The sequence below is a fragment of the Melanotaenia boesemani genome, chromosome 2, assembly GCF_017639745.1.
Source record: "Melanotaenia boesemani isolate fMelBoe1 chromosome 2, fMelBoe1.pri, whole genome shotgun sequence".
In the NCBI taxonomy this organism is placed as follows: domain Eukaryota; kingdom Metazoa; phylum Chordata; class Actinopteri; order Atheriniformes; family Melanotaeniidae; genus Melanotaenia; species Melanotaenia boesemani.
Genome location: NC_055683.1, coordinates 18225784 through 18278804, shown reverse-complemented (window position 1 = coordinate 18278804; position 53021 = coordinate 18225784). Strand labels below are relative to the sequence as shown.

The window sequence follows — 53021 nt, the reverse complement described above, 5'->3', positions numbered from 1 at the left end:
GATGACAACCTGAAATAAGAAGCAGCTTAAATTCTAAATCAGCTCTGGGATAGTGAGTAAGTAAGCTACTATGATTAACAAATGTGCTTTGTGTGACTGCGTAAAGATAATCAAATAAAAAGTTGTAAAAAGATACAAAAATACTATTTAAGGGGAATATAACATTCAATATTAAAATAACATAGAATCAAACGAAAGTAAATTAAATAATCAATTTTTTCGCTCCCTCAGTTACATGGAGGCAAGTTGCACTTTTTTCTTTTTTTTCTCGTGGCACTTGAATGCATCATTCTTGGTTTCCAGGCTGTGCACCTGTTTGGGTTCAGGGACTAAAGACAGAACCAATGGGAGCACCAGATTGACACCTAATAAAGATCACATATGCGCCGTTACTGACATAGTTCTTCTGTTTGACGTTTACTTGAATAAATATATACATTTTTATTGCATTTGAATGCCAGCAGGAGTCCAAAACAGTCAAGCCGACTGAAATGCAGTACCACAGAAGAACAGATTTAAAGTTTTAAATGACCACACTGTGGTTTAATCTTTCTAAAAAAAAAAAAAAAAAGAAAAAAGAAAATGTAGATAAATTACAACACAACTTTAGATTACAGTTAGAAGTGTGCAATCCGAATAATCCACTAGAGGGAGACAAAGCACAATTCATAATGCTGTTTTTCTTACCTGTATTGCACGAAAGTAAACTGTGTGATATCATAGCCGTGTTTTACCACGGCTAAAGTAAAACACGCTCATTTGTTGTTTTACACTAATAAATAAATAAATGAATAAATACCAGTATTACAATGTTTTATTATAAAACATATTTTGGTTGGTTATTATTTTATTTATTTATTAATTTTACATTAAGTTATTTGGAACCACAAACTAAAGTTTAAAATTTCATCCATCCATCCATCCATCCATCCATCCATCCATCCATCCATCCATCTATTCATACAACCAACCAACCAACCAACCAACCTCTAAAGCTACTGTTTGTCACCAGTTTTGTTCATAAACTTTATGCGTTTCAGAGGATTTCTGGTTTGGATGAGTTGTTGCTTTTTGTAGATCATGTGGTCCTGTTGGATTGATCATGAGGAGACCTCCAGCTGGTAATAAGGCACTTAATATTCAAGCATGAATCAGCATCTCCAGGTCTGAGGCTGTCAGGTCAGGTTTTCAAATCAAAAAGGATACTCATCCCAGGTTTGGAGTATGTCTCGAGTGTAGGAATTTAAGTATTGCCGGGGTTTGTTTCTGTTGGTAAAACAGAGCAGGTGATAGAAAAAAATCAGATTTGAAGGCTGTAATGGTCTATTGTTGGAAAGAGAGAAAGGTAAAGCTTTTGATTAATCAGTCCGGTTAATCAAAAGCTTAATGAATCAATGCCTCGCTTATGGTAGTGATGGAGAGAATGACCAAGCGTTGGAAAGGAACTTCCTCTGACCAGTCGCTGGGTTCCCTTTTCTGGGACAGAACAAGCAGTTCAGCCATCTGGGAGGTGCTCAGAGGAGAGTCACTGCTCCTCCATATCTAAAGGAGCCAGCTGAGTTGGTTTGGGTTTCTGGTAAGGATGACTTCTAGACAGGTCAGACAGGTTTTACAGGGGCCTTGTGGCAGATCAAGGACTCACCTGCAAGATTATGTCTCACAGCTGACATGGAAACACTTCCATGCCCAGAGTTATCCTGGCTCTGGACAAGCCTCAGAAAACGGATGTATACGGTGCATTTTCAGCTTCTATGTTAAGAGTTTGATAAGAAAACTGATGGCAGTCTCACTGATGCCTTTGGGCCAGAGAAGAACTCCTTTGAATTTCTACAAGCTGCTTTGCTGCCAAACCCCAATAACAAAGAGTCACACAGCAAACTTGAATCCGCACACTTGTACCGATCTTTGATAGCTGTATTGATTTATGAATTTGCTATATTTGGGCAGAGGAAGATCGTCTGCTTTTACTCCTTGCACTAAGCTAAGTTAACTGGAACTGTCTGCAGCATCATATTTAGTGCAAGGACATGACAATGGTGTCCATCGCTGTCATTTAAATGAGCTCATTACAGTCTTGTTGCAGTACAAACATCAGAAGCAAAAATGCTGTAGTGCATTTAGAGATATTCAAAGGGACACAAATTAAGGAAACAAGAGAGATAACAAAAAACTTTTGAAGTGGGACTGTGACAACAACAGCTCAGGCTGATGAAGGGCCCTGTACACACACAAATATCAGAAAGAAGCTAGCTGCAAATGACTGCAAGATGATTGGCTGCATTCAGATAAATGAAGGGAGAGAAAGGACAGATGCAGACGAATGTTCTGCACTCGGCCCTCTTCCTCCTCAGTTTCTATCCCTCCTGCCTACTCCGCTCAGAGGAGGGATTTGCCCTATCTTCTCTGGCTTAGAGCACCATTGTGAAAGCAGTGGGAGGATGGAGAGATGCAGAAGGAAAAAGAGGGGGAGAGGATAAAAAGGAAACAGCTGCTGCCTTTAAACTGATGTTCTTCTTATCATGATATGATACGGGATATGTTCAGTGACTCAGCCATCAAAGAGCTGCGTGGAAACAATTATATAGTCAGCTTTATGTGTGTGTGTGTGTGTGTGTGTGTATGTGATCCATTAAATTGTGGATGTATGGAGGTTGACATATTTAAATGTAAGCATATTTTACTCTTTGTGAAAAGAAAAACATATTTCAATGAGAAGAAACAGTAGATTAACTCATTAGAATGACAGAAACGAGTTATTAGAAGATTAGCATTTTTAGAAAGGTTTTCAAAACTCAACTACAATAAATCAAATCCACTGTTTATGAATTTGCCAACAATTTTCTCATTTCCTGACAGAATGATGAGTCTCCATTTTGACTCAGGTAAAACGCAGTATGCAGTGGTGCATATAATCTCTAAGAACCACATTGTGTATGTTTACATTAAACTGTCACGGGTATCATTTCCATTTCTTTCTAGTCTGTATGATTATTGGCTCATATATTAGCTCATGTCTTTATGTTACAGGTGTAAATTCCAAGAGACTCATTGATATTTTCTCTCAAAAAAGATGTGTTCATCAGCTTTTCTTCAAAAACTGGGTCTTTTTTTTTACCTTCAAAATTGAAAAGTTACCGAAATCAAAAGTTTAACTAAACAAACTGACAAAAGAGGCCAACTAAATATAACTAGACTCAAAATCAGAACAAAGTAGAACTTCAGCAAGCAAATAAATGAATGAACATAACGAAGTGATCTCCTGCATGATCAAACAGGGGAACTTAAATACTAGTTTAGCTAAACCAAGAGTAAACACAAAAGGGGGAAATAAAATGGCTACTACATTTTGCACCAACCAAAACCTCAAATTAAATCCCCTATGACGATGCAGCATGTGGTAAAGTTTAATGAAGCTGGCAGCAGCTTAACAGGGTCCTCAGGCCTTGGCCACACCTTTGCTGCACCATGAAGAAGAGACTGAACCCCAGCAACACACAAAGAAGAAACAAATATTAATACAAACATAATTTGACCTTACAGTGCCTAGGTGTATTTAACATTGTAAGGTATCAGAAATTAAAGTGATTTAGTAAAGAAATAATGTGAAATGAAATGTGTAGTGTTTAGACTTATGGCTGCAAATAAAATTAAAGTGGAAATATACAACATACTGGTGGTGAGATGTGGATATTACCATGTGTGCCATCTTTTTCCTCACCTTCCTCTATTTCTCACCCACATTCTTGTCTTTCTGCTTGAGCAACATTCACAGCTCCAAGGCTTTTTTTTTCCTCTTCATGCTTAGATGATCATAGTGTTACTCCGCTCAAGGCACGCAAATGCACTCACATACCCACACACGTGCACACAAAACTGTGCTCGTTGTTGGTGGCAATGGCTCAGAGTGCTCCCCACTAACAGATTTCTCTTCTCAGAAAACACAAGTGTCTCTTTTCCACAAAACTTGGCCAACTAGTCTGACACTGATCTGATGCCATGCGTCTACAAGTTCAAACTGAATACCAATTATTGACTACCTGGCAAATGTTACACCACGGAGGGAAAGGGTTTCAACTGGGTTCTTGCCATTTTAGAGGCATGGCACTCAGAATGTAATCGTCATTTGTCTGGCACTTAAAATCAGATCAAGTTATATGAGCATTCTTGGAGAAAAATGGTGCATATGTGTAAATCTTGGTGCTGATTCCCTGACTTTTCTTCTTGTGCCACAATCAGAAGCGATTAAACAAGATAAACAATAACAAATGCTTCTTAAACAAAGTTTTACAGTAGATAAAAATAAATTGTCAATATTTAAGTTTAAAGCCAAATGTTTCCAAAAATAACCAACTAACATTGATCAATAATGATCAATGATCAAGATGTGAAACCCTACAAAGCTTCGAGGGGAATTTAAAAGACTTTACTAAAACAAATACATTATAACATCCACTCACCAGCCATTTTAAATGGTCCAACTTGCTAATACGAGGTTGTACCGTCTATTGCCTTCAGTGAACTCATTGTCATGTTCAAGAAAGCAGTTTGAGAGAATGAGCTTTGTGACATGGTGCATTATCCTGCACGAAGCAGTCATCATTAGATACCACACTGTGGTCATAAAGGGATGGACATGGTCTGCTGCAAAACTCAGATAGGGTTTAAGTGATGCTCAATTGGTCCTAAGAGGCCCAAAGTGTGCCACCATCACCAGCCTGAATGACTGATATAAGGCAGGATCCATGCTTTCAGGTTGTTTATGCCAAATTATGACCCTGCCCATCTGAATGTCACAGCTCCAGCCTTCGCTTTTTCCAGTTTTGGTGCGTTTGTGTGAATTGTAGCTTCAGTTTCCTGTTCTTAGCTGACAGAAGCAGCACCCGGTGTGTTTTTCTGCTGCTGTAGGCCATCTGCTTTAAGGTTAGATGTGTTGAGTGATCAGAATTGGTATCCTGCATTTCTTGGATGTAACCATTGGTTATTTGAGTTACTTTTGTGTATCTCCAATCAGTCTGCCCACTCTACTCTAGGCTCTGACATCAATAAAGCATTTTCATCCAGACTACTGCCACTCGGATTCTTGCTTTAAACTGAAGCAAGCTGTCTTGACCATGTCTTCATGTCTAATGTTTTTAACTGCTACTATTAGCTATTTTTATTAACAAGCAAATGAACTGGTGTACCTAACACAGGAGCATGTTTTATATACTGTTGTGTAAATTGTGACCAAGGTTTATGACCAAGGTGGTAAAGCAAAAAGGTAAAGCGAGCAAGGTTTGAAAACAATAAGAAGGGGCGATAACAGTGATGTAAGGCAAAAATCTTGCATGTTGCTCATCAATGGAAGTTTGAGATGAAGCCTTGATTTAAGGATTGTGTTATTTACTGAGAAAGCATTTTGTAAAATTTGTGTAGCAGCTATAATGCAGAAAGGCCAATAGCATCAGGAAGGGGCCAACAGGACACCTCCAACTGAACATAAAAATGACACTTACCTGACCACATTAACAAAAGAAAACAAACCTACTTCTCAACTACCCTAACTTCAACATAAACAGGAGAAAGTAACTCACAAAGAAAACAAAATGGCTGTTCTCCCCAAGGCCAATCTGGATAACTAAAGATAATCAAGTAAACCCTAATAACCTGACAACCTAGGTTTACACAAACAGAAACAAGGTGCAATGGAAAGTGGCCCAAAGGCAGATCCTAGGTCCCTTTATAGGCCGCTCCCAGGCAATGATAGGCTGGAAGAGGCCACCACTTAACAGGAGGAGGAGCACCTAGAGAGTCAGCACAATGCACAAGAGTTAATCAAAGGAATAAACCACATTCCTGTAACAGCTAGTTACATGCTAATTTCTTGTGCTGCAACCATTAGTATTCATATCAAATACATTTCCTTGTTTTAGTTTAAGACCTGGAAGGTGTATGACATTGCTGTCTCATCCAACCCCCATAAAATAATCTTGATGTGTCTTTCCTGCTGGGAATGTGCAGTGTCTTTTATGAGCTATTAGCATAGAGGGAGATTTCCTCTCATTGGGCCAATGGAGCTGAAGAAAGCAATTACTACAGTAGCATACTTCTTGATGGGAGGGAGGGGTTTTAAACAGAACAATGTGGCAGAGGGGAAAGTGGCTAAGAGGATAATGGTGAAGAAGAACAGCAGAAAGTGCCAGGGTGAAAAGGAAGGATGGAGGTGATGATGAAACGTGGGCGATGCCCACAATATCTCTGCAAAGCAGAACGAACGGGTGAGAACTTGAGTGAGGAAATAGCACATATAGAGGCAGTTTAGAGGGACAAAAGTAGAGTGGCAGCCAATCCCAGAATGGCAATGAGACTCCCATAATCCCATCATCCACTTTAATCTCTAAAACGTCAACGAGGCACTCCATCTATGATGTCACAATTATGAATATTCATGAAGTAAATCTGAGCTCTCAACTAAAATCTTCTCTCTTGTATGGCAAATTCTTGCTGCCCGTCTCTTACATTATATTCATATGATGTCTATCAGATCTGAAATTACCAGGGTATATATGCAATATCTAAGTCCAACATCAAAGTATGTATTTCTCCACTGTCACTCAAAGTATAGGGCTCCTTCATCTATATAATTTATTTGGTGCTCAATGGAAAAAATATATAAATTTGCTCACACCTAACCAAAAGTGTTTCTTCCGTCCGACATGTTAAACCATCCAGTAAGCTGGCACGTCCTCATTCCCAAGATGTAATTATACCATTAATCAAAGCAAGGAGCATCATGTTTGACACCATATGAAAATGCTCTGAAGACAGGCAGAATTGTGTGTTTTTTTTTCTAGAGAGCAAAGAGTGAATGAGACTATTGCTTTTTCATTTCGTTTTGCCTTTGGGAGAATGGTGGAACTAGAGCGTTGTTAAAAGGCCAGGTGCATACCTGAAAACTACACTTTCATGTAACCCGCTTTTTGAGAGTAAGGCAAACAAATCTTACCACAAAAGGTGTTCATAATGTCACAACTGTTCATAAATGTGATAAGAGACAAAATTGTAGTGGGGATCTTCCAAACCTAACCTAGTAATGAAGGGTAGAGCAAACTGTCGACCACAGCTTCTAGGTAGGAACAGAGGTTGAGGATCCAGACTTTGCTTGGGGTTCCCCCATGTATTGTAAACATCGGTAATGAAGCTTTGGCAAATGTTCCATAAAGGTTATCTGATCCACCTCATTCACTCTCTTCTTATTATTTGGGCTTTTCCTTTGCTATCCTGCCCATTCCCACTTTCCCATGCAATCAAACTTTTCAGGTTATATATGACACCATCTCTCTGGTCTAATGAATTTTCAGTTTCCTTTCTCACCCATCCAATCAGTCTGTTTCCCCGTACTTCTGCTTTCATCCTCCTTCCAGACCATGCATCAAGAATTTATTTTATTTTATTTTATTTTATTTTTATTTTTTATTTGGGTTTTTTTTCACATTAATGAACATTTTGTGCATTTTCATGACATTGTGTCAATATGCCAGATTTAGCTAGAGGCTACTACTTTCATTCTGTAGTCCTCAGACATTAAAAACAACAACATAACAAACAATAACAAATAGCCTTTACAATAAATACACATCCCACCTCATTGCCCAAAACCACCCTCTCCAGTTATTCAAGATGGAGCCTCATTAGAAGTTTGCTCTACCAGAGGTGGACACCAATCTTTCCTTATTGTCAGTTGGGGTGTTTTTGTCTTTATATTAACATCTCTATCTTGGAAGGAACACAACTCCGGTCTGTTGGACAGGAAACACATCTATAAACACAGTCATACAGACAGTCTTCTAAGAGCTTCTCTTTGTTTGTCACCTTCAAACACTTTAGATCCAAAACATCCTCTAGTCACCTCATTAACTTTCTCTCTCACACTTTCCCCATTTCCTCTCTCAGCTTTCATCTTCGTCCTGCCATCCCCATCATTTGGACATCTGTGTGGTGGCTGTGGAGATAAGCAGAGGTTTTTATCTATCAGACAGCTAATTCAGAACAGTTGACACAGCACGGCTGATATGCATCTCATGTGTCTCTTTATGTGTGCAGTATTAGAGAGGACTGTGTGCACTGTACTCTGCATTTTCTTACTCCTTACTATAGTATGAGTTGGTGAATTTTGTGCATTTCTTACAAAGACCTTGAAATTATGGGGTGTTTTGTCTTCTTCCTGCTTCTTCCAGCTCACTCGAGGAGAATCCTGAGGTGTTCCAAGGCCTACTCAGAGACATTGTCCCTCCACCATGTGCGTGGTGCTCCCCGGGGTCTCCTCTCTGTGGGACATGCCCCTGGTTAGGAGGCATCCTAACCAGATGCCCGAGCAACCTCATCTGGCTCTAGTCTGGGCCAACATCTGAGCTCAACTCTTAGGTCCTCAGGATAACCGAGCTACTCATCCTATCTCTAAGGGCGAAAATATACTTGCTTATAATTATGGGTATGTGTGATTATCATGGCTGCCACACGTACCTTGCGCTTGTTTAAAGCACCGTTTGTACACGTCTTCAGAAATTAATGCCATGCAAAAAACTGCTTGGGGCAGTGTCAAGACCAATTTGAAACGGGGAAAAAAGGAAACAGCAAGTCCCACTGCAGGAGCGGCAACTGCCATTGAAGTGAGAGTAGCAGGACATTGTCCATTTTTTAATCTCGGTGCTGCTGGGAAACATGACGGAAAGTTTAGGGGTCTTACATACAATCTACGATACCCCTGCTGTTGTTTTTTTCAGGAATGATCTCAAAATTGACCAAATGCTAACCTCCTCTATTGTCACCATGTTTGCTCATTAGTTTACATCCTACAAATTTGGTCGGTCTATCTGGTATGAGTTCTCTTACGCCCCCTGGTGGAATCCTCTACTGACATCGGTTGTATGCAAGCAAGTATGTGAACAACAATGCTTATGATGCAGCTGTTTGTGTACGCAATCGTAAGGTTAAACAGCAAGTATAACCCTAACCCTAACCTAACCCTAACCTTAAGGGAAAGCCCAGACACCCTTTAAAAGACAGTCATTTTGGTTGCTGGTAGCTGCGATCTTTTTTTTTCAGTCACTGCACATAGCTCGTGATCATAGGTGTGGGTGAAATGTAGGATGAAGCTGCTCCTTCTTCACTGACACAGACCGATGCAGAGCCTGCATCATTTCAGATGCTGCAACCGATCTGTCTGTTAACCTCTTGCTCTTTTCTTCCATTCTTTAAACAAGATCCAGAGATGCTTGATCTCCTCCACTACTCCACCTTTTTCCAGTTGAGGATAATAGTCTCGGATTTGGTGGTGTTGATTCTCATGCCAGCAGCTACTTCACTCTGAAAATTATGGCCTGATGAGGCAAACAGAACCACATCATCTGCCAAAAGCAGAGACCCAATCCTGACTCCTTCAAACCAGACCCCCTCGATGCCCTGGCTGTGCCTTCAAATTCTGTCCTTAAAAGTTATGAACAGAATCAGTGGCAAAGGGCAGCCCGGATGGAGTCCAACCCTCACCGGAAACAGATCCGTCTTACTGCTGACATTGTGGACCCAGGTCTGACATCAGTCACACATGGACCAAACTGCCTTTATCAGAAGGTCTGGTACCCCATGCTCCCAAAGCACTCCCCACAGGATTCCCTGAGGGACACAAATGAATACCTTCTCCAGGTTCACAAAAAAACATAGACTAGTTGGGTGAACTCCTATGCACCTTACCACTCAACAGGCAAGTCTTGGATTTAGGATGAGCAGTTTTCATGCAGGTCGTGGAACAGTGGAATCATGGACCAGCTCTACATGCCAACAAACATTTAAACACAAAACAAACTCACTACAGATGCTTTGAAAAGGTGATTCTTTATTTTCTAATTATTATACTGTATATAATATTCTTCATATAGGTAATCATATTTATATCATGTAAGTAAAAGTGTGCTTTTATTCACAGCATGTGTCCATGTCAGACTGCTGTTAGTTGGAGGTTTACATTATAAAGTTTACAGTGAAACTGGCTGGCAGCTATGTGTGTCTGTATATGTGTGAGCTGTGAGTGTTATGCCGTCAGTGTTCCTGTGTAGAAGGACAAATTGTGAGTGCCAGCATGTTTCTGCATGCATGTGTGTATGTGTATATATGTGTTTGTAGAAGACTATGTATCTCATGGTGGGGCTCCGAGGTATTGAGCAGGATAAAAAGTCGCCAACATCATCAACATTTACACTTGTCACCCATAACAACACTTTTAGCTGCATGTTTTGAAACTTCCACCCCCATTTTGGGAGGATTTTTTTTTTCTTCATTTTTTCAAAATGCTACTTGAGGTTCCAGCTGCACATTTGACTCGAGGCTTTTATTTTTCACTTTCATCACTGCTGCAAGGAAACACAATCCCCGGTGTGACCCTTAAAGACATACAGAGTAACAGCTGGTTCCTATTTATCATCCTCATCTCCACCAGAACTGCTTCATGCCCAAGCCAACTGCTACAATGCCTGCCAGGCAAATTTCCTGGAAAAAAGAACTTTGTTCCTTTTCCTTTTAATACCAGGTAAATGCTACACATACAATATATCTTGTAATATATACATATATATATATATATATATATATATATATATATATATATATATTACAAATGTGTGTGTGTATTTTTTATTATTTAGTCTGTTTTTGTGGCATTCTTATATTCGTTTCTGAATAAATGCAAAGACAAAGAAATAAACCAACTTATAAATAGATATGTCACTGACTTTTCTCCTGAGTTTGCTCTGGTGCTTGTTTTCTAACAGTCCTCAGGTCAGTTTGAGATGGACACAGTCAGGTTACAGTCATTTGCCACTAAAATACTTAATTTTATTTGTTGTAAATAAGACAGACTAAAGTTGTTTTTCACACTGGACCGCAGCCCTGATGTTTTCAAGAACCTCAGAAAAAAATTCCATGTAAGCTGATGTAAGAATATGGCTGACAACTCACAGAGAGTGAGTGCGCGTAATGATAACAGCTAATGTTTCATAGTGTGGGAATCACTTTCCGCTTATTTGTCAATATTATTTATACATGTAAATGTTGTGTCGATACTGCCACAAAAAGAAGTCTACATTACTTAGTGGTGCAACGACATTTAAATTTCTGCAGTCAGTTTTAAGCAGAATGCATTTCCTCCTGTGTGCTATCCAATTCCAACTATTAGTTTTCCTATTATAAGAATGTTACCACAACATCCTATGTTCATGTGTGCAAATAAGCTGGCAGCGCTTTGACACAGTTTTAAATTACATTACATTACACAGGATCACCGCTGAGATTAATACTCATCATGGAGGAGGCATCATTGCTCAAAGTAGCCAAATGACTCCATTTGCACATTTTGGGTTTTCCTTCCTTCCTTCAGCTTTTTGTGCATGTGAGAGATCTTTACTTTTACATCACAATGAAATACATTTGCATGATGCATGCGAGTCATTAGTTTGACCACCTCCAAAAAATAATCAACAGCTGCCTCACACTCTCATTCTTTGACCAATCAGCTGCCAAATTAGCACCTTTCATGAGTCTGCGGTTGGTGGTTGGCTAGTTTAAGAGACAGGAGCTACACTCTGTTACACTCAGAAAGGAATAAAAGTTTCTGCAGGAATACACAATATATGAAAACTAAGTTATTTTTTAACATTAAAGCATTTAAACCTCTTCTAATTAACTTCTAAAATAACATGAGCCCTTTAAAGAGTATAATTGGGGCTCTTTAAGTTATATTGCTGGCATGGTTAAAAATTTTTTTTGTTAATGTCATTCTTTTAATTATGGCTATTAGCCCTGAGTGAACAATACACAACGCTACTCAGTAAGTGAAGGACAGTTTAAATCATTTGGAGCACAGATATCGGGAATTTGACCCATTTGAGAATATTAATTGCAATCCAAGTACATTGTATTGTGCATTTTGGGAATTACCCATTGATTTAATTTGTGAATATCAGTAAAAGCATTTGTTAGAATTTCAATATCGAACCCCCTCGAAGCTTGGTTGAGCAACCTGGATTTTGCTAAACTATTTAAACGTCACTGTCTAAATGCAATTTCAAATGATAAATGTAAAATACAAGACAGGTACAAAACTGCTTATTTAAAGGACTAAAAGTTGGCAGGAAAAAAAACAGGAAATTAAGCTTACAGGCACCATGGCCAGAATAATACTTGAAACAATGACTACTACCTTATTCTGTTTAGGGAACTTAAAAGACAGAAAGAAAGAAAAAAAAACCAAAACAAAACAAAACAAAAAACCAATATATATATATATATATATATATATATATATATATATATATATATATATATATATATATATATATGTATATATATACATACATATATATAATGTTTGTGTATATTATTCACAATATGAACAATATTTGAATTTTAAATAATTTTAACATCTTCAATAGGAAATCTGTTTTGTCAGGTTTCCTATTGTGTGGCTGATTCTGGTAAATTTTAGAGCCTGAGAAACAGCAGGCAACTTTGGGTCAGTCTGACACAAGATCGGGTGTACCCATGGTAATAGGTCAATCCTGCTAAGCCCTCTCTGTCAATTGTGTCGATCCTATTTCAGCCTCATACAAGAAACAAAGTCAGATATGAACAGCAGCTTTGCGAAAACAAAACAGTCCAATCAGACCTGGTAAATAAAATATTAATTCGGGCAATACCCACTCAATCCAAAACAGTCCTATTAGCTTTTATGGCTGTGTCTGCTGAGGAATGATCGGGGTGGTTAGCTCTAACACTGATCCCACTTCTTGGGATTTGCAGAGGTTATCATGGAAGCCCCATGATGGCTGATCTTGGAGCTGTCTGAAGGCAGGACAGGCAGGCACTAAGTGCATGGGTGAGGAGAGGTGAACGTCACGCAAACACACACAAACATGCAGGCACATACCTCCCCCTGTAAGCCCTCCTCACACAGTAACTTTAATTGTGTTAGTGTATATGTGTGTTGGTAGTGAGTGCAAAGTGTAGAGTGCTTATAGCAAGTCTCTTGTTCCCATCAAACCCACGTTTCAGTTCTTCTGGATGTCCATGTTTGATAAGCTGGCTCAGTATACTTGAAGTTCCACAGAGGATCTGCGCAACAGTGACACATCAGAAATTGTTTGTTGTTTTGTTTTGATATTTTTTTCCACCCAACGAAACACTAAACATGACACAGTGATTTTTTTTCTCATAACAGGACACATTTCTTCCTGCACCATACTGGGCAAAGCTGAAGCTGTGATTGTGTGCAGTCGTAGTATGAGTTTCTGTGCATGCACAGACCGTGTTGTTTGTGTATTTGTGGTCATTCATGTGTTTGTTATTGTGTGCTTGTGTTTCTATACTAATGAGGACTAATAATCCAAACAAAGCTAGCTGGAATTAAGAGCATCTTTTCTTAAGTAGAAGAATAAGTTGCTATTTTTTAAACTAAGTCGCACCTTCCTGATATTACCCTTGACAAAATACACTTTCAAGCTTGACAAAAGGAACATTTTTGCTGCAAAACACTACATTGTACCGCACTATGTTTAATGTCCTCAGAAGTATAGTTACTTTTAGATGTAGGGACTTGGATTGTATGTAGTGCTGGGTATCCTTGCTGGCAAATGTGGCCTCTGTGGCACCAGTGAGGTGAAGTTTATGTCCATGAGAGATTGTCCGAATGATCCTCCTGTCAGATGCTTCCCGTGTGATCAAGACAACACAATCTCACAACCACATCAAAGTAGAAAACGCAACTAGAATAACATATTAGAAAGACTACGACTCCAGCTTCCCAACACTGCTCCCTGCAATCAATCCCCTGCCCCACTGAATACATTAATAAGTATAACATGTGACAGAGTTTCTCATCCTCTGCACAATGGCACCTTTAGAATATATATATATATATATTTTACTAATAATACAATTATTTGTTGATATCAGAGTATCAAAGCTTTATGGTGGTAAGAAAAGACAGACAGGCTCAGAAAGCACCCCACACTCTATAGGAGTAAACATCAATACAGCTCAGGGGGCCCGCACACAGTTGTAAGGCGTCTTTAATGAACCAGTCGAGTGTCCCTATGGGGTATAGAGATTAGGGTGCTGTTTGAGGCCTGATTTGAAACAGAGAAAATGTAGGTAAGCACTGGAAGCGTATGGATATGGCATGCATGGTTTGAATGGTCAATGCTGACATGACTCATGGATGGCAGTTCTGAACTTTGACGCCTACCAGACCCTCAAGAATTGAGGGGGGCTCCTGATAGTGCTGAGCTACATAGCTACTACTGCTGAATCAGTAAATCCTACACACAAAAGAGTACATACAGCAGCAAACCTACAATCTACGGCTAACCTGGAGGCCATGACGCACGGAAAACATTTGGAGTAATATTTGGCACTGAGTATGAGTACTTAGTTTGCTAATATAAGTTTAAATCCTAAGGAACTTAAATGATTATTAATTATCCTTACTTTGCTTAAGGCAATATTCATCTCTAATTACTTCAAAATGTTACTCATTTAGCCTAAAGTAGACCAAAAAGAAAAGAGTCTGAAAGGAAAAGCACAGCCTTCTAGTTTTTTTCTGCTTTTCTTTTGCATGAAGCATGTTATATTATTGGTCAGCAGTTCAGCTGGTTTAAAACAGTTGTTTCTGTGTAAACGTACTTTTCCTTCCAGTCCATTCCTCCAACATTACACCCTTAAAACGACATTGCTGCAGTGCTGAGCATAAAAAGCCCTTGTGTGCTCCTGTCCTTTAAAAATTCAAAGCCCTTGCCTAGAGAAAAGTGCCCCCACCGCCCCACACCCTTCTTCTCAAACAGCCCATGACAGTGGCTGATGTTGTAGTTAGTTTGCAAAATTAATATTTATATATGGAGGGCAGCACGAGTGGGTCTGTCATGATGCACGCTTGTCCCTTTATGTTTCCTTTATGGCATAAAAAGACAGAAGATAAAACAGCAGCATCATAAAATAAACAGTACGACTAAGGTTTCGGACGTCTTTTTATTATCACGGTAATAACTGTCAGGATGGGGTGTGGAGGTATCAGCTAGGTGGTTTTCCACGTTTAGTTTGTACAAAACAGTGCAATGATGGCTTAAGGAGGTCAGGAATAAAAATTTGTTTTTCCTCTTTGAGTTTCACTTGTTCATCACAGTTACAGAGAAAAGGTGAATAAAAAGATGCTGTGAAACTTTCTCTTACGTTTCTAATAGCTTCTCTTCTTGGTTTGTATGGCTTCTTCTCATTCCAGCACAACCCTTCCTCTTGTCTGCATGTATGAATACGTCTTCAGTATTTCATTTCTAGATACAGACAATATTGTCTCTAGATTTAGATTAGCAAACCACAGAAATGCACCATTTATAATTTTGCCTGTTGTTCAAAGGGATAGAGATAAAAACCAATTATAAACTGGTGGGAATACTTTTATAATTTTACAAAAACTCTAGTAAATTGTAGTTATATTAAACCTCTGTTTCACAGAGACATTTCTATTAGCTTGTAAGCATAATTAAATCTCTAGAAACACAATCATTTCACAGCTGCTGATTAACAAAGTCCTCTGGTTCATTCTTCAACAAAAACATTTCTATATTTCTAAAATATCACAGCAAATTTTTTAGCTTAAAAAAAAAAACCACACGCACACACACACACACACACACACACACACAAATAAATAAATAAAAATCTTTATGTGCCAAATCTACAACCCTGTTTGAAAAATGAAAAATCTGGATGCAGTGATCATTTTAAATAATAACCGAATGTACTGATTTAATTGTATAAAGACATATTTTATTAACATTTTACTCTGCATCCCACATTTGTGGAAAAGGGCTAATTTAATGGCAGTTTCACAGTATAAACTGTGGCGATATGGTGGGATATACTACAACTGCGGGGAGACGTGTGCAAAGAAATGGTTTGACTCATGTGTAAATGTGTGTGTGTCTGTATATTGATGTAGACATATATGTTATGTGGACATAAAGAAGGGGGTTTTGAGTGACAGTTTAAGTAAATGAAGCAAAAATGTTTTGAATAATGCAAAGTTTTCCTCTGGATCTATTTTTCTGCCTGTCTTTAAAGTTGGGTGCCATGTACAAACAGCTTCTCCATTGGAGAGACGTATTATTGGACTAAAATGAGTATTTTCTCTGTGTTTATTACTGTAGTTGAAAGTTAAAACACTAGATCTGGCATGTAAAGACAAATTTATGTTAGATTAATCTTAACGGTGTTAACCAAGAGGTAGTGGGAATGCACAAAAAGTCCATCTCTAGTTTGTTAAATTCTCTTTTTGGCACTGCCTTAAAGCATAATCACAGCTCAGTGGTCTCCTCCTCCTCACCATGCATACCCTAAACCAATAACCTCCAAAAAAACCCAACTTGTCTACGAGCGACACCAAAAAGGAAGACAGGTACTAAATCTAGTCGAGTGTCTTTTTCAAGTAGAGGAAAGACGGGGTGGTAGGACTTTTGAAGGTGTACAGAGGGTGCAAGTGAGGTGAGGCATGGGGCTACACAGAATTACATGGAAGGCGAAAGGTGATTTGTGAAGGCAAACAGACAGGCAGACAAATATCTGATCATCTCAAGTTTTAGGTTAAAAAACAAAACCAAAAAGTGGCAGAAAAACCCAAGCAAAAGGAAGCACCAATGGATCAAACGCTACCATCTAAAAGAGATTCATTAGTTTTCTATTCAGCTCCAACAGCTGATCTGCAGTCAGTGTACTAACAACTACTCAGGTTTTACAGCTGACCTGGGATCAGAGTTGGGGTTAAATATTTCTAGGAAAGAGCTTCAGTTTCAGTTCAGAGAGTCAGGAGGTGAGCGTTTCTATGATAAAATCAATCAATATGAAAGCATTATATTTACAATATGTATAGAAAAATAATAATTAGAGCCACAAAGGTGTTGCCATAAATGGACAAACGGTTCTGAAACCAGCTGAACTGAAAATGAATTAATCCCTATATCAAGGTTTTAACTTCCTCACTTTTAAATAGTATCGTAATCAGAGAGTCAGCTTGGAGCTCTAAGGCTGTTCCCTTCATTGATCCAACTCTGCTGCTATCCAAAATGTCAGGAGGAAAGAAGTAAAAAGATTAAAGATCACACCTAGTCTGTCACCTCTTTCGTCTTCTCCTCAAATTCACATTATTTTCACTTTTTGTAAGGAGAAGTTGCTCCAAACAAGGAACCACTTACATCATCAGTCCTGCCTCCAGCTCTATGAAAATGTCAGAAAGTCAAGTTATGAACAGCTGATAACTACAGTGATATTTTGTGAAGTGGAGTTGGGAACAACTTCTCCATCAACCCTGCTACACATACTGAAACTCTCACAGGGCTCAGGATTCACAGTTCAAAGGCTAAATGTTCACAGTTCATTGTCATAGTTTATCAAACCCGTTCCCAGTCCCGCGACCCTGCATTTCCCCTGTGTTTTCTTCCATTCCCCCTTTATTTCTCATCCTCTTCCTCTCTGATACTCCGATTAGGTGATATCTACAGCCAGAACCTCTCAGACGGGTGTGGTCCTGCGGTTGGGGTCCTTGCTGTAGTCTTTAGTGAGCGTGCTGCTCTGGAGAAACTCCCTCTCTGAATTGAGCAGCCCACCCATACCGCCTGGTTTGGAGCCAGCATTTCCTGCCTCTCGTGGGTTTAACGTGTACATGGGCATCTCGGAGGCTGCGGGGCCTGTGTAGCCACCTTTCCCCAGTGGTGAAGCATCGCGGCTGGGGGCCTCAGAAGAGCGTACACTGGAACGGCGCCGGAAGCGGTAGCGGTAAGAAGGAATGCGGCTGAAAGCGGACTTTTTTATGAGCTCGGTACGGGACTTGGCTCTCAGCTTGCGGTGCTTCTCGATGAACATGTGCACAGCCAGAACGCCCACCATTTCAGCCATGATGAAGGAAAGGGCCCCAAAGTAGAATGACCAGCCATAGGAGTAAGACTTTTTGCTGTCACTTTGACCTGGGTCACCAGAATTTGCTGAGATATAAACAATGATGCCAATGATGTTACTGAGACCTGGAGGAAAGAGAGAAGCAGAAAATGAAATATATTTAGAGATGGAAGAGTGAAGTTTGGAGTAGACCTACTCATCCTAAAAAAAATAATTCACCAGGGTTTAAAGGGCCAATCCTATCCCATCGCTTGCACCCTTCAGTTAGAACTATCCCAGTTTTGCACACTCATGCCAAAGTCTAATGTGTCCAGATGTGTCCATTACTGTACAAGGGTGCAGAGTGAAGTGATGGGGCATGGCCTTTTAAAATGATTCTTAAATGTTAATGAAAAGATCACATTTCCAGCATGAAGTTATGCTAACTAGTATGTAATTACCTTGAACACAACTTGTTAGGAAACAACATGCATACCACATACATTTGTAATGACCAATGTATAAGAAAACATGCCAACAATTAAGTGGTTTACAAACATGTTTGAGAATCTGATGGAGGGTTTTTATAAAAAAAAAAAAAAAAAAAAATTGTACCTAAAACAAAAATATATTGATGAATGGTGCCCATGGCTTGCAAACTGTGGTACCCATACCACTGGTCACACGCTTCCTTGTGGTGTGCAGAAGAATTTTGCAATAGCAACTAATTTACTAATTATGCAGAGCATAATTTTAATGATTAAATATTTCAGTATGATCAAATTGAAACCATCATATCAACAGTTTTATGTGGTCTATTAATATAAAAACAAATCTGGACATTTTTAAATGAAGTTGACAGCAGTCACACAGATCCAGAAAAAAATGTCTGTCTCTACACTGCACAAAATCTATAAATTACAAGACTGAGTGAGGCTTCTGCTTACTTTCTGTCACAAAAATTTACTGTACCTGGAACGATACCCAAGGCGCTTTACATTAGACTTCACATTCACCCATTTACACACTGATGGCGGAAGCTGCCATGCAAGACGTTCAACCACGACCCATCAGGAGCAATTAGGGGTTTGGTATCTTGCCCAAGGACACCTCGACATAAATTAGTCTTGGCCGAGGATCAAACCGGCAACTCTTGGGTTACGAGACAAACACTCTACCTTGCTGAGCCATTCTACCCCAAAATATCTGCATTCCCACTGTTCTCACTGTTATGCTTTATCTATTGAACTAACTTTATCTATTGATAAAGCATAATGGTGGGATGGGTAGGTGTTGCATTTCTTTCAATATATTCAAATTTCTTTAGTCATTTTCTCAATAAAAAAGTCTTTTTTGTAGGTTATCAAGGTAATAAATATAACTTTCTAATACAGTTTTAATTAATTTTGTGTATTTATGAGCCCGATATGCAAATAAAGTAGGATAAGGTATTTCTGAAAAAAATCAAGCAAGGGTGTGGTAAGCCTTTTTTATGTAGTATATAAAAGTACAATAAAAAGGTTTCAAACAACCTAAATGGTCCCTGACTCCTCAGGGTTATAAAGACTTTGGTGAGGGGTTATCCTTGAGTTGTGTGACAAAGTTTGAATCCCTTTTCTGGTAATAAACCCCTTTTACAATGATGGCTGCCACCACTCAAGAATAAATATTATTTTTATTTGGACCTAACCTGCTTCTGTCTCAAGTGTGCCATGTTAAAAAAAAGGGTAAGCCCCTGCTACTATATTTTAAATTCTATTCTACATTCTATTCTAGTCATTTAGCAGACACTTTTATCCAAAAAGACTTACATTTGAGAGTAATAACAACACAAGCAAGAATTCAAACAAGATGGGATATCATAATTAAGTGGTAGTCAGACTGCTTTGAGTCCAGTTGGATTCAGGTGCTGTCATGTAGTGCTAGAGGCAATGCATATATATATATATATATATATATATATATATATATATATATATATATATATATATATATATATATTTAGTTAGTTTTTTTTAGTTTTTTTGTAGTTTTTGTAAGTCATTTTGTTTAAATACAAACATCACAATTTCATCAAACAATATCAACTTGGGCATAAATGCACAGAGCTTATTCAGTACATACAGTTACAGTTGAGCCAAAGAGCTGGACAAATCTTTCTAACTCATTCTGTTGAGAAGAAGAGTTAAGCTAAGTGTGGAAATGCTCCTTTAACAACTGAGTCTTTAGCTTGCTCTTGAAAGTGGATAAGGACTCTGCGGATCAGATGGAGTTTGGTAGATCGTTCCACCACCGGGGAACAACAGAGGAGAAGAGTCTAGCTACGTTGTGGTGGTAGTACTAGGCATTTTTCACTGGCAGAGCGTAACTGTCGAGAGGGAGTGTAGCTCTGGATTAAGGAGTGAAGGTAGACAGGAGCCGTTTGGGTTATTGTTTTGTAAGCCAGAAGCAGAGCTTTGAATTTGATGCGTGCTGCAACTGGAAGCCAATGAAGAGCAATTAGCAGCGGAGTGACATAAGCTCTTGGGCTGGTTGAAGACCAGACGTGTTGCTGCGTTCTGGATCATCTGCAGAGGTTTAACTGAGCATGCAGGCAGGCCAGCCAGTAAGGAGTTGCAGTAGTCAATGCGTGAAATGACCAGAGCCTGGACCAGGAGCTGTAACTTGTGTTCTATCAGGTAGGGTCTGATCCTCCTGATGTTGTAGAGAGAAAATCGGCAAGACCGGGCAACAGAGGCAACATGGTTCTTAAAGGTCAGCTGGTTGTCTACCATGACACCAAGATTCCTGGTAGAAGACGTAGGCACAAGTGTGATAGAGTCAAGCTGCACACTTATCTGTGGCGGTAAAGAAGGATTGGCTGGAAAGACAATAAGCTCAGTCTTGGACAGATTTAGCTGAAGGTGGCGTTCCTTCATCCATGCGGAGATATCAGCAAGGCATGCTGATATTCGCATTGAGACGGTTGTGTCGTCAGGTGGGAAAGAAAAGAAAAGCTGAGTGTCATCTGCATAGCAGTGGTAGGAGAAACCATGAGAGCTAATGACTGCACCGAGTGAGGAGGTGTATAGTGAAAAGAGAAGAGGATCAAGCACCGAGCCCTGAGGCACCCCTGTTGTCAGCCCATGTGATCTGGACACTCCTCCACACCCAGATACTCTGAAGGCTCTTCCTGTGAGGTAGGGCATGAACCACGAGAGGACAGAACCTGAGATGCCAAGCTCCGAGAGTGTGGAGAACAGTATATGATGGTTGACCGTGTCAAGGGCAGCAGACAGGTCCAGCAGTATAAGGATTGAGGATTGACCAGCGGATCTGGCAAGCCGTAGGGAATCAGTAACTGACAGGAGTGGGGTAACCCGAGCTTGCTTGAAGGCAGAGGGAAAGACACCGGATATAAGAGAGGAGTTAATAATATGGGTTACTGCAGTTTTGATTGTAGGTAAAATGCTCTGCAGGATGTCAGAGGGAACAGGATCAAGAGGACAGGTCGTGGGTTTGAGCTGCCTAGAAGTTTAGAGCCTTCGTCCTCATTTAGAGAGCGGAAAGAGCAGAGTGAGGCACCAGTAGCTGGTTTGGTAAGGCTGAGTTGGTCAGGCTCAGTGAATTGGTTACTGATGGTAGTGACCTTTTCAGTGAAGTAGGAAGCAAACATTTCTGCAGTCAGCACAGTGGGAGGCTGAGCAGGTGGTGGAGATAGAAGAGAGTTAAACGCCATGAACAGTTGTCGTGTGTTGGGAGCATTGCGGATCTTGTTCTGATAAAAGGCTATCATGGCCGCCTTTAGGCTGGATGTGAAAGTTTCAAGTTTTTGCTGGCACTCAGACAAGCCAGTGTGCTCTTTTGATTTGCGCCACTTTCTTTCTGCAGCCCTGAGTCCGGCTCTGTGCTCCCTTAGAACCTCTGTGAGCCATGGACTGGGAGGGTTTTGTCTGGCTGGTTTTGACACCAGAGGACAGAGTTTGTCCAGAGAGGAGGCGAAAGAGGAGCAGAGTGTTTCTGTAGCCTCATTAACAGACAGTAAGGAGAAGTCTAAGTGTGAAGGGAGGGTGGGGTAAACCTCATCAGACAGCTGTGTAGGTCTGAGGGATCTCAAGTTTCTGCGGTAGGACACCATTTTTGGAGCCGCTTGAGTGACATGAGGAAGGAAGACAGAGAATTTAACTAGGAAGTGGTCTGAGAGGTGCAGTGGGGTGACGGAAAGGTTTGCTGTGGAGCAGTTTCTGTTCAGTGCCAAGTCAAGAGTATTGCCAGCTTTGCGTGTTAGAGGAGTCTGAACTGGTTGGTTTGCCAATGTCAGTCAGTAAGGTGGTACCTATTGGCTGAAATATTCTGAGGTGTCCGTGACATACAACGTTTGAAAATCCCTGCCCTAGAATATAAGGACAGGATTATTTTGAATTATTTATCTATTTCACTTTTTTTAACCATTTGGTCCCATTGAGATTAAAATTTCTTTTGAAAGGGAGACCTGGCCAAAATAGCAGCCATACAATTGTAACTATTTAAATAAATAGATGTATAAAGATTTAAATCAACCAAATAAAACATAGTATTCAGTTTCTTTTGTATGAGACCCATAATCTGTCACACATACCTGACATGTTTCGAGGTACCCCTTTTGTCTTCATAAGAGGTGTCACTAGATGGAGAGTGATGTAATTATCAGCTGATGTTCATAGAGGCGTGGTTGACCCGTCACTCTCCATCAAGTGACATCTCTGATGAAGATGGTGTCAGGTATGTGTGACAGATTACGAGTCTGACACAAAAGGAACTGAAAACTATGTAAGAAATAGACAGTATGAACTTATTTGGATTATATACATGTAAATGAAACACTTGTGCCTATGAGTAAACAGTCTTTCAGTATTGAGAGGCAACGAAGATGTGATTTGAGTTAAATAATATTAACATACTTGCAAGTGCTAGTGTTTGGTATGTACAATGTTAGCTACTTCCACCACTTTTATGTAGCATATTGTACCAACTGCCGTTGCAAGACAAAACTTAGTCACATTTAAACAATTTGAAATGATTTTTGGAGACGGTGCAACAGTATATTTTAAAACTTAATTCATCACTATGAGTATTTTTATTTATTTTTCATCATTATACATTTTCAGAATCAGTGTGTGCGTGACAGATTGGAGAATTAAGGGAAGCTTGTCTCAGTCATGGGAACAAATAAAACTGCACAGCTTGTGTTGGTCCAGTCAGTGGACCGCCTCAATTGACTCAGCCGTTTGAACATGTAGTGTACTTTTCAATAAAAACAAGCACTCAGACCCCTTGTGACAAAACAGTCCTGAATTAATAATGAGGATGAGATATCACAGATCTTTTCTTTCCTTTAACATGAAACAGTTGCACAGTTTATCAGGTAAATACGCTGCAAAAAAGGTACACTGTGTATTTCATGTGCCACTACTGCTGTGTCCCATTGTTTCAGGATACAGCCAGTTTGCTGAGTCGACCAAAACTTTAAACATTAAACACTTGTGAAGTGCTGATGTACAGCAGGTCCGTCTGCAGCATTTTAAAGGCAGGAATTAACTTATTGTTCTGCAGACTAGACTGAAATATCAACGAATTAGGACCATCCAACTGTGTTGTAGAGGAAGAGCTGTAACTTTACCTTTACAGTTAAAGTTATACATTTTCTCCAGGCACTGATAACACCTGCAGCAGCTCAACAGAGTTGTAAAGGAGATTCATTTTATGCAGCTTATTCCATATGATCGGTCCAGAATAAAGTGTTTGTACAGCATGGTGGAAATCAGAATGGGGACAATTAGTCATCTGCAATTACCCAGAATCATCTCCCAACTTGTGCAAAGTTTATGAGGCCAAATTGGTAATTATTCCCCACAAGACCCAATGGGACCATACACATCACACTGAACAGCAATTACAGCCCTTTGTAAGTGTGTCATGGGCGTGAGGGTAAGTGTGTGTGTATGTGTGTGTACTAAAACTTGTAAACATCCATATGAAGGATTGGGCGTCACTCAATCTTACTATATATCAAAGAGGGATGGTGGTATTCTGCTACATCCTCACTCCAAACTTTGTCCCTGCACACTCCTCTATATGCAGTGATTATCCTTGAAGTTTCATGTGTGGATTTTATTATTTACCATCACTTTGTGGCTGCAGCTAGGGTGAAAGCCCAAAACAAATTTCCCCTAGAGGGACAATAAAGTTAATCTTGATTTTGATCTTGAAATCTATGTGAAATTGCTACAGATAAGGGATGTTTTAACCTTCTAATCTCTTCCCAGGAAATCAGGTTAGTTAATGCTGGCCGTGCTTATGACATCCTGCATCAAATATAAAACAAACACATCCTGAAAAATCCTGGAAAATCTTGTGACTGCATCACAGTGGGCGGACCTGGTAAAAGATGTGACTTTCCATTAAGAAAAGCCCTTCCCCCTTGTGCACCTATAACCCACAGATGACAGAGAATCATAACGCCTCCAGTCTAAAGAGAAGAAAAGACACTGATTCATACAAACAGATGTTTGCGCATATGGTGATGACTAACCTGCAGATACGAAGAAGATTCCTGCACTGAGGATGACATTGTGTCTGCTTCGGTAAAACTCACTGGCAGCCACACAGAGCCCCCCCAGAAACAGCAGACCCACGCTCATGATGGGAAAGATGCTGGAGGCCCGCACAGCACCTGTACACACACGAGGAGGAAGAAACAGTTACCACGCTGGGCTTACGTTTGGAGTAGGTATTTTCTCAGTGGATCAAAGGTTTGGAAGATTATTTAAATAACCGGTTAAAACCTACACCACATCAATCTTGTAGCCTGAATGGGTCAGAACAAGTTAAAGACTATTGCTTAACTTTAATTCAACAACAAAAAGCAGATCACAGAAAATGGAAATGGCACTTTGAACATTGCGTTTAAGGACATTGCTAAAACAACCAAAGCTGCACCACTTTACACATCTACTCGAGACACGCATGAACCAGTGTGTGGCCTCACGCCTGACTGAACACGTTGAAGCAGAGGCCTGAGAGACAGCGGGAAAGAGATGGATGGAGAGGGAAAAGATGGCCAAAACCCAAGACAGATGGAGAGTCACATTGACATATGCACGCCAAAATGATGGTCCAGAAAGAGATGATGAATATGGAAGCCAGGCTACAGTTGGGTGGAATGTTTGCGTGCATGATGGGATAACACATCGAAGGATATTTGCAAACAGTTTGTCATGCAGAAATAGGCCGTGTGGTATTTTTAGACATGCTGAAAAGTGGATCTGTTCTTGCATCACAGGTGGAGCCTTCAAAAATAATTTCAGTAACCAGCGTCTTTGAATTTGCATTCTGAATGTAAATCTAATGTTTGTTGAGAAATATTTCCGCCATGACAGGCATCTGGAGTCACCGAGCGTGTGGCCCACACCCTTGGGCTGTATGAAATGCTGGTCACTAGGTCCCTGCTCCTTATTGGCTAATCAGCCCTGAATCCTGCAGTCTAACTGGCTGCCTTAGGGGATGTTGCTTTGTGCTCAGTGGAGCAATAAAAAAGAGGGACAGGCTGAATTCATTTTCTCTTTCTTTTGTTGCAGTTTTCTCTTTCTGCATCCATCTTTACTCTGTTTACGAAGCTTTTCTCCCTATATTTACCACAGCATCCTTTTATTTCTGGCCCATTATGCTTTTGATGTGCACATGGATGACTTTTTAAGAGATAGCCAATATAAATGGTCTCAGAAAGGTGTTTGGCCTCGTTTACTGCCAGAATGATAGCAGTGCATCTAGTATTAATCCTAAAGGACCCTGGTACTCTACTACAGGGATTGGAAACCATTATCTTAAAATAATTAACCTTGTTTGATCTTTGTTGATGCTTGTAGAGAACTTTGTATAACATGCTCCAAAGGTATTCCTTTGGCTTGAGTCGTGTATACAAAAAACATCATAAATATTTTAACGTAGTGTCTCATATTGTTTTAGGTTTAGTCTCAGCTGTATTGAGTGAACCATGCAATGCCTTGCAAATGGCAGGGTGCCCAGTGGTACAAATGGCTACTAGAAATGTGTGGAAGAAAATTGGGGAAAAAGGCTTTCATCAATGTGTTTTACCCTACTTTATGATGGACTTTACATCACCCCATATAGGAAAATAATAAGTTGCAGCAGATGCAGCAAGTTTTAAATAAACCTTTTATATGCAGAGCTTTTTGTTCACTCCATGACCTAGCACGGACAAGAATACTGGGGGTAATGTGGGGGTTTAATGTCTTGATTAAAGACACTTTAATCCCAGTTTCACTGAGTGGTACAGTTCGGGCCTTTATGATCTGGTTAGGAATGGTTCACCCTGGTTAACGTTTCCATAGCAAGTCGGTCACTCACTATTTAGGCGGGGTTTAGTCCAAATGCCTACCGTGGCATTATACGAGTACAACAGCAACAAAGGTGACAGAACTAATAACAACTATAAGATAGTGAGGAATGTTTGTAGTTCCATAGCCAACCAGACCTTACAGTTGTTTGCTGGCATCTTTGCTTTGTTATTTTTCCAACAAGTGAACAATAAAATAAAACACCTGAACACCTACAGGGTGTAAAGCTCTCACACTTGCTTTTGTTACGAGAAGTGACGTTTTCTTGTTCTCCAATCAATGGACTGTGTTGTGTGACATCTCCTGTGACGCCACCCTAACCATACTGTACCATTCTTCTATGGACCAACATCTGAAGAGGGCCCAGAAATGGTACGGCTTGGTTCAGTTGCATGTGTTCCTTTTTATAATGGAAATACACAAAAAAGCATACAGTACCGACCCAAACTGTCTGCCAGGACATTAGAGAGTGGTTGTGTGACTTACGGAGGAGGTATTCAGCAGCATCTGCTTCATAGTCTGCATCCTCTGGAAAATGATCAATCTTCTTACATACACCTCTAAATGTTCCTGTAGAGGAGAAACACAAGTCATAAGAGGAAAATCTCTCTTCTCTCTCTGCTTCTTTGAAAACACACAAAAGCAAGTTATCAGCAAATATGTTATTTCTTCAGCAGGTTGTGTTGTTGTGCATTGTGTTAAGTCTAAAATTAAATGCTTAAATATTTTATTTATGCTTCAGTTCTTAAGGAATCAAAATGTGTCTCAGTTAAGTGTAATACAAGCAAAATGTAGCACTTTGGTGGTAATTTCCTGGTAGTAGAAGCCATTATCTCTGCCAGTGAAGTATCTAAAGTATCTGGGAGAACTGAAAGTCCTCACCATGCCCTGAAGCAAGGTTAATGTTTTTATTACACTGAATACATTTAATCCACTGAGGTCTGACTTCACTCAATGCTTCAAGGAACCTTGCATAACAGACCTACGCTCTGCTGTCATCACATATGTGATCTTTACATAAAAGTGATGGATGTGACTCTTGAGGGAGGCTGATTGGAAGCCATCATATTATGAATGATTGGCGCAAAATAAATGAACAGGATTCATTTTGTTGCCACTGTAATAATAAAAACCTGTCTCAATGTCTTAATGCCATGATGTTTTTCTGACATCAAACATAACTTCTACCAAGCAATGTGTAACAATAATAACAAAACAGTAAGCAACGTACAAGAAAGCAGCAACTGAGTGCTAAAAAACTAGTTTAAGTTTCTTGAAAGACATGGAAACTGAATGCAAAAATGTAATTTTAACCTAAAGTTACTTGAAGGTATAAGTCATCAAGGCTGGATTCATTCTTGACTCTCCCACTTGGCAGGTTGTGTCACCAACCCTTCCAACCTTCAAATGTAGACTTTTTGCCTGTTAAATGCTATGTAGCAGTAACAGTATAACTATGTAACAAAATGCTATTAACAGTGTTTCACCAAGAACTTACTCACAAATCAATTGAATAAACTTGTAATATTTCACATTTTGCTGTAAGATCTTGTTGGGAAATGTGGTTAGGATTTTAGTAACAGCACCACAACCTTCAAGCTCAATGCTCACTGCTTGCCCATCTTTATCTTCACATCAGGAGATACTGTATTACTAAAGTGAGTGAAAGTCTGCCTCAGTAAAAAACAAACCTCACATCCTCTGCTTAAATGCTACTCCAGCTAGTTTTTCATCTTTCTGGTTCTTATGATAGCCCTACATCAATTACAGTAATTAGTCAAAAAGACTAAACCATCTAAAACCAACTCATAAAAACAAGAGTTAAAACTTCAACCTGCATTTGTGGATTTCACGGTTCTCAGGGATTTCTGGAAGAGTTCCTGAGTTCATGCAGATATTTGTAAGTAGATAATCATGCCTGTTTTTAATTGCTACCTGAGGGCCCAAAGATCACAAGCACATAGTGTTGACCTTTGGCTTTTTCTCTAGCACACAGAGATTCCTTTTAATTCTCTCAATCTTTTGCTGATAATACACTTTAGATTGTGGGAACTTCAGAGTCTTTATGTCAAGGAATATTTTTCTAAAATTTTTCCACAAATTTTAGCTTCAGTTTATCGCAGATTTATGAACCTCTGCCCATCTTTAAATTTGAGTGGTTGTGCTTCCCTGAAATGCTCTTTTTATACCCAGTCATGTTATTGATCTGTTGCCAATTTACCTAATTAATTGTCTAATACTCGTTCAGCTGTTTTTGATTAGTGCCATTACTTTTTCAGTCTTTTGTTGCCTCTCTTTAAACTTTTTTTAAAATATGCTGCTGCCGTAAAATTCAAAATAAGCTAATATTTTCCATGAAATGGTAAAACGTCTGTTTCAACATCTGGAATGTTGTTTATATTCTGTTGTTTATACATGTTTGTGAGATTTGCCAGTCATTGCATTCTGTTATTTTCATTTTACCCAGTGTTTCACATTTCATGGATTTGAGGATGTAATAATGCTAATAATTCTAATAATACAAATGACATTGAATGTATCAGTGGATTACAATTTTAGGAGATCAAATGTGTCCACATCCTGTAAGAAGACATATTAAAAAACATAAAAAAACAGCACCGGGAAAGATCAACACGACAGATGATGTGAGACAGAGCTGTAGCCTTCAGGCTATGTATGGGAAACACTAATGAAAAGTCTTGTCAGGCCCAGCACGCAAACACAGACACACACTTGCAGAGTTAGCACAATAAGAACAAAAACACACGCAGTCACTTAACCACAAAAAAATGTACAAATATAAACCAAGTTTGTTAAAATGAAACATGAGCACCATCAATCATGCATGCTGCAATCATGCCGGCAAAAGCCTGTTTTATCTAGATTTTTTATGAGTGTATGTTTATGTGTGTATTTGTGTCGTATTGACTCTCCAACAAGCATACCATGTCTCATGCAGCGAGTGACTCATCCTCATCTTCTTCAACCCATCCACCAGTGTCCCTTGTGTGTGTGTGGTTATGAAATTGTTTGTGTGTTACGGACATGTGTGACTACCCTGTGTGTAGCCTCCCACCCATCATTCAGAACCATTCACACATGGTCAACACCACAGGGGCAATGAAAGACAACAGGACTGAGGTGGGATGAAGGGGGAGTTAAGAGAGGGAGAGATGAAGAAGGATGAAGAGAGAGGAAGTGCTGGTTGAAAGAGGTTTGGTGGTAAAAGGGCAGAGGAGAATTAGAGAGAAATTAGAGGATAGAGGACAAATGAATGACTCAACCTAATAGCTTCTTTGCACTTGAAGGGGCTCTTTCCAGTACCCACACTCAGAAAATCATTCATGAATTGACTCATCCAAGATCCAGCTTCAGCAGTCAGCAGATAGAAACTGAACTCTGACTAATAAGAGACTTTTTTTTATATCTTTATTATTAAAAAGTAATAATTTCTTATATGATTGCAAAGCTTTTGTGCAAAGCAAGGTTCCTACCACAGTTTGCTCCATTTTAAGTAATAATTTTCTTGTATATTATCAGTTTCTGTCACATTGTTATGGAGGAAATTTTGCCCCACTCTTCTTTACGATGTTGCTGTAGTTCATAGAGGCTCACAGGCATTTGTATATTCAAGCTCTCTGAAAGTCTCACCAATCAACTTGAGGCCTGGACATTGACCAGGTCAATGCAACACCTTGAATATTTGCTTTTTATAGTCATTCTGCTAAAGTTCTGTGGTTTTCTGTTCTTTCAATGACCCAGTTTCAGCCAAGCTTCAGCTGCCAGACAGATGGCCTCACATTTGGCTCTGGAATATTTTGGTATACAGAGTTCATGATCAAATCAAAGACTGCAAGGTGTTTAGGTTCGTTGGCTTCCAAACCATTAGCCCTCCACACCAGTTGCTGTGAGATGTTTGTCCTTGTGTTGTTTCATGTTACATGTTATTGAAGAGTGAAAGCAAACAGCTCAGTTCTGTTTATCTCAGTTTCTCTTTTGCTTAGTTTTAGGTACATGGTAAGTCTCAGGTGAGCGTAGTAACTTTAGCTGATTCTGTATCATCTGCCTGCATTGAACCTTGAAGAAGCGACGTTTGTGAGTAAATCTGACATGTTTCATGTTTGTGAATGAATTTTTGTGCATGTTGTCTTTATTAAGTATGTGGTAAGTTTAATAATAGCTCTCTGTGCTCACATATAGTAATCTACTTCATGATATTGAGCTAGTGTTTTTTTGTGTTTAATATCACTGCACATTGAAGGAACATTTTTTTTGTCTTTGCTTTAGAATCACAGGAAAGTTGGAAAAGCACTGTAAAAAAGCAAAATGATGATGAAGGTGAAGTGTCTGATCCCTAGCATAGGTTATGACGATATTCGTTGGCAGCTGTAGCAGACTGTCAGTGAATTCTGGGCTCCATGTATGGACAGGGGTATAGGTTCCTAGTAGAGGTCCATATATAGTGTTTTGTGTTTCCATATGCAAACCTATATAAAACCATGGGTACGAACGATTGCTGGGATAGAATACTGCTGGTATTCTGTTTGGCTTTCTAAACGCATGGTGCTGCGTGGACCCAACATCTTAAATTTGGTCTCTTCCGTTCAAAGGAAATTGTCTCAGATGTTTAGTTTGTTCAGACATAACTTTGTAAACCAAAGATAGGGTGCCTATTCTTTTTTTCTCGAAAACACCTTCTGAAAGGTAATACTTGTTCAGTCTTTTTCTAATTGTACTGTTATGAACGTTAACATTTAGCATGCTAACTGAAGCCTGTACAGTCTGAGATGTACCTCTTGGGTTTTTGTTGAGTTTTTCTTTGTTTGTTTGTTCAGCCTGACCTTGGGGGGAACTTGCTGGAACATCCACTGGGAAAACTGATGAATGAATTAAATGTTTTCCCTTGCAAATTATCTTTCTCACCTAAGAATGATGGGCTCCAAATAATTTGAAGATACCAGATTTGATGACACCTGTGAAAGCAATACATTGCTCAGATTTTTTTAGATAAATACGGACAGGGTGTAATATGTAATCTATTATTCTTCTTAATTTTAGGAAGTGGTAAGGGGCAAAATAATTTTCGATATCCACATGGATGAGGGAGGAGCACTTAGAGCACATTCAAGAATGTTAAGGCTCATCAATGATTAATACAATTCAAAATCCTACATAGATTACACTATTCAATTGTTACATAGAATATTCCCATAAGTATCTCCTCTGTGTGACAAATGTAAGTTCATGGAGGCTACTTTTGTCTCAATCTACAAGAGTAGCCTACTGGTGAAGCATTTTCCTATTTTTTCTCCAGGATGTTGAAAATCCAAATGCAACCAGGTCCTGTTATAATAATTTGGGAATAGCTGGTGAGCTTCAGAAACTAAAGTGCGCCACAAAAGCACCTTATAGCTAACATTATAGTAACAGAAAAAGAAAAAAAAAAACACTTTTCTGGAAAAAGAAAGTGATACCTTTCTTCAAACATTGGTTGACAGATCTGAGAGATACTCTTCATTTACAGCAAATAAGATCAATTTTAAACTGTTGGACTTTGTAAAATACCCCTGTACGCTTATCTTGGTAAATGGTAAATGGTCCGTATTTATATAGCGCTTTTCTGTACCAGGATACCCAAAGCGCTTTACAGTATACAGCACATTCACCCATTCACACACACATTCACACACTGATGGCGGAAGCTGCCATGCAAGGCGCTCGACCACGACCCATCAGGAGCAACTAGGGGTTCGGTGTCTTGCCCAAGGACACCTCGACATGAACACGACTTGGCCGAGGATCGAACCAGCAACCCTCGGGTTACAGGACGACCGCTCTACCTTGCTGAGCCACGCCGCCCCATCTTCACAGAGAAACCAAATAAAATGTATTTTATTTAATTGACAAATAAAAATAAGTGTGTAGTCTCTCCTTTGCACACTCCTTTTAATCCAGAGCTGTCCTATATTTTCTTGTGACCTTGTTGTTGGTTTAAAGTGCTTACCACAGGAACATTTGAACTTATATTCAGTAAACTGTCTCACTGTTTAATTTAGTTTATAAAAGGGGAAAGAAGCAGAAATATAGTACATATATACTATATTTATATGGTATATGGCAAGTCACACACTGTCTCTCTAAACAGTCTAATACTCTTTTAAATTTGATTATTGTTGTATGAGATATAATTTCATTGCTTATGTTGTTCCATAAATTAGCTCCATGGGTTGTTAGGATAATAAAGCTTTAAGTTTGTTCTTACTGTTTTTTTTTTGTTTTGCTTTGTTTTTATATACATAACCCTTGTAAACCATATTTGCATTCCCTCTCCTGAAACAACCACTATAAGAGGTGGTTGTAGCAAAGGAGGAACAACATTTCCCTACCAATCAAAAGGTCGGTAGTGCAGCTTCTCTTTGAGCAAGATGCTCAACCCAACTCTTTGCAATCCCTTTACCATTATTTAACCCATAAAATGGAAATGACTGTCATATGGCCCTTTTTGCTATTTCCTTGTTGTGTTTGATGCTAATGCAGTAAGAAGAGAATCTGTCTATCGAGCTATATAGTTTAACAGGGCGATATCGTTCTAGCAGAGCCACAGAAACTAACTGTAGCTGCAGCTGCTGCTGTTGGATGCATCAAGGTGCAATGTATCATCAATCAGAGCTGCCTGGTGTCAGGTGGTAGGGACATTCATTATACCTCCTGCTTCTTAAATTAAAGGATTTGTATTGAACCATCTTGATGTACTGAGCTCTAAACAGCTTCATGCGATGAAATACACATGAAGCACACACACAGACACACACACACACACACACACACACGCACATATACTCACACACCTGAACAGATTCATGACTATAGTGAATAGGCAGGAGGAGACACATAGATAGATGATTGCTTTTATTTCTCTCTCGGTGGGAGAGAATCTAAATCACAAATAGAGTAAACACAAATAAAAGCAGTCCTAGACATACACCAACACACATCTACTCAGACATTGAACACCTTCGTTAAAACACACTTCTGTCCTTGTATACATAATAATGTCTCTCCACTACCTTGTAGAAAACAAAGACTTTTGTTAAAAAAAAAAACCTTAACACACACAGTTATTAAGAGTGGTGTGTTGGGCCTCCAGGTCAGAGCACTAATCAATGTATGAGAGGCAAACATCCTAAAGTCATGCACAGACACACATGTATAGACACAATGTCAGGAGGGTGGAGAGAAGAAGACACTGATATACTGAGATACCTTCAGAACAGCCCTGCATGCACATTGATGAGGTCATACTACTGAAATGTCCCACTGTTTGCTGAATATAGACGGACAGGAGAGAGAGTTCATCCTCTAAAGATCCGTGTCCCTTCTTAGCCAAATAGGACAAAACAATGAGGACAAAACTCCCTTCCACCACTCTTTGTCATGGACTTTGATCCACATCCTCCTGTTCTACTCCTGGAATGAGGACAGAGTGAACAGAGCCGTAAAGCTCTGCTTTTACTCTCCACCTGTTTATAGACAGCAGCAAAAGGAAGTCTATGTCCAGCCGAGGTTGCTGCTTTATTACAAGAAGCAGCAGGAACCCCCCCAAAAACATTTGTAGGTTATGAAATGTCTCCATTGTGCTCATATTCTCCTAGTTAATAAATAGAAATGTTAAATAAAGTAGTGAAAACCAGGCTTATTCGTCTTCTTTTAATGCAATTTAATAAAGAGTTTTATCCTGATTGAATTCTTGATGGCATGTGAAATGTCTAACTCACCTTTATTACTATGTAAGCGTGCTTGAATTTCTAATCAGAATAATTTCTATCAGATTAAAGAAATATTTGTCTATGTAAACACAGATACCGGTATCTATGTGTGAGCAAAAATATAACACAAGACACAGTTTGTAACATTTTCATCCAAGCTAAGAATATAGTAGCTTAAGCCCGTGCCTCGGTCAAATCAATACTTGGATTTGTCACAACTTTCTTCAGCTAAATAAACAGTAAACTGAAACAACTGTAATTGGAAACAAACATCTGTGCCCAAATTGTCCAGCCCAGATGAATATCTAGAATAAAAGGACTGATGGCTCAACATCATTTGTTTGACTGTTTCTTCTGATTCATTGCAACCCCTTTGTTATACCTAATGTGTGAAAAGTGCTTTATAAATAAGTTTGCCTTCCCCTGTGATTTTATATGTTCAGACCCTATAAGTGTGTCAATCCAGCAACAGCCTCAAGGCTCAACTGTTTGTTCCTCTGTCCTTGAAATAAACATACCATGGCTACTTTTTTTAGCTTTCGGAGCATACAGCTTTAATATACAGCACACAAGCTTTTAATATATTATTTTTCAGGTATCATCCAACAGCTTGGAGGTGAACCTCTGCTTAAGGGATTGCTTTGTATGTTAGTTTAAGGTCTGGCATCCAAACTGTTTGGGGTGATACATAATTGGTTATGAATAAATAAAGAGTACTGAAATTAAACTAGATTACTTCTTAAGTAGAGGAAAAATTAGCTCTATGATATGCAAATTGAAAATATTTATCTCTCTGCGATATTAGCTTAAAATAACAAAACAGTAGAATGTGTTCTCCAATTTCCAATTTTTTTTCTTGTATTATGAGATTAGGTTATCTATCTATCTATCTATCTATCTATCTAGATAGATAGATAGATATAGATACATATATTTATGCGTTCCACACCCACACTTTTCCTGTCTTCTTTTTGTTTTGTTTTTTTTACTTATCCTGCATCTTGCACCAACGTATCTGGTCTAGTGACTCTCTGGTCACCTCTGTTTGTGGAGCATGCTTCCTCCCTCTCCTCTCATGTTGTTCCGTGAATCATGATGGCTGTCAGTGATCAGCTGATTGCCTTTTCTCTCTTGTTGTGTTTGTTTATCGTTCAGCTGAGAAGGGTAAGCTAGTTTTTAATGTTTCACACCATCACATATTTACCTAAAAGTATTGTTTTTGGCAGGACCTTCTCTAACACAGTAGTTGGCTGGTGGTAGACAGGGTTTGTACTTCAGCTTTGCAGGGGTGGGTCTAGAAAAGTTTTGATGGGGGGCCAGGCAGGCGCACTGGCCAGGAAAAGGGGGGCACAAATGAGACCTTTTTTAGGTCTAGATTTTAAAAAATATTGACCTGATTCTAACAACTAAAGTGATCATTTAATACAAAAAAGTGAATAAAATGTGTAAAACAAACAGCCAATGATAGAGTTTATCAACAAGTGTTTACTTTGGGTGATGCTGCTGTAGGACTTTTATCACTGCTACACAAACACTTACACTTCAACGATAAAATGAAAAATGTGTTTTTATCCAGTTCATCGGTTTTATCAAAGTTTCTTCATCAATGTTGGCTGTTTAACTTCAGTCTTCACATCTGATGGTTTTATAACAGAAATGATCACCATGGAGACGGTTGGTGAGATGATGATATATGATTTCTGAATCATGGTCTAGAACATGGTAGGCATGATGCAGAGCAACACATAGAAGTACATTACATGCTGCATTTACTAACCCTTGGACATCTGACGTTTACCTAACACTAAATATTTGTAACATCGGCTCGTTCTGTTGGTACAATACAGTAAAAATGGCCATATTTCAGGCATAGCTGCAAATGCTGACTATATATACAAACTTACATATAGAAAGTATGAACTCTCAAAAGAAATTATCACTACTAGACATGTAGCTGCTCAGTGATGATTCTAGGTCACTGTCACTGTCAGTCTCATGCATTGTCATTGTACTGCTTCAAAATGTGTAGGTAGTTGTGTGTTCACCTAAGTGTGCATGAGTCACATTTTTCCGAGCACTCGATTTTTTTTTCTTTTCTTGGCCTAAATGCTTTATCATCAAGTGAGTCAGTCGCTGTCACACAGACTTATGTCACATGTCATATCCAGCCTATGATCCTCTCACAGCTCGTTAACATAAACACACACAAACGTACATACAATTTTCATTCTTCTCCACATTCTTGGTCTGTCAGCTCCTCATTCTGTTTTCTTTCCCCCTCTGTCTCCCAGCCAATGTGCTGTGTGAATAAATATATTATATATATATTATTCCAGACTCATTATACCAGTGCCCTGAACTTCAAGAGTATTAGCCCTGCAAGGTGAGACGGTTTATTTGAACATCACTATGCTTTTTGGCTCCGGGCAGCTCCTTTAGAGGAAGTCAGAAATAGAGAAACACCACCTAAAACCTCTTGCAAAAATATAAACGAATAAGCCATTTTAGGGGAGATTTAGGTGTTATATATCTCTCATTGTTTTAGTCATTTGGACAAAACAAAAAAAGTTAAAAGCTAACTCTGCATAACTCTGCAATTACAAGTCATTAGGGAAAAAAATGTAACAGCATATGCAAATGGAGCAGTTGGTACAGATAAAAAAAAGGAAATATTAAATGCAAGGCACTCATGTGGCTTTCAGTACGGGCTAAGTACATGAGATTAATTAATACCACATGAGTTTGATAAATAACATCATTAAAATGGACATATATATTTGCCTCATTTGGCATGGGTTAGAGCGCTATAATATATTTTTGTCATTCACGTCATTGCTTCAAGAAGGTTTTAATTCATCAAACTTTCACTCTAAGCAGCACACCATTGAGTCTCTCCATTATGGGTTACTAAAATCTTAATTGTTAACTGATCAACTATCATTAAAAATGCAATTAATGCAGTAATCCCCTTTCTACCCATTAGCTTCTAGTCAGGCCATCCAGCTGGTCAAAGCTCTGACGATCAGCTCCCTTCATACTGAATCTAACCTCAGCCAAATTCTCCTTTTTCGCTTCTTTCACTGAATCATCTGGTAATGTTTAAATGCTTAAATCTGATTCAACATGTTGATTCAAGCTGACTATCAGCTTGGTGTGTCTGAGCTGCATATTTGCTGCTGGTAAGTAATCTCTTTTTTTAAATTAATAACTAACTAATGGACACATCTATGCACACACAGGGCAAATAAAGCACAAACATACATAGACAAAAATTTTATTTCATACAAACTCAGGCACACACAGTGGGGACAGCTATCAGGAGACATTTGCCTCATAAAGGTCAAGGTTGCCTGAGGGTGGCTGTAACTATAGCCACAGCAAGGTATTATGGGACACAGCAAATGGAGACCAGAGTCCAGTGTGCATAATTGTGTCTCTGTGTGTTTTATCTAAATCATATCCTCTGGTTTCTCCCACTGGGTTGGTGTGCTGCTTCTGTCACTTACAGTATGTATAATGTCAAATTAACATGACAAACAACAGCTACCTCTACAGAGTACTAATGTTTCTCATTTCTTTTATTCCACCTTTATATAGCCAAACACCTACATTGTTATAAGGTATTTTTATCATTTTGCCACTTTAAAAAGTTAACATTTTAAAAATGGAAGTAAAATACAAATATATTTGTGCTGTACAAGTCTTGTAAAATTACAGACGAGTAATGCATTGGTAGGCATAAACACTCAAAATAACTCGTTACAAAAAAGTGCCTAAAAACAAGGTTAAAAAGGAGACAAGCACAAACAACACTGTGAGCTCAGATACCCCCATGACTGTGACAACCTAGCCAAGAGGAGCCAGATGTTTGTCCTTGATCTACCCCTCACCCCACCCCACCCACCCACACACCCACACACATGCACACACACACACATACTAAAGTTAGAAGAAAAACATTCAGCCAAGAGTGATATGTTACACACTGATTGCTGTTAGTCAGAGATTAAAGGAAAGTATTTAAAATGGATGTAATCTGGGGGGCTAAGGGAAAAATATCTGGGGATATGACGTAGTATTTCCTTATCATGCGAAGCCTATCTTGCAATTTTTAGTGACTCATGATATGGGGACATATGTTTTTCTGGTTTCCAGGGTGAGCACGGGAATAAAAATGGTTAATGCTTTGCCTTTGTTCCTGAATGCACGTTTTATAAAACTTAATTTACAAACATTTAGTCCATTAGAACTACCAGTTCATTAAATATATATGCCTATATGCTATGCCAGTGTTTCTCAAGCGGGAATACATGTACCTCTGGGGGTACTTGGAGACACTTCGGGGGGTACGTGAGAAAGCAGACAGAGGGATAACTTTTCCATTTTTCCTACTTAATACGTCTGACTTCATGTGAATGCCTACTAAAACAAAGAAAAAATGTGGAGTTCTCATTATTTATAGATTATTATGTTGTTATTTTACTGGTCCGACCCTTTGGAGATCAGATTACGCTGCATGTGGCCCCTGAACTAAAATGTACATTGACACCCCTGGTTTAGAGGATATTTGGTTTAAAAAAAATGGGAACCACTGTACTATGCTATATTGGACTAGCATGACCATCAATCCAGTGTTGCTTTTGCCTTTTGATCCTCCTTTTAAGAAAATAAAGGACTAACAGACTAAATGTCTTTCACCCTAAATACAAATGATGCCTAATGGCAAACGAATGTTTGGCTGCATTCTTTGTACTCAGCTGTGTTTCTATATCTGCAGCCTTTAGCTCTGTATTAGATCTTTTGGATTCTTGAGCCAGAAGTGGGCATGTTTGGACTTAAAGTAGCCCTACGTAACTTTCTGACTTATTTTGATGGTGCACTTCACAAATTTTTTTTTCTGGATGTTTTACAGCTGAGTTTTGCTTTACAGTGCTGTGTCACATGCTAGCAACTGGATATCAACACACTGGGCTGTTTTGAACTCACACTGTAGCTGAAACAAAATGGAAGATTATTGGAGGAAGCAAGAAAAAGAGATCTCACGGTACAGGTAGGATGCTAGATGGATGTCAAATTAGCTGTTAGGGGGAGAAAAAATGTGCAAAGTTCAGTACTGCTGCTTTGAAACCTGACGTTTTCCCTGAGGGCTCTCTGAAGGGATTAATAAAGTATTTCTATTCTATTCTATTCTATTCTATTTATTATTATTTATTATATATTATTTTATCTAAATAGATATGCAGCTATCTATCATCTTTTTAATGTCTGCATTGATCAGGAGATCTTTTTTTTTTTTTTAATCACCGAGGATCTATTGGAGGAAGTTTTTTTTTCTTTTTTTTATAGCCAGCCCCAAGCTGTTAATGTTATTGCACTTAATTGGGCTTTTCATATATGAATCCACATCCAGACTAGGGTGACTATTGTTCCTTTTTTTTGTCTGAACATATGTTCTTGTCTTAGAGTTATGATGCTTGTTGATGCCTTTTTCCTATACTCTCCACCTCCAACTGTTAAAAAGCAGATGACCCCCCTTTCTGGTTCTGCTGGAGGATTTTCTTCCTGTTTAAAAAGAGTTTTTCGTTTCCAATGTTGCCTGCTGCCCTGTGCCTGCTCAGGAAAGGGAACTGATTAAAGAATAGATTTGATGCAATCCAATGGTTTCTATAGCAAGGCTTGAAAAAATGAATAGCTGGGCTGGAGAAAAACATGGAGAAAATAAAAATTTGACAGTTGCCCTGAAATGTGGCACATATGTGCCCAAATCTTGTTGTTTTACTGGGCAACAAATCACTTCCAATCACGTCTAAAAGCAGTCTAAGACATTTCTTGATTTTCTTTTGGTCTCAGACCCTGTTTCTATAGTTAACTTTTCCATACATAAAACATCTTCTTTTTGTTAAGTCAATAATAGTTTATATTTATGCTTTAAAAAAACTGTCACATCTTTCTACTTCATCATGTGCCTCTGAGAGTCATACAATTTGAGCTTAAGGTCATTATAGTTATTTTAATTAAAGGCCAGAGGTGTGTTTTTCTTGAGAGGACAATCTCCGTCCAATACAAGCTGTTTGTAATTAATGACATGTAGTCCAAAAGCTACATGTGAGTGAACACATGCGCTCAAAATTGAAATAGTTTTACCAACTAGATGAGAAGAGTGAGTGAGCGAGCGACTGGAAAGAAAGTTGAAAAGCAGAGCAAATTGGACTGCTTGTTTCCTCAGAGAGCCTCTGACAGCTCAGTCTTTTTTTCTCTGTCTCTACCTCTCTCACTCTCTCTGATTACCTCTTTGCAGGCGAAGGAAGGAGAGCGAAAAAGAAAGGAGAGAGAGAGAGAGAGAGAGAGAGAGAGAGAGAGAGAGAGAGAGAAGGGGAATAAATGGAAGAGGCTAGTTTCCACGGTGATGGCTGATGAAAGAGAACAGGGTAGGTTCTGCTCGGTTGCACACCTCTTCTCATTCTCCCTTCTTACCCCCTTTTCTCATTCAGTTCTTTCTCTAACACCGTGTCCTCCCACTCTATCACTTCCTCCAAAACATCTCTCTTTCCTTGTTTCAATTCTTCCCATCTCATCAGCCCTCTTTTACTTTACCTTGTTTCTCTTCTCACAGTCACAAAAGATCTGCTCAGCTCCTTCCACCCCCCCTCCACTTCATCTCTTCTTATTCTTTAACAGCTGCATACATGCTTGTTTTAGGCGGCTGTCCAGACTACCGCGGTAAAATAAAACAGGAACATTACACATGTATTGCAAGATACTGTTAGGTGTCACATTTAAAAACATAATGTGCCTTTTTTTCCTTTTCTCCCATCCTTCAGTACATTATAAAGCTGTAAATTTGGACTGACCTTGTGATTTAATTTGATTATGGCTCATCTGTTGATCCGCATGGGACCAATTACAAAAAAGGGTCCATGTTGGCCAATCAGAAGGCTCAGATTTTCATGTCTGGTAAATCCAAAAGATGGTACAACATGTAAAGGCAGAATCTTTCATGTGGACTGATAGCAATGATGTGATAACGTGTTATGACACCTTCATTCTTGAGTATAGTCGGTGACTAACTTTATAATTGTTAACAAGTAAATAGTCTTATCAACAAAGTTAGCGCCAGCACAATTTGGCTGCATTTACCATTGCTAAGTAAACAAAGGAGTTAATATTGTGATGCAAGCTACACAGATGGTGGAGTACAGGCACACAATAATGGCACAGGTGGTTAATCTGAAAATCTTCACCCCGGAAGGCGTTTTTAGGGCCTCAAAGCTGCATCTTTCTGCAGCCTCTCAATATAAAAGGTTGCATCTTTTTAGTATCAATGTCTGACCCATATCAATTCTGAAAATGAAATGAAAATGTCCAAGTCATTGGCACTTACTGTCCTATTTAAGATGTCTCCTCGCTCCAAAACACCTGCTTTAAATGATTTCATCAGCTTGTCACCCATTTGTTTTAACCAGGTGTGATGAAATAGGGAAACATTTAAAACATGCAGAACAGTGGGTGTCAAGGACCAGGTTTGTTAAACACTGCTGTACTTTAACTGGGCTTTTGTTTGGTTGTTCAGCGGAGGTAAAGTTGTTTCTGTGAGAATAAATTTCTGATGGAAGCAGATTATATTGCATCACTGGAGTCTTAAAAACCTTGAATTCTTTATGAGAAAATAACTTCACTGATCCTCAGCTTTGAGTTCTGTTAATTCTTGACTGATTAGTCAGACTGACAGTGCTTCTTGAGTCTGCAGAGTGAAAATGACTAATCTGCTTCCTTGAAATAGTTGCATTAACCAATCTACTGCAACACCAGGTGCAGCTTAAATAGTTTGTGCTTCCCAAGACGTTTATAAAATCCAACATGTCTGCTGTCAAAGCCATTTTTTATCATTTGTTGCTTGGTATTTCTTGGTGAGATCATTCATAACTATAACAGCATAACGTTAGTGCTACTTCGGTACCTATGTCTTCGTCTTTGGTGTTTTATGGCGAGTGGACATAATGTAGTGTTACAATGTAATTGTTCTGCTGAGGCCAGAAAATGACTACTTTACGAACTGTAGTTTTGTGTGTTTTATAAATTCCTTATAATGTGCTAACACTGAAGAATTGTTTATGCTGACACTGAGGTACATTACAAAAGTTAGCAATCATCCACACCCCTTGCATGGCTTTTTTTTGTGTGTGTGTGTGTAAAACGTCACTAAGTCTCAAATTCCACATCAAAAGTAATTACTTTTACCTGCAGAAGACCCAATTCTTTTTTTCTATCAACATGTAACACCATGGTTGGTAGTTTTGGCACCTAGATTATAGAATGAGCTGGCGCCTCACACTCCAGTATTTGAGTAATTGCCTGACCAGTTAGAATATTTTGTGGTATTTTAAAGAGAAGATAACAAGAGATGCTACAGTGATGCACTCTGTAAAACAAATAGTGTGCTTTTTATTGTCAAAACCTGTTCAATTTGACATTATGAAATAATCAACCTGTAAATGAGAATAACAGGGCTTCTATTTGGTTTATCGAGATGAGCTGGGCTAATGTCATCACATCTAGTTTGAAAGTAATTTCAGGTTCAGTAGGTATCTTACACTAGTAGTGCATTAACATTGAAAATTATGCTAGTCCAGGCTATAATGTTCAGCTCTAGCTTTGTCCTCCTTTTTTCTGTCCATCTCTCTTTCACATCCATCCATCCATGCATTTTCTTGAGCTTATCAGGAGTCGGGTCGCGGGGGCAGCTGCCTAAGCAGGGAAATCCAGATTTCCCTCTCCCCGGCCACATTCACCAGCTCGAGAGATGTAGTCCGTCCAGCGTGTCCTAGGTCTTCCCCCGAGGCCTCTTTCCGGTGGGACGTGCCCGGAACACCTCACCAGGTAGACGTCCAGGAGGCATCCTAACCAGATGCCCGAGCCACCTCATCTGGCTCCTCTCCATGTGGAGGAGCAGCAGCTCTACTCTGAGCCCCTCCCAGATCACCGAGCTTCTCACCCTATCTCTAAGGAAGAGACCGGTCACCCTGCGGAGAAAACTCATTTCCGCCGCTTGTCACTACCCACAGCTCGTGACCATAGGTGAGGGTAGGAACATAGATCGACCGGTAAATTGAAAGCTTTGCCTTTTGGCTCAGCTCCTTCTTCACCACGACAGACTGATGCAGAGTCCACATCACTGCAGACGCCACACCGATCCGCCTGTTGATCTCCTGCTCCATCCTTCCCTCACTCGTGAACAAGACCCCGGGATACGTGAACTCCTCCACTTGGGGCAGGACCCTATTGTAGACCCGGAGAGAGCACTTCACCCTTTTCCGGCTGAGGACCATGGTCTCAGACTTGGAGGTGCTGATTCTCATCCCAGCCGCTTCACTCTTGGCTGTGAATCGCTCCAGTGAGAGCTGAAGATCATGGCCCGACGAAGCCAACAGAACCACATCATCTGCAAAGAGCAGAAATCCAATCCTGAGGCCACCGAACTGGATCCCCTCAACATATCGGCTGTGCCTAGAAATTCTGTCCACGGTCGAATGCCTTCTCCAAGTCCACAAAGCGCATGTAGATTGGTTGGGCAAACTCCCATGCCCCCTCAAAGACCCTGAAGAGGGTGTAGAGCTGGCCCACTGTTCCATGACCATGACGAAAACCACACTGCTCCTCCTTAATCCGAGATTCGACTATCCGACAGACCCTCCTCTCCAGCACCCCTGAATAGACCTTACCTGGGAGGCTGAGGAGTGTGATCCCCCTGTAGTTGGAGAGGGGGACCACCACCCCAGTCTGCCAGTCCAGGGGAACTGTCCCCAATGTCCACGCGATGCTGCAGAGGCGTGTCAGCCAAGACAGCCCTGCAGCATCCAGAGCCTTAAGGAACTCGGGGCGGACCTCATCCACCCCCGGGGCATTTCCACCAAAGAGCTTTTTAACCACCTCAGCAACCTCAGCCCCAGATATAGGAGAGCCAGCACCTGCCACCCCAGACTCTGCTTCCTTATCAGAAGACGTGCTGCCGGATGGTGGACCAGAGTCTCCTCGAAGCTGTCCGGAAGCCATTCTCCATAGCCTCTCCAAACTCCTCCCATGCCTGAGTTTTTGCCTCTCTCTCACATCTTCACTTTATTTTCATCACCCCTTCTTGCCAGTCTCACATTATTTGCCCTCCCAAAGCTTAGTCAAACTGATATAGATAAAAATATAAAATTGAAATATGTGTAATAATAACATACAGAATATATTTACTATACATGAAGTTAATGAAACTTATTAAAAAATACACAAATTTGATCAATTTTTATAAATAAATCTTAAATAAAAATGTCTAAAATTTGATAAATCTCTCTCTCTCGCTAGCTCTCTCTCTTTCCATATATATATATATACATATATATATATATGTATATATATATATGTATATATATTTATACTGTATATATATATAAATATATTATAAAAAATAGCTATATGGAAATAAATAAAATAAGAAAATTATGTAAACATTTAACTAAATAAATCTGCACTTTTCTTCAGAAATTTTAAGTTGCTCATAATGTTTTTGCTCTTAAACTAAAATGCAAATTGCCACCCTGGCTTAGGGGTTACCTGGCTGAAAAGTTCCTCTACAGGGGGTAAAATGTTGAAAAAAGTTTGAGAACCACTGCCATAAACTGATTATTTTACATCATTTTCCATCCATTACAGTTTTTCTTAATTCTTTAGAGATTCCTTAAACCATTTCACCCCACATGTCATTTTCCATTTAAGTGCGGTTGAGCTCACCCCACATGTTGCTTTACTCTGACTTTACTCTGTTTGGCTGCATCCTCTGTTTTCCTGCCCCTCTTCATACCTCCTGCAGACAAAGATAAATGTTTGCAGGACTATCCCTGGTGCACAACATGAAACTTAAGAAGCTTTGTATTTTTCGCTCACAAAAAATTCCTCATACCTCCTCTCTTTCCTCCGTCTTTCAGGGGGCTGTCTTTATTCCAGACATGATGGAACACTTCACATCTTTAATTAATGTATATCTTACTATGCAGTGACCCTCTTTTCCACTCTGTCCTTCATTCCTCAGCCTCCATCTTCTGTCATTCTACTCATCTCGTTGAAGACACCGGAGTGATCATTTATTTGACCCATTTCTGTGATTTCTTTCTCTCTACCAGGTGATCATTTAGATTGCAAATGTGGTCAAACACACCTTGGAGATTCACTTGGAACAGAGGGCACACCGAGCTCATCCATCACTTTTTCACCCACCGCATCTCAACCTGTTTCCTCCCTGCTTCATTCATGAACATTCTGGTTTGTCTTCATTCATGCGTTGACTCTCCACCCCTTATTTTTCCAGTTATTTCCTGGCTTCCCTGTGCTCATTTATCACATCACCACAGTACACTTGCAGAGACAAACATTCACTCGGCATGCATTCATAGACAGTAATACATACAATGCAAACAGACCCTTTTTCAAACAAGGGCTAACTGCAAATGCCTGACAATAATAAGCTCCTCTGTTATCTGAATGCTGCATGTGTATCAAGTAAAAACAAACATATGAAACACAAAATCTAAGGAAATTTCTGTTTGGTGGATAATTTCTTTGTTGACTGCTTCTGGGCAATAAAATTTATACTGTTGGAAAGCCTGTTTATATTTTCATTGTTTTTAAAAGGAAAATGCGTGTGTGGGATGAGCAGCACAGTTGAGTATGTGGGTTGTGCCCATATACAAATCACCAAATCATCATTGCCAATGAAAACCAGTTGATTCTGCTATTGAATCTTGTTTGGTGTTGCTTACTGGATTGAATGAATGAAGTCTGAAGAAACAAGACATAATGGTATTTTTTTCAATTCATTCGTTTAACAAACAGGAGCTTTCATGCTGGTCACCAGTTTGGTCACACACTGCTGTGGGATGGTATCCCAGGGGTTGCTGAAGATCAACCAGGGTGGTTGTGTTGGTCACTCTGGTATGAACAGCACATCCAAGCTGATCCCACAAGTGTTCAGTGAGGTTGAGGTCTAGACTGCAGGCAGGCCATTCCATCCTCTCCACTCCGGATGTCCCAGACAATGAAGATATAGGCTTGCCACTGGTTACAGATTCTCATCTTATGTACCTCTGCACTGAGATTGCCTCCAGTGATGACAAGCCTTGTTTTTACAGTGATGCCACCCCACACCATCACACTTCCTCCACCAAAAGCTGTTAAGCTGTACATCAGTGCATAGCGTTCTCTGTATGTTCTCCACACTTTAATCCTACGATCCAACTAACCAGTGTAGTAAAGTTCATTCTCACAGGTGTTACTAATCAGACACCTGATTGTCAGCACCTGGGGTATCAGAAGCTCAAATCAATATCAAAGTCAATATCAAAATAAGCTGTTTAGCATTGGCAGCAAAGATTTGGCAAGTTTTTCATGGGTGCAACCTACATTCTCAACTCTGCTGCTCGTCCCATTGTCTTTACAGTTGTGGCTACATTTAAAATAGAAATAAATCAGCTTTCCAATACTATAAAATTCATGGCCATGAAGCATTTTTGCAACAAAGAAATAATACACCAAGCACCAATGTCCTTACTTGATGTGCTAAGTTTAGATGTGATTGTTGCATTAGTGTGTTGAATGCTTCCACCATCCCTAACATGAGAAACTGTGCTGGTCAGAGCTTCTTTTTCTTTAGCTCAGCTAGCTTCTGATGGTATATAAGCATTAAACTGGTCGACCCAGATCGTTTATTGAGATTATTTCATTTTCGTCCTACTTGGATCTGTTTACAAAAGCAAAACAGAACCTCAAATTATGCCCATTTTTCTGTCTGCGCAAAAGATTTCAAGATAAAACTACATACGCATAGGTGCTAGTCCAATTAGAGCTTATTTTCAGCTCATTTGATGGTTGAAAAAACTTTTCTCTGAAGAAATAACATGAATGAAAAAGCTTTTTTCCCCTTTGTCCTCACATTGTTGAACAAACTATTTCTTTGTAAAATGCATATGTGTGCTGCACAGCATGAACGAATGACTGCATTGTGCATTTATTCTAAGGACCCTGCATTTATGATGCTTCTTTACTCCCCTCTTTCTTTCTGTCTTTCTCTTTAAGAAACTCTCAAGCAGTGGGGGACGAATACAAGCTACAAATCCAGAAATCCACATCTTCTCAATTTATAAATAATAAAACCATGACAAGCAAGAACCTTGGAAGGATTAAATTGTTGAAAGGAAGGGCAGAAAAACAAAAGCTGTGACAGAACATACTCACTTTAGGTCTGTGGTCGTATAAGGTGTGCATGAGTGAGTATATGTGCATCTGTGTATCTTTGCATCTGCCACTTGTCAGTGTGTGCAAGTGCATGGATGTCTTTGTGTTAACTTTGTATTAATTTGTTCAATTACCAGTGTGCGTATTTGTAAGTGTGCATGTGTGAATGTAAATTAGGGCATGCTTTCCATATAAAATCTCATACCTAGACCATCTGGTCCTGTAATAGCCTTTTATGCCCCCCAGAATGAGATGGGTATGTCTGGCACACCACACACATACAGAAAAACAAAACAAATTCTCACACTGCTGTGGGGAACATGTATCTTTGAATCAAATGAGAATTTTTTATTATCCCTATATTTTACATAACTTTTCACATGACAAAAATTTGCATCAGACTAAAGAATGTGATAAAAATAAGTAATATCCTTAAAGAAATCTACATGAGAGGACTGATATCAGTTTTATTGGATGGTTTTTCATGAAATATTAGTTTTTGTGCCTTGCAGAGCTTAAGCCCTGATGATATTAGCAATCCTGGGGGAGATGTTAGTGTGCAGATGCTAGCATTTAGCACCATACCTCAGTGAAAGAGACAGAAATGTGGCTGTAGAATTTGGTTAGAGTGAACTTTAAAGCTGAAAATGGAGACAATTCGTCATATGAGGAAAACTTGGGTTTGGGGGGACAAAATGATGAGGATGTGGGATAAACACCCATGGTGGGATACTTGACTCTTTTAGCTGAGAAATGTCATCTGTGATGTGTGTTTTCTAAAACTGTAAAATGACTGTTTTACTCTGGCAAGAACCAACCTGATTAAAGCATTTTAAATGCATTTCTTTGACGAATCGGCCACAGTTCGTATTTAAAACAACCAGTGTGTTGATATCCAGTTGCTGGCATGTAACGTGGAGTGTAAAGTGAAACTCGGCATAACGAGAAACCCAGCTGTGACGGAACACAAAGTTGTGAAGGGCAGTTTCTCAACCTTGAGACGCTATAGGGCAACGATGGCTTCAGGAATGTACATAATAAATGTCATTGTGCCATAAAAAAGAGTCAGAAACATATATGTTTAAGGCCGGAAAGTTACATAGTACTACTTTAAAAAACAAAAAATGCAAAATAATGGCATGGACCAGTAATGATGACATTCATATAGATGAAACTACATCAGTGTTACATAAATAGTGTAACTGGCAGTATTATCAGCCAGGAATGACCTCATCTCCGTGTTAACATCAACTCACATGAGTTATTTGCTGAGTTCTTGTACTCAGTATAATCCCTACAGCTGATCTCTTCAAGTAACTAAAAACATCATCAGTGAAACATACCTGTGTGTTGCTGCTGTACATGATGTCCAGGTAGTCAGTAGGCTACAGAATAACCTAAGTTCCCCGTTTTAATGAACATCTATTATTTAGCAGCTGGTTGAATAGATTAGTTGTTATGACTGCTGGCAAAGTTTCTGGGTGTTTCAGAACTCCAGTGTCTTAATATTACTTCCCTTTGGAGATTTGTTGCTTGTGGAAGATGAAGTTGTTTTTGTGCAGGGAAAATTATGGAGGCCATGTCCGGGCCTCAGGAGCTCAGAGTTTTAACAAAGCCACATATACACATCTGTTTATTCTCAGTAGACATTGTTTGTGATAACAGTGGACTGCAGCTGTTTGTTTGCATAATAAACAGGTGGTTTTTAGAACTTGCATCCCCATTTCCGATTGCAACTGAATGCTGCCCTGCCCTTATTTGTGCTATCTGGACTCTCTGCAGGATCCTAATAACACTGCTGCATGCTTTTTTGTGGACTGTTCGATCCCCCACATCTATTCAACTGTGTTCAGTTCAGGGATGAGAGGGTGGAGTCAGGAAAATCTGAATTATAGGGTGCTGTCACACTCATACAGGCAACAACAGAAGAAGAAAAAAAAACACTCTAGGCCAAGTAATATTCCTCTGATATGAGATAGTGGCAGACAGCAGGGGAGACAGTGTGTGTGTGTGGAGAAAGACCCATCCATGCACGCGCACACACTCACCCAAGGCAGACACTGGAGACAGCTCTGACAGTGAGACAGGCGGCCAGTCAGTCAGACTGATCACGTACCTTCCAGACAGCAGGTTCGCCAGAGGCCGGAGTGCGTCATCACCTCTTCGTTCTTGCGGCTCGTGTCATTGTCGCCGCTGCTCTTCACGCGACAGACCCCGCGCGAGTATAGCCAGTAGTCGGTACCGACGGCGATGGTCATGAGGCTGAAGGCGGCAAACGCGCCCACCGTCGTCACGAGCATCTGGACGCCGCGGTCACACATCAGCATCTTCATATAGGCGGCTCCTGTGTGCCTTAATCTTCTTTTTTTTCTCCCCTCTTTGTAGATTCACCCTTTTATTTCCTTAATATCCCGCGAGACTTGGAGACTCAGAGTGAATAGTTGAGCGGAAAAGCACTCCACAGAAATGAAGAAAAAAAACTGGAATTTCTAGTCAGAGGTGGTTGTTATTGGGAGCATCGGCAGGAGGAAAAAAAAATTGTTTTTGGCTGCCTTGTTCGCTGAGTTGACAGGACGCTTGAAGCAAAGGGCGGGAAGGTGGGAGGCTGGCACGTCACTTTCTCACGCATCAAAAACCGGTTTTCACCACCACCATCTTCATATACACGCGCGTGCACACACACACGCCAGAGGATTAGCGACCACCGGTTGTCCCCCAACTACTCGACGCTGCCCACACTCGATCAGAGCGGAGGGTGCCACATTCTGCCTCCGCTCCCCTCCAGCTTTTCATGTGTCCCGGTTAATAAGGCGAGCAGAGTTACCGGAGAGCTCTTCGTCCTTTCTTCTTCTTTTGCTTTCTCTCCTTCCCTTCGTACTTCTACCGCTGCTTATTTAGTTGTGTACCGTTAACAGCCAAGACTCCATCTTTAAAGCAACAAGCAAATGAAAGAGGGTTCGTTTGTTTTCCGTACTGATATCTCCGCGCAGCATGAATGATTGTGCTTTAACAAAAGCACTACAGTTCAAGTGGCTTGCCCCTAACTCACCTCAGGATTTCTTGCCCGTTGAAAGGTCTCCTCTTCTGACAATTCCTCCTTCTAATACGAGGCTGCCTGTGGAGGAATAAACGTCAGCCGTTTTCCTTTCCGAGTCACTGAATGAATGAACCATGAATAAAGCCCATGCCTTAGCTATGGGGTCGACGATGGCCGAGATCCGTCGTGTGGTTTCCACTCCGGTTGTTGACTCACCGACATGTTTTTTCTCTCCTGCGATTATCAAAGTACAGGGGAAAGAAACTGCTCCGAAACTGATCATGTAGGGTTTTCTGCAGTGTTTGGGTTGAATGGGCTTTGAAGAAGTACCAAAAATAGTAACAAAAAATGTTCTTTCCAAAATATTCTCTTTTTTTAAAAAATGATGTTGAACAGCAAGCGGAACAAAAAACGGACGACAACACCCTTGATTGTGGAGCTAATATGACAGTTACACCCGCCTGGGTTTGCTCCCGAGAAACGTGCCCCTTGGTGCCAATAAAAAAAAGGGGAAAATATGACAGCCGTTGCCTCCCCTTCTCCTCCTCCACCACTCCTTCTCCTCCTCTCTGTCCAACCAACACAAACTAAAATTAACCGCGCGTCTTCCCAAACTCCGCCTGCGGCCTCAACACTCAGCTCGGATTGGGCTCCTGGGTGACAGCGCCCTTCAGGAGCTAATCAGTGCTGCAGGGCCCGCCCACCGCCGCAACACCGCCTGTATAAATACCAAGGGCCCGGGATCAGAGAGCATTTGGAACTCCAGTGAAGATGCCTATCTTAGGAGAGATGCGGTATCACTGTCCAGTCAATGGAGAGTGTCTCACAAATGTAACTGGGTTGTTATCAGATATTCAACCACTGTCCACACAAAAGTTTTGCTCATAGCTGATTTGATTATTTGTGCTCCAAGTTGCTCTAAATGCACTTTTGTGGTTTCCAACCCTTTCTGAATCAGCTACGGGAGCTGTCCCTGGTGCTGAATGGGGCGCTGTCCTTGGTTCTTCATTCAAAACAGCGACAGTCAACCTTCTGGTCGTCGGTTCTCATCTCGCCTCCGCCTGCGCGGCGCCAGCAGCTCCTGCACCGCACTGATTACTGTGGTTAGATGAGAGGACGACTAGCAAGTGATGCATGGAGAATCGCACCCGGGAGAGAAGCAGAGACGCCACTTAAAGAGCCACAGACCGTTTTTAATGATTCCTCTCCAGTAAAAGCCTCCACACAAGGCAATCTTCATTTCATACCGCGCTTACGCGCTAGAGCGTGCGCGCGTGAGATTTGGATGCACAGCTGCCAGAGCAACTGTACGTCTGTTTATGTATGTGTTCACGTGACTATGGTTGTTTGCCTCTGTGGAAACCCAGTAGTTGAACAGATCTGCTCTAAAGGTATTGGCTCTTTAAATGGTAACAAATGGAAGCATGGGGAGCAAAGGAAGGATGACATTACTGCAGGAACCACTAATGCATCCATCACCGCTCTCTCATTGTTATTTGGATATTTTTATTCATTGGTTGGCTTTTTGTCTGACGTCATTCTTATGCATGCACCAATTTGCATTTTACCAAGAAACTTAAATGCCCATCCTTTAATGTACAGATGACCACCCAAATACATTTTTTTAAACTGAAGTTAAATTGGCTGATTTATGACTGAAACTGACTTAAAGATGGGGCGAGTGATGAGGTGACAACCAGGAAGTGTGTACTTGGTGAAACTGATGATTTTTGCACTGATTATAAGGGAAACAGGAAATAAAATAATAAAAAATTAGAGGATAAAGTAAAGGATTACACATTAATAAATGCAGCAACAGATCAACAGAGAGTGTAGTGACAGGTCCTATTATTCCTCTCACTTGCTCTTCTGTGTGGCTGTTTATTTGTGTCTCTGTGTGTAAGAGTGTGTGTGGGAGTGTGTGTCCGAGGCCCTTACTTCCTGCGTTATCTCACAAGAAGATTCATTAACATACAAATGACTTCAGTAGGAGAAGCACAGGGTTACACCTTTGGTAAGGGACAGAATGGTGAAGGAAGGAGCCAGAGAAGAATCACGGTGCAGGAGGAGCGGAGAAAGGAAAAAGAGAGGATGGGACTTACTGTAAATGTTGGAGAGATAAGGTGGAAAAAATGAATAGAGGAAAGACATATGGGAAACACTGATGGAGGCAAAAAGGGAAAAGGGTTTAAAGAGACAGAAGGCGAAATGAAAGGATGGACAAAAGCAAGATAATAACATGTTGCAAATTACACGTGTGTTGTCATAATTACATTAGTTTTCTCTGTTGATTGAAGTGGTACTCTTTGTTTTGGGGGACGGGGCATGTACCTTATAGAAATACAAGGAAATTTCTGTTAAGGTTAAGAGCAGATTGCTCTGTTGGTAACATGCATGATAAATAAATAAACATGGGTGTATTGTGCTTCTAGTCAGTGATGCCTTTTCAAATTTCCAGCCAAGACCATGATATTTCCCTAACCTTCAACACATGTCCTGAGTGTGTAAACACTACCATGAACGCCTTCAGTCATTCTTTAGGTCCCATGAGAATGTAAATTAGAAATTAATTAGATATACAATAAATATTTAATAGCAGCATTATGTTAAATGTATTGATAAGAG

At 39.8% G+C, this 53021-nt stretch overlaps 1 protein-coding gene across 1 annotated transcript; it reads right to left on the bottom strand.

The window, feature by feature from the left end:
* Nucleotides 1-15756: 15756 nt before the first annotated feature.
* On the bottom strand, nucleotides 15757-50873 carry cacng3b (calcium channel, voltage-dependent, gamma subunit 3b). The gene is made up of 4 exons (XM_041975646.1): nucleotides 49476-50873; nucleotides 26811-26894; nucleotides 24500-24640; nucleotides 15757-18095 (listed from the first exon to the last, which is right to left on the bottom strand). Exons 1-4 carry the CDS (start codon nucleotides 49690-49692, stop codon nucleotides 17587-17589), a joined length of 951 nt encoding a protein of 316 aa, XP_041831580.1. The 5' UTR covers nucleotides 49693-50873; the 3' UTR covers nucleotides 15757-17586.
* Nucleotides 50874-53021: the final 2148 nt, after the last annotated feature.

What these genes read in the sequence shown, in the direction of transcription:
- cacng3b (XM_041975646.1), bottom strand. Translation starts at nt 49,692, where the DNA reads ATGAAGATGCTGATGTGTGACCGCGGCGTCCAGATGCTCGTGACGACG. An exon ending in GCGAACCTGCTGTCTGGAAG is followed by an intron (nt 26,895 to 49,475) that starts GTACGTGATCAG and finishes TCTCCTCTACAG; the next exon opens with GAACATTTAGAGGTGTATGT. An exon ending in TGCTGCTGAATACCTCCTCC is followed by an intron (nt 24,641 to 26,810) that starts GTAAGTCACACA and finishes GTGTGTGTACAG; the next exon opens with GTGCTGTGCGGGCCTCCAGC.